At 38.3% G+C, this 72089-nt stretch overlaps 1 protein-coding gene across 1 annotated transcript; it reads left to right on the top strand.

Moving 5' to 3' along the window:
• The first annotated feature begins 42291 nt into the window (after positions 1 to 42291).
• On the top strand, positions 42292 to 45321 carry LOC133065523 (lithostathine-like). The gene is made up of 6 exons (XM_061156256.1): positions 42292 to 42390; positions 42653 to 42760; positions 43311 to 43429; positions 43624 to 43761; positions 44650 to 44776; positions 45033 to 45321. Exons 2-6 carry the CDS (start codon positions 42676 to 42678, stop codon positions 45098 to 45100), a joined length of 537 nt encoding a protein of 178 aa, XP_061012239.1. The 5' UTR covers positions 42292 to 42390; positions 42653 to 42675; the 3' UTR covers positions 45101 to 45321.
• The last annotated feature ends 26768 nt before the right edge of the window (positions 45322 to 72089 follow it).

Below are 72089 nucleotides of genomic sequence, written 5' to 3'. Positions count from 1 at the left end.
TGCTGTCCAAAAGGGAAGAGAAAGCATCTTTGATTAGATTTGGGGTCCTTCTCGAGGATTCTGAGAAGGGTCTCATTTCTGCATATCTGAGGTACGGTTAAGAGAAGTAGTAATTAACAAAAGATTCAGTGCAATTGGGATACAGAGGAGGCTGAGCAATTGAATCTCCCCAGTAACAGGAATAGCAAATAGCTCCAGAACTGCTGGTAAGAAAGCAGTAGTCACACAAAGAGGGAGTCATTTGTACTATTAAAAACTTCTCAGAAGCACATTTGTGAGGTGCTTTGAAGACAGAAGCTTGAATTCTCATGCATACCAACTCATAGTTCCTTCTTCTTGGTGGCAATTCCAAATGGCTATGTCATCTTTAGGAGAAGGGCATGGCAATCCACTCTAGTATTCATATTTGGAGAATCCCACAGATAGAGGAGCCTGGTGGGCTACAGTCCATAGAGTCACAAAGAGTCAGTCGCAAAGAGTGCATGACGGAACCAACAGCGTGCACACACACATGTCATCCTAGGCAGTGCTATTCAAACAATCCAAAAAAAAAAAAAAAAAAAAACCAAACAAAGGGAAAGGGAGATTTCACAAAATGTTTCAGGGTTTGTTGGGTTACAGAAGTGGAACGATATTCTCTGAGAAATTATGAAACAAAAACTAACATCTCTGATTCTACTGCAAAGCACAGTCCTTGAGTTTTCCTGAAACAGCTGTGGTTGGATATTTTTTTTCCAGACACTTTGGATTTCTCTAAAATGTGAAGCAGAGGCAGCCTCAGTGACAAGTGCAGGGACAAAGCTTGCATACCTAGGGTAGGCAGCACTGCCCATGCTGAGGCTTGAGTCTTAGTCACCTAAAAGTTTGGGCACTTGAGTTGGAGATCAGCAGTGGACTGCAGAGAAGCCACTGACATTGTATCACTGTGGCAATATGTTCACTATAGGAATTAAAGATTCCTATAAAGTATCTTGATATCCACCAGCTGACCCCTACCCCATTTGGAGGACTGGGTTTGTCAGTCAGAGAGAAGACCAATAACCTGGGATAAGCCTATTGGATCTGGGTCCTCAAGGGAATCCAAATGGTAAAAGCCAGATTCACCATAGCCTGAACAAATTAGCAAACACAGACACTCACAGACACAGATGGTCTATGATTCTGCACCACCACCCCCATCATATCAGTCCCCTTCACCCCTCCCCACTTCCCTCCAGTAACACTTCCCCCAATCCTGCTATAGCCCTTAAGCCCTTAAAATCCCTCCCACCCTTTGTTTCATAGGAACTGAGTATCTGGACCTGGTTTGTTCTCTCTCTTCTCATGCTGGAAATTTGTGTTTGCTCATTTTATTCTTGTAGGATTCCCCCCCGCCCCCACCCTGCCTTTTGTTTCCATTTTAAAAGGAAAGAGAAAAGGTAGCCAATTAGATCCTAAGGGATAGAAGAATGAAAATAATATGTTAAGATCTGTCAACCACAAACTGGTACTTGCCATAGGTGCTTGCCGTCTACCTCTATGAGGATTAAGTCATGTGCCACTGCAGCTGCTGACCTCCAACACCCCCTGAGGGAGTTCGGGGTAAAGAGCAGAAGTGAGGCACTCTGTGCTCTGGGAAACTGGCAGGACAGGTCTTCAGATAGTCAGGAATTCTCAGGAGCTGATTTTATGAACCCAATTCTTGTATCTCTCACATCTAGGAAAACACTAGAATCCTTCGTGGTGATGATTGTTTGAGGTGACTAGCAGAAGCTTCATGAGACCAGTAGAAAATTTCTACAAAAAATGTGTGCTTGATTGTATGTATTCTCCCTTCACAGAATCACATATATACTGACCACCCCCCCTGCCTCTTTGAAGCAGTTTCTCTGAGCTAACTGAGCTGCTGTCTCCCGGGCTGCAGTCCTCATATTGCCCCAAATAAAACCTAATTCACAACTCTCACGTGCATTTTTTGGTCGGCAGATCAGGCAGTAATGAAACAGAAAATAAAAATAATACCAGAGAAAATCATGAAACCTAAGGTCTGTCTTTGAAAAGATTAGTAATATAGATGAACTTCTACTAATACTGATTTGAAAACAAAAGGGAAAATGCAAATTAATATCAGATGTGAAAGAGGAGATATTTTCTTATACTTTTGCCATTAAATATTAAAGGTGATTCTTTTATTTTACCTTTATTTGTTATTCACTATTAAGTGTCATTCACAGAGCCATGAATGGAGATGAACTGCTTTTCAACTTCACTCTTTTTGAGTGTGAGTCTGTGTTCAGAACATGGACCTAACCAGCATGGTATTGATGTTGAGTTGCTCAGAACACATAGACACTGAAACTGATTCAACAGATTTTGAACATTCACAATGTGTCAGACACTGTGTTAATTGGATGTGGGTGTACTACACTTAATAATACAAATAATGCCTTCTTCCACAGAGTTAAAAGTTTAGCTATGAACTAATGACTTTTAATTACTTCTATTTATCAAATAAATCACAGTGCACACTTCCCTCAAGACAGTAGAGGAAAGTCTGACTGATAAGAGCTTACATTAAGAGAGTTTTCTTTCTGATCTTATATGAACATCTTTCCCATCTCTAAACTTTCAGTTTGACACTCTTAAGGAGCTTTTTACAACCTCCCCCCTATCTGCCCCCCCCCCCCATAGTGGTGATTTTTCTTGCATTACTTACTCCTTGCCTTTAAGATACTATACATCTGCTATTCCACCTATGTGAATTCAACCTGTCCTTTATGATCCAACTCAAGTTTTATCACCCCACTGCAGTGAATTTTCTCACTTATAAGCATATATATATATATATCCCATCTATAAGCATATATATATGCTTATATATAAGCATATATATATATATATATATCCCATAGACAGAGGAGCCTCATGGGCTACAGTTCATAGGGTCACAATTTTGGACACAACTATGCACACACTATCTTGCCTCTTGCATCCAAACCACTCTCCTTCTGCTCCAAAGAGGATGCAACTTTTCTGAATTCTTAAGGCTCTGGAAGAGCCCCTCTGCTAGTGGGGCAACTGTTCTAAAGGTAAAGTGCTACAGTAGTATTTCTGCCTCTTCTTATCATGACGTTTGGGGGTGATAAGAACCAAAGTAAGTTTTGGTGATTGGAAGTTGAAGCAGAGCAAGAATATTAGCCAACAGGTTTAGGGAAAGAGATTTATCATATGGTCCAGCCAGGACATTAGAACTCCTTCAGATGGGTGAGGCGAAAAGCTATGTTTAATATACTCTGTGTGTATGTGCTAAGTCACTTTAGTCGTGTCTGACTCTGCATGACCCTGTAGACTATAGCCTGCCAGGCTCCTCTGTCCATGAGATTCTCCAGGCAAGAATACTGGAGTGGATTGCCATTCTCTACTCTATAGGATCTTCCCAACCCAGGGACTGAACCCACATCTCTTATGTCTCCTGCACTGGCAGGTGAGATCTTTACCACTAGTGCCACCTTGGAAGCCCTTTAATATACTCTATTGTAACTTATTTTAGAATGTCATATCATGTATTATAAGATACCACTGCTGATACACTTTGGGAAAAGTAAACATTACTTAATGTATACATTAAAAACCTTATTAGATAATAACACATATATATTAACAAAATTATACATCTTTTTTCTCCTTCAATACTGCTTTGTATTTAAGTATTATTTGAATCTCTTTTGACCTCAGCAATTATGATATCATCACATTGACAATATGGCTTTTTATAAACTGTTTACATATTAAGTTCTTTAAGTCTGAAGGTTATTAAAGAACACTAGGTTTTCTTTTGCATTTAATGTTTGGTTAAACTTTTTTTTTCTTTATTCTGATTAAGCCATGTATCACCTGATATTTAGCCAAAGGTCTGATAAAGAATCAGTGCCTGAGTGACAGGCTTTTATAAAGCATTGAATAGTCACAACATCTCCTAGGTGACATTCTTGAAAATTCTGTGATGTAATTCAAGATAGCAGTTCATACTGCCTTATTAATTAACAGATTGTCTTCTATGGAGACTGGAGAAGGAAATGTCAACCCACTCTAGTATTCTTGCCTGGAGACCTCCATGGACAGAGGAGCCTGACGAGCTATAGTCCATGGGGTCGCAGAGTCAGACACGAATGAGTGACTAACAAACTTCTGTGAGGCTTCTCAGGTGGCTCAGCGGTAAAGAATCTCCCTGCCAATGTAGGAGATGTGAGTTTAATCCCTGGGTTAGAAAGATTCCCTGGAAAAGGAAATGGCAACCCACTTCAGTATTCTTGCCTGGGAAATCCCGTGGATAGAGGAGCCTGGCAGGCTACAGTCCATAGTGTTGCAAAGACTCAGACCTGACTTAGTGACTAAACACCAATATCAACAAAAAATATATAACACTTAAAAATGTGATTCATATAACTCCATGGGATTGAATAGAAAACTTAAATATGCTTAAATTTTTACATGTACAATTAATGATTAATAGGTTACAACCTTTCTGTCAATTTTTAATTATATAAAACATCTCAAATTCAGAATAAAGAGCACATGAAAACATGGGGAGCTCTTATGGTAAATATTCTTACTATAAAAATATAAAATCAAAATTAAAACAAAAAAATAAAAATTTGATGTCAAGGAGTATTGCTCTTCATCCTCTTTGTGAAGCCAACTGTCTCACTGTTTCTCACTGTTCACACTGTTGGCTGAACCCAGGGTAGGCAAGGCACAAGCTAAGAGGCTGGAAGGAGACTTGAGGAGCCAGAGGAACTGCAGACACATTCTCTCCTGGATGGCATGGTGGCCATAACACAGCCTCTCTCCTGGTTGATGCAGCAGCCATAGCAACAGCCATGACATAACCATAACAGAGCCAAAACAGAACCTCATGTAGCATAACTATGATGATGCTCCAATGTGGTCCCTACCCAGCAGTAGCCAGGGCTTTCATGGTGAAGCTCATTCAGGAGTACCACACAAAGTAGCCCGTGAGAAATGAGTCCCTCATGACCCACATGCACAGTCTATACGTGAACTCAGCTGTTACATAGTCATTATTTACAAAACCTGGGGCAAGATCGAGAGTCCCTGGGGTGAGAGAGCCTGACCACACCATCTTGGCTAATTTTCTCTTTACCTGCACAAGATTTCCTGTGTTCTTGAACCTCCCACTGGGGAAACAGTGGACAAGATGCAGTTCTGATATGGATTCAGGCATCTCTGGGTCTTCTGGCCAGAGCACCAATATAAATACCAACTCCACCCTCCCACCCCCTGCAATCCTGCCATTATTTTCAATACCCAACTATGAATTTTTTTCAGAAAAAAGACTGCACTTAGCATCTATTATAAGATCTTGTGTGTTTTTTTTTTTCAAGAAATGGGAGATTGTGTTTCAGAGAGGTGATTGGAAACACAAGAAATGTGTGGCAGATACTTAATTGGATTTTTTAGTTCCTACAAAGTGCCTTCCTTTTCTCACCACATAATGAAAATGAGAGCTGTTGTTATGCGCACCTGATCCAAGCTGAGGCATTAAAATTCTTTCTTAGGAACTTAGAATTTGGAGTGGACCCTGGCAGTGGTGAAAGTCTCTTTCTGGTGAAAGTCACTCAGTAGTGTCCGACTCTTTGTGACCCCATGGACTACACAGTCCATGGAATTCTCTAGGCCAGATACTGGAGTGGGTAGCCTTTCCCTTCTGCAGGGGATCTTCCCAACCCAGGGATCCAACCCAAGTCTCCCGGATTGCAAGTGGATTATTTACCAGATGAGCCACAAGGTGGCTGCTCCTTAAACTGGAGGCTGGGAATCACTGTATTTTAGTCTAGGGTGATGGCAGAATTAAGCAAGCTGCTCTGCTGCTTTTATTCTAGAAAACAAATGCTCTGAAATGGGACTGAAGTAGGGGTGCAGAGACAGGAGACAGGGATCAGGAAGGCAGCAGAGGCCCTGCATCCAGACCCTTGCTTGTACCCAACAGTTTTCCTGTTTTGGGTTATGTGAGAAAAATAATCTTACCTGTATGGTAAAATCATCTCTTTTGTTTAAACTAGTTGAGCTGGATTTGTTACACTTGATAAAAGAAAATTCAGAAACAATCACATGTAAGTGAAATTGTTTTAGTTTAGGATGCAATGAAAATTCTGCTCTTCTAACAGAAATTAGAGTGATCATCTCTGAAGAAGCAGGCATCTTTTATTTCCTATTCTGGTTATTTCTCCCTTCCTTTGACAAGGCATCTATAATGCTTGCTTGTAGAAAGAGTGGATGGATGGATACATTTATACTGTCCTTTTTATCCTACTTGCTACATCTTTTCAATATGTTTTGTATTAAAATTTACAAATAATTTTTTTTTGCTTTGATTAGATGCTATTAAATTTAGAGTGTTAATTTTAAGCAGAGACTTCATACTAGACCAACCTACCACAACAAAATCTATAGGTGCCACCCTAGTCTAATCATATGTTGCCAGAGTGGTAAGACATCGTGGTACAAAGTATGGTAATCTTAAGTCAAAATCCACCTGTAGGAGCTTTGCTTAGAAGGTGATTGTATAGTTATTAGTAGGCACTTTTAGGTTTCCTGAGTTGTCAAATAGATGCAGCTGTTTCTGGGCTATCATACTAAAAAGGTGACAATGGTTTGTTGGGTATAAACACATGTGCGCAAACAGCACACATCTTCCCTTTTCCTTCACTAAAGTCATTACGTATCTCACTTTCCATTCTCCAGTTCACAAATGGGAGGAAAGAAACTCAGAAGAACACAGCCCATCATCCTTAAATAAAAAATTTTCTTGATAGGAATACCAATGACAATAACAGGCATTTACTAAATACTCTTCTGTGTCAGACCTTGTGCCATTATGAACATTAGCTAGGATTTGGAGTACGCATGAATCACTGAAATACTTAACAAGGTTTTGAATTTCATAGACTAGATATAAGAAGCTGTAGTAGCATTGCCAATTCTGTATTTCATTTTAAAAAGTAAAGCAAAATAAAGCAACTTACTATCTTCTTTTACCCTTACTTAAAAGTAGCAAGTGTTCTAATACCTCTAAATAAGTGAAAAACACAACCACAGGAGAAATTTTAAATTATAAGTAAATTTACCTTTATATTATTTCACCAAATTCCTTTTTTCCTTGGTGCAGCCCAGTAAAGATTTGAGATGGGCTAACGCAAAGAACTAAGTATAAGCATTTCAGAGCAGCAGTTAGATATCATTCTCCATTTGCAGAGGTGGAAAAAAGACCTTCATTGATTTAAGTAAGGACATCAGTATTTACGTCTTCCTCACACGGTTGGTTGTGGCTTTCTTTATCATTAGAGAATGGGGTGTTAAAAGCTGTGATATGGCAGCCATTAGAATGAATTTTTCTTACCCTGAAAAAAATTGTCCATGATGAAAACGTGGCGGTGGCACCTGCAAGGTGTGTTCATTTGGGGAGGAGATTCCACATGCTCCAGAAAAGACAGATGCTCATTAATTTCCCCAGGAACTCTTTCACAATTTTTTGGGTATCAGTTTACTTCCCTCTTGAAAACAGATCCACAATTTTGTTCCCTCTTGTAAATGGATTACATTGTGTTAACCTTTAGTCAGCCATTGAATTAAATGCTATTCTGCCTGCTAGTACAGGAGATGTAAGAGGTGCAGGTTTGATCCCTGGGTTGGGAGGATACCCTGGAGGAGGGCATGGCAGTCCACTCCAGTTTTCTTGCCTGGAGAATCCCATGGACAGAGGAGCCTGGCCAGCTACAGGCCATGGTATCGCAAAGAGTTGGACGTGACTGAGTGACTTTCACTCCCACTGAGGACCTCTGTGTTAAGGTTGGTGATACTTGGTTTTAACATAACTGACATCACTGACTCCATGAAGTTAATGTAAACCACAGTGGAGTCCTCTGCTAAATAAGGGACTAGGAAGCAATAGAAAATGATATAATATCTACAAGAGTGTAGTGTACAAGCCAGTTCTAAATGCTTTCATTCATTCTCCAAAGGTAACTCTTATTGAATCTGAGCAACAGAACTGGCCAGTTTTAGCCAGGGTATGTAGAAATCTTGGTATCCTGGTAAACCAGGGATATGGAGAACAAGGATCCCCTACAAAGCCACAACTCACAGAAAAAGGACCTTACTCAGACCTGCCCACCACCACTGCCAAGAAGGCTGCAGAAACTAAGCCACAATATGGTTTGACAGCTGGCATCTGGGGCTCTAAGACACTTCAGGTTGCTTGGGCCTATAAAAACAGAAATATTATAGATTTCTGCAATTCTAGCTGCTGCATTTTTCCATACTCACATTTCTAAAATCAAAAGAAGTTTTAGGTGATTATGTTCCCTTTTATGGAAAAGTCATTATTAATTCAATGATACACTATATCATCAATTGCTTTTTATAATAACACACTACAGTATTGAGAAAATAATATATAAAACTTTTTCCAGAGACTGGAAGAAGGCTTTAACAGCCCCTTGGGCTAAGATTCCTTTGTTTCTAGAATTAGGTGCAGCAGCCTCAGATGAAGAACCATAACTACAACAGAAAAGGAGTTAGGGCCATGCAAAGAGAAATGTTGGAAGACTAAGTACTAGATATGATCATAATATTTTGAGAACTATTTATATCCAGTACAGTTTTGTGTTTTGTGTTTTTTTAGAGCATTATTGACAACAGCTCTGCTTAAATAAATTAATAAATGTCCTCAATAGACTGTCATGCCACAGAAATGTTATTTATTTAATTCATCTTTCTAAAATCAACCTCTCTGAATGAATCAAAGTCTAAGAGAGTATATTAAAATTCATCTTTAATCAGCCTGCCTCAAGACTGTGTAAAAAACATACATTAAATCTATATTAAATAAAAGAAAGACAGGCACCAAAGTTACTTTCCATATCAAGTAGAGTCCAGAGGACTGAATATAAGATGACAGGAAGGAAAAGGCCCTGAAAACAGGCCCTGTTTTTGAAATGATGAGGCTAGCAAGAGATGCATAGAGAGTACTTAATTTGCATAATTTCAGTTTACTTTTTACATAGAAAATTTTGTGAATACAAAAGACAAGAAAATTATGTAATAAATGACATATGCCCATTATCCAACTTTAATAATATTGAACTATAAGTGAAGCAGGCAGAACAAATTTAGAGATACACTGGATCCTTGCTGGCAGATCAGTCTGTACAAGGAATTCACCTAGCTTCTATATTTTTGTTTACACAAACAATAAAATCTCTATTGGCAAAGTCATTTGGGTTTCTTCACTCATAACGAGTCCTGAATGATATGAGATGAAGCAGAGCATAGAATATTGGGTTACAATGAGCTGAAATTCAGGTTTGCTGTTTCAGTTAAATGTCAATTGAGGTAAGTTGATAACCATGCAACAAACATTTGGGAGCCAAAGGAATGTCACAGTCACTTGTTTCCCAAAAGGTAACTTGCTCTCTTCAAGGCAAGGGAAAGGATGAACTCTGAGGGAGCCTCAAATTCTCATCAAGGGAGTACATACAGTCCTCAGGCAGATGATATTTCAAACAGGCAAGTGCTAAGAAAGAATTTACCAAAATTAGAATTACCAGCTGCCAACTGCTCGTTTTGCCAATTCTCTCTGGATACTGTTACCACCTCCCACACTCAAGCAATACAAGTTCTAACAGAGATTACAAACCACTGACATACAGCCTTCCAATTCAGGCACTGTGTGAAAAATGAAAAATATCCAGGGAAACAAAGACAGGAGTTGAGTGGAGCCCTTCAGTATTTTTTTCTGGGACAAGTTATGTAAAAATACATATAAAACTTGCATTACAAAATGAATAAGGAAAGATCTAGTCTTAGATCTCCATAAATATGTTGTATCAAACAAATAAAAAAAAGGCATAGATATGAGAAGTGAGGTTCAAATGAAGAATACATGTTTAAATTAAAAAAACAGACAAAATTTTGCAAAAGTTTATTTGTGTTCTCAGAAGAATAAGAAGCTCTTGATGGAAAAAAAAAGCACTGAATAATAACAGAATAATGAAGAAAGAGTAATAATGGTTATATCCATTTCTCATTGTTGAAATTTTTTCATATAGTTTAAGTCATCTTAATAGTATGTACTTTCTCTTTTTGGAACCTGAAAGCTTCTAGAATCAGATAGTCCTCTATTTTCAAGTTTTGTTTATTATGTCCTTGACTAATTTTTCCATTCATTTTGTTTTGTTCTTCTTCAATTGTACAAATTATTTCTTATGGTCTATGTGGTCCATATCATCTTATTACTGAGATAGAGAAGATAAACAAAAAATCAGTCTGTCATAATCTGAAACTAAAGAGGCACTAAGGAACCTGGGATGAAAAAGAAGCACATTTATAATATTTAGAACAGGTTGGAGAAATGGTCAAAATGCAGTGGCTAAAAACCAAAAAAGTAAATAATTTTGTAAATTAATGACTATTTGAAGCTATGTGGATCATATGTTCTACAAAGGAGGGAAAGCATAGATTAATTTTACTCTTCTCCATAGAACACTGGATTTCAAAAGGCAATAGACCACTTGCAAAAAAACAAAAAAACTGAAGGGGAAAGTCAATTCCCATAGAGTATTATAACCAGTCAGGACATCAATTTTGGATTGAAATGAAAGGAATTAAAGACTCAGTGTTTGTAGCACACACAAATGCTTTCTTTAAAAAAATTTACTTTTTATTTAACTAAAATTTATATTTTATTCTGAGTTCCTCAATATTTTCCTAATGACTATTCTGCTCTAGGATTTTCCTGACTTAAAAAACTATGATATAATTATTATCTGTTATTTTAGGGGACTAGCTTTGGGTACAATTTGTTACACAGCAATGAATAACTATTAAAACTATAATTACTTTAATTGTTTATTCTCAAATTATGTATAATAGTCTTTTCATTATTCATGCACTTTTTTAAAGTGTTAATTTACCTTATCTCTTCTCCTTGAATTTTCACTTTATCTTTTGAATTTATTCAGTGAAATTCATGATTTGAATATCTTTTCATTTGCTGGTATTTCTGTTTCATGTCGTCTGGGTAGCAAACTTAGAAGCTACCATTGTCTCAAGGCAATTTCCCAAAGCAATAACTTTTGTTGACCTAAAACAAATGGAATGCCGGTTTTCTCTCCAACAAAGATGGGTTTATTTGAGATCACCAGATAATTTCAATTTGGGAGTCTGCAACCATGGAAACCTTAGTGCAAGTTCTCCACACAGCAAAGGAGAAAGAACTCTTTTATACAGGGGAAAGGGAAGTAGGGAGGACTATAGTAAACTGAGTCCTTGGCTTTTCCTTGACTGAATCCTTATCAGGAAAGAAGAGGAGTCTTTCTTCTTCCTGTTGGGCTCTACTATTTTCAAAGGACCTGAGAGTCCCCCTCTTCTGATCTCCTCCACTGTTTAACTGAGGTTTCTGTCTATTAATTTTTTATACTTTCCCTCTTGGTCAAGAAATTTCTATGAAAGAATCAGTTTGTCTAGTTTTAGTAGTTTTTTTCTCCCTCAATGCTAGGAAGGACATTTTTGGGTGTAGTGTCTCATGTCAGAAAGAAAGTGAACAGGTTAAAAACATACTAATGTCACATTAAGTCTGAATTTGGCAATAAGGAGTTCATGATCTGAGCCACAGTCAGCTCCCAGTCTTGTTTTTGCTGACTGTATAGAGCGTCTCCATCTTTGGCTGCAAAGAATATAATCAATCTGATTTCGGTGTTGACAATCTGGTGATGTCCATGTGTAGAGTCTTCTCTTGTGTTGTTGGAAGAGGGTGTTTGCTATGACCGGTGAGTTCTCTTGGCAAAACTCTGTTAGCCTTTGCCCTGCTTCATTCTGTATTCCAAGGCCAAATTTCCTGTTACTCCAGGTGTTTCTTGACTTCCTAGTTTTGCATTCCAGTCCCCTATAATGAAAAGGACATCTTTTTGGGTGTTAATTCTATAAGGTCTTGTAGGTCTTCATAGAACCGTTCAACTTTGGCTTCTTCAGCATTACTGGTTGGGGGGCATAGGCTTGGATTACCATGATATTGAATGGTTTGCCTTGGAAAAGAACAGAGATCATTCTGTCATTTTTGAGATTGCATCCAAGTACTGCATTTCGGACTCATTTGGTGACCATGATGGCTACTCCATTTCTTCTAAGGGGTTCCTGCCCAGAGTAGTGGATATAATGGTCATCTGAGTTAAATTCACCCATTCCAGTCAATTTTAGTTAGCTGATTCCTAGAATGTCGACATTCACTCTTGCTATCTCCTGTTTGACCACTTCCAATTTGCCTTGATTCATGGATCTAAAATTCCAGGTTTCTATGCAATATTGGTCTTTACAGCATTGAACCTTGCTTCTATCACCAGTCACATCCACAACTAGGTATTGTTTTTGCTTTGGCTCCATCCCTTCATTCTTTCTGGAGTTATTTCTCCACTGATCTCCAGTAGCATATTGGGCACCTACTGACCTGGGGAGTTCCTCTTTCAGTATCCTATCATTTTGCCTTTTCATACCACTAGACCATTCAGGTATGACCTAAATCAAATCCCTTATGACTATACAGTGGAAGTGAGAAATAGATTTAAGGGACTAGATCTGATAGACAGAGTGCCTGATGAACTATGGACAGAAGTTCATGACATTGTATAGGAGACAGGGATTAAGCCCATCCCCATGGAAAAGAAATGCAAAAAGGCAAAATGGTTGTCTGAGGAGGCCTTACAAACAGCTGTGAAAGGAAGAGAAGCAAAAAACAAAGGAGAAAAGGAAAGATATTCCCATTTGAATGCAGAGTTCCAAAGAATAGCCAGGAGAGATAAGAAAGCCTTCCTCAGCGATCAATGCAAAGAAATAGAGGAAAACAACAGAATGGGAAAGACTAGAGATCTCTCCAAGAAAATTAGAGATACCCATGAGTGACTTCACTTTCACTTTCAAAGGGAACATTTCATACAAAGATGGGTTCGATAAAGGACAGAAATGGTATGTACCTAACAGAAGCAGAAGATATTAAGAAGAGGTGGCAAGAATACACAGAAGAACTGTACAAAAAAGATCTTCACGACCCAGATAATCACGATGGTGTGATCACTCACCTAGACCCAGACATCCTGGAATACAAAGTCAAGTGGGCCTTAGGAAGCATCACTATGATCAAAGCTAGTGGATGTGATGGAATTCCAGTTGAGCTGTTTCAAATCCTGAAAGATGATGCTGTGAAAGTGCTGCACTCAATATGCCAACAAATTTGGAAAACTCAGCAGTGGCCACAGGACTGGAAATGTCAGTTTTCATTCCAATCCCAAAGAAAGACAATGCCAAAGGATGCTCAAACTACCACACAATTGCACTCATCTCACACGCTAGTAAAGTAATGCATAAAGTTCTCCAAACCAGGCTTCAGCAATACATGAACCGTGAACTTCCAGATGTTCAAGCTGGTTTGAGTAAAGTCAGAGGAACCAGAGATCATATTGCCAACATCTGATGGATCATTGAAAAAACAAGAGAGTTCCAGAAAAACATTTATTTCTGCTTTATTGACTATGCCAAAGCCTTGGACTGTGTGGATCGCAATAAACTGTGGAAAATTCTGAAGGAGATGGGAATGCCAGACCACCTGACCTGCCTCTTGAGAAACCTGTATGCAGGTCAGGAAGCAGCAGTTAGAATTGAACATGGAACAACAGACTGGTTCCAAATAGGAAAAGGAGTACGTCAAGGCTGTATATTGTCACCCTGATTATATAACTTATATGCAGAGTACACCATGAGAAAAGCTGGGCTGGAAGAAGCACAAGATGGAATTCAAGATTGCTGGGAGAAATATCAATAACCTTAGATATGCAGATGACACCACCCTTATGGCAGAAAGTGAAGAAGAACTAAAGAGCCTCTTGATGAAAGTGAAAGAGGAGAGTGAAAAAACTGGCTTAAAGCTCAACATTCAGAAAACTAAGATCATGGTATCCGGGCCCGTCACTTCATGGCAGATAGATGGGGAAACAGTGGAAACAATGACTGACTTTATTTTTCTGGGCTCCAAAATCACTGCAGATGGTGACTGCAGCCATGAAATTAAAAGACGCTTGCTTCTTGGAAGGAAAGTTCTCACCAACCTAGAGAGCGTATTGTAAAGCAGAGACATTACTTTGTCAACCAAGGTCTGTCTAGTCAAGGCTATTGTTTTTCCATTGGTCATGTATAGATGTTAGAGTTGGACTGTGAAGAGAGCTGAATGCTGAAGAATTGATGCTTTTGAACTGTGGTGTTGGAGAAGACTCTTGAGAGTCTCTTGGACTGCAAGGAGATCCAACCAGTCCAAGCTAAAGGAGATCAGTCCTGGGTGTTCATTGATAAGACTAATGTTGAAGCTGAAACTCCAATATTTTGGCCACCTGATGCGAAGAACTGACTCATTAGAAAAGACCCTGATGCTGGGAAAAATTGAGGGCAGGAAGAGAAGGGGACAACAGAGGATGAGATGGCTTGATGGCATCACCGACTCGATGGACATGAGTTTGGGTAAACTCTGCGAGTTGTAGATCGACAGGGAGGCCTGGTGTGCTCTGATTCACGGGGTCACAAAGAGTTGGACACGACTGAGCAACTGAACTGAACTGAACTGTACCCTTTCTATAGTTTCCGCATATAAACAATATCAAAGATATTTGTCTTTATTTCTGTCTTCACTCAGTATGACAATCTCTAAGTCCATCCATGTTGCTGCAAATGGCATTATTTTGTTTTTTTCATGACTGAGTACTATTCTGTTGACATCTTCTTTATCAATTCCTTTGTTGATGGACATTTAGGTTGCTTCCATACCCTGGATATTGTAAATTGTGCTGCATTGAACAGAGTGGTGCATATATCTTTTTGAATTATGGCTTTCTCTGAGTATATGCTCAGGAATGTGATTGTTGGGTCATATGGTAGTTCTATTTTTATTTTTTAAGGAACTTTCATATAGTTCTCCATAGTGGCTGTACAAATTAGCATTCCAGCCAGCAGTGTAGAAGGAATCCCTTTTTTCCTTGCCCTCTTCAGCATTTATTGTTTGTCATTTTTTTTTGGTGATGGACCAGTGTGAGGTGAAACCTCACTGTAGCTTTGATTCCCACTTTTCTAGTAATTAGTAATGTTAACATGACAAAAGAGCTATGACTGTATAATGGAGAACAGACATTTTATTCAAAAAATGGTGCTCAAAAATTGGACAAGTATATGTAAAAGAGTGAAGTTAGAACAGTCCCGAATACTACACACAAAAATAGAATCAAAATGGATTACAGACCTAAGTGTAAGGCCAGAAACTCTTTGAGGAATATATAAGCAGATCATTCTATGACATAAATTGCAGTAAAATCTTTTTTGATTAGAGCAAGAAAATAAAAACAAGGATAAACAAATGGGATTTAATTAAACTTAAAAGGTTTTGCACAGCAGAGGAAATCATAAACAAAACAAAAAGACAACACTCAGAAGGGGAAAATATTTGCAAACAAAATAACTAATAAGGGATTGATCTCCAAAATAGACAAACAGCTCATGCAACTCAAAAAGGAAAGAAAAAAAAAAAAAAAGGAAAAGAAAGAAAACAAGTAACACTATCAAGAAATGAGTGGAAGATCTAAATAGATACTTCTCCAAAGAAGACCAATAGATGGCCCAAAAGCACATAAAAAGATGCTCAAAATCCATTTTTCCGATCTTGAATGGTTCATTAGCCAGTTTAAAGTGTCTAAGACCAGTGAGAACGGGCTTCCCTGGTTTGTATTTCTCACAAGAGGGACAAGTGTGGCAGGTATTTTATGGTCTGGTGAAGTTTCCGATGAATAATGATTGATGAATGCTATGATTTTGTTAGTAGAACAATGGTTTAATTCATGTACCTTGGTGAGTGGTAGCAATTTTAGAGTCTCTGGTAGGATTGGGTTGTTACTTGGTCCAAACCAGAGTTCTCCATTTTTTTTTTTTTTTAAACCAGCAACTGTTGAATTTTCAATCTTGTTTTTCCTTTCCTGAAGTAATTTTTGGCCTATCTAGCTAGTGTTTCTGAGTTGTCATTTGGAAAATTATCCTTTTGGACCATTACAGAGGTTTGGTTACTGTTAGCCCCTTTAAGGGAATCATTTCTTGTGGAAATATGAGTAAGGTGATTTTCCTTAGCTTCCAGAGAATAAAATATAGAATTCCTCAGAATCTTAATAATAGACAAAGCAGCAGGTAAAATTATTACACTTAATAGTTCATGCACATGTGTGCATGCATGCTAAGTTGCTTCTGTAGTGTCCAACTCTTTGCGACCTTATAGACTCCTCTTTCCATGAGATTCTCCAGGCAAGAATACTTGAGTGGGTTGCTGTGCCCTACTCCAGGGAAGATTCCCAACCCAGGGATTGAATCTTCATCTCTTATGTCTCCTGCATTGGTAGGCAGGTTCTTTACCACTAGTGCCATCTGGGAATCCAAATTAATGAACATAGGGGGCATTTTAAATTTTATTTCTGCTGGAAGTAAGGAAGTCACATTGCTTGCACAACATTCCAAAATCATGAACCACTCCAAAAGCATGCCTACTATCGGTATAGGTACTAGCAGTTTTGTTAATGGCTAAAGTACAAGCCAATGGAAGAGGGTATAATTCAGCTTATTGTTTTGAAACGTGCTGTGCTGTGCTTAAGTCGCTGAGTCATGTCCAACTCTTTGAGACCCCATGGACTGTATAGCCTGCCAGACACCTCTGTCCATGGGATTCTCTAGGCAAGAATACTGGAGTGGGTTGCCATGCCTCCTCCAGGGGATCTTCCCAGCCCAGGGGTTGAATCCAGGTCTCCCACACTTCAGGCAGATTCTTTACTGTCTGAGCCACTAGGGAAGCCCAGTACTACCCTCTAGACCAGAGTTACAAAGGAGTGTCTTTCTCTTTTAAAGGTTTGCATTGGAAAGGTAGCATTTCACAATCTTGAATACTCCCCAGATTTGGAACTCTGATTTTGTTCAGACCAAATATATAATTATGTAATAATTTAAAGCAATAATTATGGATATTCATATTAAAATGGGATTTGCAACTTATTTTCCAGAGGAAGAGGAAGATGTCATAATTAAAATACAATGATTTGAAAAAACAAAATATGCTCAAACTGGCTATTGATGGTAGTTTTGATTTACTATAGTACTAGTAGTTGGAATTTCTTTTATAGATTTCATGAAAAATAAAAATGCAGCTAAAACTTGCAGTGGAAGCAAATTTAATATTTTAAACAAACATTCCAATAAAGATTTTAGGTAGCATATATTAATTGCTTGCAAGGTTCGAGTTCCTAATACCAATTTCTAGAATTACTATATGTTTTGGAAACTTGGCTATATCTTTTTCAGGTATGTTTTACCTGCTTTAAACTTTCAGCTTCTGATTCCACCCTCCTTCCTCCTCACTTGCTAGATTTAAAGAGGTGACATATATTTGCTAACACTGTTATTCTACTGTCTCCATCAAAATATTGCAATTAGTTTCTTCAACTCTGTCAAATTACCTAAATGGCACAAGTATTTTAAAGTGCATTATTGGACCTTATATTTATTAACACAAAGCAATAACAATAAAACTGACCACATTGTGCTTAAGCAGCCATAGGTAAAGGTGCTGCCTCAAAAACAGAAGGAGCTGCAATAGCATACTCAGCAGATTTGCCACAGTCCCTTTTCAAATAAGAACCACAAGTTAACCATAAGAAGTCAGTGTTACATAGATCATAGAAAAAGCAAGAGAATTCCAGAAAAGCTTCTATTTATACTTCATTGAACACAGTCTTTACTGTGCGAATTACAAGAAATTGAAAAATTCTTAAAGAAATGGGAATACCAGACTACCTTATCCATCTCCTGAGAAACTTATATGAAGGACAAGAAGAAGCTGTTAGAACCTTACATGGAACAATGGACTGGTTGAAAACTGCAAAAAGAGTGTATCAAGGCTGTATGTTATCACCCATCTTATTTAACTGATACACAGAGTATATCATGCAAAATATGGTTGGATGAATCACTAACTAGACTCAAGATTTCCAGGAGAAATACCAACAACCTCAGATATGCAGATGATATCACTCTAACAGCAGAAAGCAAAGAGGAACTAAAGAGCCTTTTGATGAAGGTAAAGAGAGTGAAAAAGCTGGCTTAAAACTCAACATTCAAAATAAAACATTATCCAATTAAAAATAATAATAATAATAAAAAAACAAAATAGATTAAAAAAAAAAAAAACCTTCACACTGCTCCTCTTCTCCCCTTTGTCACTGACAAAGTGTCTCATGGCCACTTCACACTGATGCACCATCTCCTGACTCCTCACAGTAACCTGCAGGAATTTCCCTTGCATAACACTGACTTCTTATGGTACATCTGGAAGTTCTTGGTTAACCTACTGTTGAAGCTTAGCTTGAAGGATTTTGAGCATTACCTTGCTAGCATGTGAAATGAGTGCAATTGTATGGTAGTTTGAACATTATTTGACATTGCTCTTCTTTGGAACTAGATTGAAAACTGACCTTTTCCAGTCCTACAGCCACTGCTATTTTCTAAATTTACTGACATATTGAGTGCAGAACTTTAACAGTACCTTCTTTTAGGATTTAAAATAGCTCAGCTAGAATTCCATCACCTCTACTAGCTTTGTTTGTAGTAAAGCTTCCTAAGGCCCACTTGACTTCACACTCCAGGTTGTCTGGCTCTAGGTGGGTGACCACATCATCATGGTTATCTGGGTCATTAAAACCTTTTTTGTATAGTTCTTCTGTGTATTCTTGCCACCTCTTCTTAATCTCTTCTGCTTCTTTTAGTTCCTTGCTGTTTCTGTCGTTTATTGTGCCCACCTTTGCAAGAAATGTTCCCTTGGTATCTCCAATTTTCTTGAAGAGATCTCTAGTATTTCCCATTCTATTGCTTTCCTCTATTTCTTTGTATTGTTTACTTAAAGCTATTTTATTTCTTCTTGTAATTCTCTGGAACTCTTTGCTCAGTTGGGTATATCTTTCCATTTCTCCTTTGCCTTTCTCTTCTCTTCCTTTCTCAGCTATTTGTAAAGGCCTCCTCAGTCAACCCTGGTGGCTCAGATGGTAAAGAATCTGCCTGCAATGCAGGAGAACTGGGTTCGAATCCTAAGTTGAGAAGATCACCTGGGGGAGGGCATGGCAACCTACTCTAGTATTCATGCCTGGAAAATCCCTATGGACAGAGGAGCCTGGTGGATAACAGTCTATGGGATCCCAAAGAGTCAGACACGCCTGAGCGCCTGAGCACAGCACACAGCTAAGTCAACCACTTTGTCTTCTTGCATTCAGTCAGGTCAGTCGCTCAGTCATGTCCAACTCTTTGTGACCACATAGACTCCAGCACCCCAGGCTTCTCTGCCCATCACCAACTCCTGGAGGTTACTCAAACTCACGTTCATTGAGTTGTGATGCCATCTAACCATCTCATCCTCTGTCATCCCCTTCTCCTCCCACCTTCAATCTTTCCCCAAATCAGGGTCTTTTCAAATGAGTCAGTACTTCACATCAGGTGGCCAAAGTATTGGAGTTTCAGCTTCAGCATTAGTCCTTCCAATGAACATTCAGGGTTGATTTCCTTTAGGATTTACTGGTTTGATCTCCTTGCAGTCCAAGGGACTCTCAAGAGTCTTCGCCTACACCACAGTTCAAAACTATCAATACTTCAGTGCTCAGCTTTCTTTAAGTCCAACTCTCACATGCATACATGACTATCGGAAAAACCATAGCTTTGACTAGATGGACCTTTGTTGGCAAAGTAATGTCTCTCCTTTTTAATATGCTATCTAGGTTGGTCATAACTTTGCTTCCAAGGAGCCAGGATCTTTTAATTTCATGGCTGCAGCCACCATCTGCAGTGATTTTGGAGCCCAGAAATATAGTTTCTCATTTTTTACCATGAAGTGATGGGACCGGATGCCTTGATCTTAGTTTTCTGAATGTTGAGTTTTAAGCCAACTTTTAACTCTTCTCGATCACTTTCACCAAGAGGCTCTTTAGTCCTTCTTCATTTTTTGCCATAAAAGTGGTGTCATCTGCATATCTGAGGTTATTGATATTTCTCCCGGCAATCTTGAGTCCAGCTTGTGCTTCATCCAGCCTGGCATTTTGCATAATGTACTCTGCATATAAGTTATATAAGCAGGGTGACAATAGACAGCCTTGACATACTCCTTTTCCTATTTGGAACCAGTCTGTTGTTCCATGTCCAGTTCTAACTGTTGCTTTTTGAGCTGCATACAGATTTCTCAGAAAACAGGTAAGGTATTCCCATCTCTTGAAGAATTTTCCACAGTTTGTTGTGATCCACACAGTCAAAGGCTTGGGCATAGTCAATAAGGCAGAAGTAGATGTTTTTCTGGAACTCTCTTGCTTTTTTGATCATCCAACAGATGGCAATTTTATCTCTGGTTCCTTTCCTTTTCTAAATTCAGCTTGAACATCTGGGAGTTCATGGTTCATGCACTGTTTAAGCCTGGCTTGAAAAATTATGAGCCTTACTTTGCTAGCATGTGAGATGAGTGCAATTGTGTGGTAGTTTGAGCATCCTTTGGCATTGTCTTTCTTTGGGATCAGAATGAAAACTGACATTTTCCAGTCCTGTGACCACTACTGAGTTTTCCAAATTTGCTGGCATATTGAGTGCAGCACTTTCACAGCATCATCGTTCAGGATTTGAAACAGCTGAACTGGAATTCCATCACCTCCACTAGCTTTGTTCATAGTGATGCTTCCTAAGGTCCACTTGACTTCATATTCCAGGATGTCTGGATCAAGGTGAGTGGTACACCATCATGATTATCTGGGTCTTGAAAATCTTTTTTGTACAGTTCTTCTGTGTATTCTTGCCACCTCTTCTTAATATCTTCTGCTTCTGTTAGGTCCATACCAGTTCTGTCCTTTATTGTGCCAATCTTTGCATGAAATATTCCCTTGGTATCTGTACTTTTATTGAAGAGATCTCTAGTCTTTCCCATTCTATTGTTTTCCTCTATTTCTTTGCATTGATCACTGAGGAAGGGTTTCTTATCTCTCCTTGCTATTCTTTGGAGCTCTGTGCTCAGATGGTTGTATCTTTTCTTTTCTCCTTTGCCTTTAGCTTCTCTTGTTTTCTCAGCTATTTGTAAGGCCTCCTCAGTCATCCATTTTGCCTTTTTGCATTTCTTTTTCTTGGGGATGGTCTTGATCATTGCCTCCTGTACAATGTCACAAACCTCCATTTCTAGTCCTTCAGGTACTCTGTCTTTCAGGTCTAATCCCTTGAATCTATTTGTCACTTCTACTGTATAATCGTAAAGAATTTGATTTAGATTATACCTGAATGGTCTAGTAGTTCTCCCCACTTTCTTCAATTTAAGTCTGAATTTTGCAATAAGGAGTTCATGATCTGAGCCACAGTCAGCTCCCAGTCTTGTTTTCACTGACTGCATAGAGTTTCTTCATCTTCTGCTGCAAAGAATATAATCAATCTAATTTTGGTATTGACAATCTGGTGATATCCATCTGTAGAGTTGTCTCTTGTGTTGGTGGAAGAGGGTGTTTGCTATGACCAGTGCGTTCTCTTGACAAAACTCTGTTAGCCTTTGCCTTGCTTTATTTTGTGCTCCAAGGCCAAACTTGTCTTACTTTAGGTGTCTCTTTACTTCCTACTTTTGCATTCTAGTCCCCATAATGAAAAGTACATCTTTTTTTGTGTGTGTTGGTCCTCTAAGATCTTGTAAGTCTTCATAGAACAGTTCAACTTCAGCTTCTTCAGCATTCCTGGTTTTGGAATAGACTTGGATTACTGTGATATTGAATGGTTTGCCTTGGAAATGAACAGAGATTATTCTGTTGTTTTTGAGATTGAATCCAAATACTGCATTTCAGACTCTTGCTGACTATGAGGGCTACTCCATTTCTTCTAAGGGATTCTTGCCCACAGTAGTAGATATAATGGTCATCTGAGTTAAATTCACCCATTCCAGTCCATTTTGGTTCACTGATTCCTAAAATGTCTTCTTGCATTCAATTCAGTTCGGTTGGTCAGTCGTGTCCGACTCTTTGTGACCCCATGACTCGTAGCACTCCAGGCCTCCCTGTCCATCACCAACTCCCGGAGTTAACTCAGACTCATGTCCATCGAGTCGGTGATGTCATCCCGCCATCTCATCCTCTGTCGTCCCCTTCTCCTCCTGCCCCCAATCCCTCCCAGCATCAGGGTCTTTTCCAATGAGTCAACTCTTTGCATGAGGTGGCCAAAGTATTGGAGTTTCAGCTTCAGCATCAGTCCCTCCTGCATTAGGACACCATAAATTCCTATCTGGATCTAAGCATAACCCTTGCTTTGATACCAGATGCCCTAAATAAAAACCTGGGTTTGGGCAAACTGCAACTTTTCTTTGGTTACTCTAGGCCCTTTAAGGCTGAAATCTTTAGCAAATAAATTCTGTCTTCTTGTAGCGAGGCTGGAGAAGGAGATTTAAAAAGCAAATCATTCACCTACTGCAACAATGTAGATCCTCTAGGAAATATTTTATCATCCAGATCAGCCTCTAGAATTGGCTAGAAATAAGGACTCAGTTAAACTGAAGGCATTACTGTCCTGGTGAATTATTGCCTCCCCCCCAAATACAGGTAAAAGTTGGTTGGCTAGGGCTTATCTGCGGGTTCTGTGGTTAAAAAACAAAAACAAAAACAACCTCCTTACCAATACAGGAGACACAAGTACAATCCCTGATCTGGGAAGATCCCACATTCAGCAAAGCAACTAAGTCCATGAGCCTCAGCTGTTGAACCTGTGCTCGAGAGCCTGTGAGCCAAAACTACTGAACCCAGGTGCTATCCACTCCTGAAGCCCATGCACTGTAGAGTCAGCACAGTGCTGAGTCCATGTACCACAATTAGAGAGTAGCCCATGCAGCAGTGAAGACCCAGCATGGCCAAAAATAAATAATAAAATCAATGAATAAAATTGTTTTAAAAAGGCGTTGGCTAGCTTTATCAATAGAAATAATTAAAATTTTTACTTCCTAAAACCACTGTAGTTGAGATTTTATTTCTGGTGGGAATGGATGTTGGTAAAGTATGAGGGTTAGGAACAATAGTTTATCAAGGGAAAACCATGTCATTCATTGTTTCCAGATTCTGAACAAACATCCATCCTCAGACACTAAGTTTTCTCACTGGTAAATGGGAGTGCTATAAGGGCAAGTAAAAGGGATAATGAGATCTTGAGCTTTGTAATTTTTTAGTGTGAGATTTTTGCCTTGCAGGGCTTCTTTACTTGTATGTGTGTGTGTTTTCAGTCACTTAGTCATGTCTGACTCTTTGCGACTCTGTGGACTGTAGCCTGCTAGGCTCCTCTGTCCATAAGATTTTCCTAGCAAGAATGCTGGAGTGGGTGGCCATGTCCTCCTCCAGAGGCCTTCCTGACCAAGGGATCCAACTCCCATCTCCTGTGTCTCCTTTCATTGGCAAGCAGATTCTTTACCACTGAGCCACCTGGAACGCCCTCTTTGCTTATAAGATATTGTTTAATTTTGGAAATAAGTTTTGAGGCATCTACATAAATTTTGATGGGAGATGCCTTCTGAATTTGCCAACATCAGTTGGAGATTTTTCCCATAAAATCTGTGGTGGTGGTACTGGGCATATACCTGGAGAAAATCACAATTGAAAAAGACACATGTACACTAGTGTTCATTACAGAACTATTTACAATAGCTAGGACAGCAAAACAACTTAAATGTTTAACAACAGATGAATGGAAAAGAAGTTGCTGTACATATATACAATGAAATATTAGCCATAAAAAGGAATGCATTTGAGTTATTTCTAGTGAGATGGATGAACCTAGAGTCTGTTATACAGGGTATAGTAACTCAGAAAGAAAAAAAAAAAAACAAATATTGTATATTAACATGTATATATGGAATCTGGAAAAATGTTACTGATGAATGTATTTTCAGGGCAGAAATATAGATGAAGACATACAGTATAGAGTTTTGGACATAACAGGAGAGGAAGAGGGTGGACAAATTGATAGAGTAGTACTGAAACATACACATTACCATATGTGAAATAGATAGCTACTGGTTAGTTGCTGTACAAGATAGAAAGTGCAGCCTGTTATTCTGTGACAACCTAGAGGGATGGGATGGGGTGGGGAGTGGAAGGGAGATTCAAGAAGGAAGGAACAAATGTATACTTACGGCTCATTCACAGTGCTGTATAGCAGAAACCAACACAACAGTATAAAGTAATTATTCTCCAAATAAAACTAAAAAATTTCATACCTGAAAGGCAAAAGAAAAGGGTGATAGTTGATTCAATAGGGACAGATAATCAGTCTTTCCAGAATCAGCTCTAGTACTGTCAGAAATAGAGCAAATAAGAGATGCCAAAGGGTCTATTTATTTAGATTGGTTGCTTTGATGACTATTGTCAAATTCTAGAATTATTTGTACTTTCTGGGAAGGATTCGGCATGTTAATTATCTAAGAACACTTGGTATAATAAATAGGTAATGGCAGGAAAACTAAGGAGATGCAGATGTGTATATCTTAAAGGGTAGAAAACAAAATGGTATAGATTCAGAGACAAAAATCTTTTTTTTTTTTCATTTATTTTTATTAGTTGGAGGCTAATTACTTTACAATACTGTAGTGATTTTTGCCATACATTGACATGAATCAGCCATGGATTTACATGTGTTCCCCATCCTGAACCCCCCTCCCATCTCCCTCCCCATCCCATCCCTCTGGGTCATCCCAGTGTACCAGCCCTGAGCACTTGAGAGACAAAAATCTTTTGAGGGTCAATATTGATCTTCATTAACTGAATGTTTTAGTACCCTGAGACTGGGTATGCTTTATAGTAGTGTCTTGAGAATCAAGGATATAGATCCTGTATTAGTTATAATTGAAAGAAATCCAACTCCAATCTGAAGAAAAGTTTCTCCAAGCCAATTAGAAGAGAATTGGGAAGATCTCTAGTGTTCTGGATCCCTATCATTTTGAATTGAGAAGATAGCATTTGAAAGACCAAAGACCATTTAGAGGTCTGAAGGTACCTAAAGTGCTTTGTTGTTGTTGTTCAGTTGCTCAGTTGCATCTGACTCTTTGTGAATCCATGGATTGCAACATGCCAGACTTCCCTGTCCTTCACCATCCCCTGGATCTTGCTCAAACTCATGTCCATTGAGTTGGTGATGCAATCCAACCATCTCATCCTCTGTTGTGCCCTTCTCTTCCTGCCTTCAATCTTTCCCACAATCAGGTTTTTTTTTTTTTTTTTTCTAATGAGTCAGCTTTTCACATCAGGTGGCCAAATTATTGGAGTTTCAGCTTCAGCATCAGTCCTTCCAATGAACACCCAGGACTGATCTCTTTTAGGATGGACTGGTTGGATCTCCTTGCAGTCCAAGGGACTCTCAAGAGTCTTCTCCAACACCATAGTTCAAAAGCATCAATTCTTCAGTGCACAGCTTTCTTTATAGTCCAACTCTCACATCCATACCTGACTACTGGAAAAACCATAGCCTTGACTAGACAGATCTTTGTTGACAAAGCAATGTCTCTGCTTTTTAATATGCCACCGAGGTTGGTGATAACTTTCCTTCCAAGGAGTAAGTATCTTGTAATTTCATGACTGCAATCACCATCTGCAGTGATTTTGGAGCCCCCCAAAATGAAGTCAGCCACTATTTCCACTCTTTCCCCATCTATTTGCCATTAAGTGATGGGACTGGATGTCATGATCTTAGTTTTCTGAATGTTGAGCTTTAAGTCAACTTTTTCACTCTCCTCTTTCACTTTCATCAAGAGGCTCTTTAGTTCTTCTTCACTTTCTGCCATAAGGGTGGGGTCATCTGCATATCTGAGGTTATTGATGTTTCTCCTGTCAATCTTGACTGCAGCTTGTGCTTCATTTTACAGTGCTTAAATTTTAGTAATCTTCTTTTCTGATATCTTAGCTCTTTGCAATAATAGGAAGCTACATGGGTTTTGATTTCCTTTAGGAGGCTTTATTTACTGAAGTTGAAGATTAAGATTTTGATGGTCTTCCTTTTAAGTGAGACCACCTAGAGTTTGAGAGAATTGATTTGCCAGATTAACTATATCTGGAGTAGACATTTTTCCCATTCCATGTTGGTCTTTTTTGCCTAGAAGGGGAAAAATCCTGGTTCAGCCCATTAATAAACATAGAGTTAAAAACTACTTGGGTGGAAGAAAAATCTAAAGAAAGACCCAAATTTTCTTTAAAAACAACTTTAATCAGTCAGTTGTAGTACCTGAGATCATGAACAAACTCATAAGATTTTTGTGTGCATGTCAGAATTTTATTCCAATCAACAGACTTTTAGGAAAACCCAGAGAACTGCACATGAAGTCCCCTAGCAATTGTCTGAGCCTGAACATTTATAAGGTAGTGGACTTGTCTCCTGGTTGTAACTAGAGGCTTCTCAGGATTTTCTCAATCAGCAATTTTCATCAAATTGCTAGGTTTGGCCTTCCCTAAGAAGCATGCAGACTAGCTGATGTTAAGTCAGAGAAACCAGGTTGATAAGTTTGAATGACTATATTAAATCCCTCGGGAAATATGTGAGATTCTTCTGTTACTTTTTGGGGAAATATTTGAGTATGGCTTACAGTTTACCTTTGTTCACAGAATATAAGAAATTAAGGAATTTAGCCTCCAAATCCTCAGAAGGCTTGATTTTAAAGGAACATGTTCCAGCAAGTTCAGAATAAATTGTGTGGAGAGAATTTCAGAGAAAAGGGGCAATTTGGCTACAGAATTAATATGAAGAAATTGAGGGTATAGAGCAGGTGTAGACAGTATGCTAGAAAGGAGGAAAGGGGTGCTGGATTTGGTATTTGGCAACGAGGCACCAAGGAAGAGAAGCAAGATGGCACAGGAGGCAGAGTTTGAGATAAGAATCCACAAAAGTAGAGCCCAAGGGTTATTTTTATCTTTCTTTAATTTTTTATTTTGCCTCAGTTAATCTTAAAATCTTATTACTAAGAAGAGTAATTTTAGAATCTTGATAACACTTTGAAGCTTTAAAATATCAACTGAAATAGAAAATTTCTGGAAATTTTTGAACTATTATAATCCAATTCATTTTAATTTTGGGGATTTAAAAAATTTCATAATGGTCATTGATAGTCTTAATTTACTTTGATCAGATTGATCCATTTAGTTTCCTTTCAAAATAAATGAGCAAGGATTGTGATTTTTAGACATAAAATCAGCCAGATCCTCTGTTAGTAGAGCACCATCAAAATACTTAAATAATGAGATCTCATTTCTCAGAATTCCTTTTACTCTGAGTTAAAGAACAATTCTCAAACAGCTCATTTCAGCTTCCTGGTATCAAATCTAGTAACAGACAGTTTAAGGGAACACCTTGATCCAGAGTGCCAGGACAAAGACTTTTTAATCCAGTTTCCAGAGAATAGCTTCTTCTAATGGAACAGACTGAAGGCTGAAAAGCCAGCATAGTTTCAGCGAAGCAGCCCTTGTTCCTGAAGGAATGGGCTGAAGGCTTTTTCAGCCAGGTTGTATTGAAGCAATCTGATCTCAAAATCAGACTGAAGTACAAATTAGCAATTGCAAATGGAACAAATGAAATCTTAAAATAGATGCTGAACAAAACCTGGAGAACTTCAAATGCAAAAAAGGCATGAGCTCAAGTCCAGGAGAAAGGCATAACTTTAAATAACAGAGTCAATGACAAAAAAAACTGTGAGCAAAAAGTGACTCAAATGTGGATTCTGCACCTGTTTGCTCACCAGCCTTGGAGTCTTTTGACATCTTTTTCCAGTCCTGTATGGGTCACCTAAATATCAACCTAAAACAAATTGAGTGCTAGATATTTCTTCAACAAAGATGGGTTTATTTGGGATTAGCAGAGGAATGCATTTCTGGAATCTGCAACTGTGGTGAGCCATGTGCAAGTTCGTCCTAATGGCTAGGGAAGGAGACCACTTTTATAGAGGTGAAAAAGAAGCTGAGAGGGTTTTAGTAAACAGAGAGTCCATTACTTTTCACTGGCTGAGTCTTTGCTAGGACAGAAGAACCTTTCTTCTTCTTGTTGGGCTCTGCTATTGTCATAGCACTTTCCCTTCTGATCTCCCAACTCTATTTAATTGAAGTTTCTGTTTATTAATTTTTCACACCTTGTTATCAATGATGGGCTGCTTTATGTCTCACAAAGTCTTCTTCCCTATTCTCAGGGTTAAGTACATGTAAACAGTTTTCCTGGAGTTGCATGGCTCATTAATTAAGGGGATTTTGTCAGTTTTTACACAGCATAAATGCTGGAGAAGGCTCAGAATTAATCTGAAGACTTTGGTGAATTTCCGAAGTTGGATCACAACTCTGCCTAAGCCAAAAGCAGGAAATGATATCAGTGCTAACCACAAGTTAATCTTCAAGAATGTTTCTAGATCAATAGACCAATACTTGATCCCTCTTTTCAGACTGACTCCTACATATGACAGATTGATCCCTAACTTTGTGTTCCTCCTTACTTCTATCCACAGTTATAGACTGAAACTTGCCACCATAACCTGTTTCCTAAATATATACCAGTGGAAATAGGAGGTCCAGTAAGGATTTGTTTGCATTAGTGTTATTGAGTCCCATGTCAGGGGAGCTAAAACTCAATGATTACTTCTGACATTTTTTTTCATTAATTGGTTTAAAGTTGGGAGAGAATAGCTCAGAATATTAAAGTATTTAGATGACATTCATGGGAAAAAATAAATCACCTACTCCAACAAGTTGTTATGAAGAATTTCGGTGTGAGAAGCTCTATGCTAGGTGCCATAAAAATGTAAAAGGTGAATAACATTTTTAAAAAAAAATCTGAAACACATTTATTCATGAATAGAGTCATTCATGATAGAGTCACAATAGTTTGTCTTGAGAAGAACATGGTAGTAAAGACAATAGAATGAAGCTGATGAAAGTAAGGATGCTAATGACTATGCTTTTGGGGTAGAAACTAAGGTTTGTGTGAAGCTGACACCATGTTACATTTTATAGGAAAATTTTACTTGTTACATAAAAATTAATAAATATTTGCATTCATTTTCTATAACTTCCATAGGAAATCTCCACAAATTTAACAACTAAAAACAATACATTTTTGTTATCTCACAGTTCTGTAGTTGATAAATCTGGACATGGCATGCCTCATCTATTTCTGAACTCCATGCTTCAAAAGGCTTGGACTCAATGAACCAATGTAACAATAAGACTGCAGTCCTTTCTAGAGGCTCTGGAAAAGAACTTGCTTCCCAGCTGATTCAGATTGTTGGTACTATTCAGTTCCTTGTGCTTTATAAGACTGGAGTCTCTGTTGACTTTCTGACTGTCAGCTGGTGTCTGTTCTCAGTTTCCAGAGGATAACTACATTCCTTAGCTCATGCTTCCTTTCCTCCATTTTTAAAGCAAATAATGATGGGTCAAGTCCTTTTCACACTAAGGTATCTCTGTCTTTCCCTGTTGTCTAATCTCTCCTGCCTTCCTCTACCACATCCCTCTGAACGACTTTTCTGTCTTCCTCTTCTTCTCTGAAGGGCTCCTCTGATGTGTCCACTTGGGTAATCCAAGTACACTTCCCTATTTAAGAGCAGAAACATTGTAGCCTTAATCACAAACGCCTTAGCAGCAGTACCTAGATTAGTGTCTGATTGCATAACCAGGGAGCAAAAATCTTGGGGCAATATCTTCAGAGTTTGTCAACCTCAGTGTTCAACAGAGCTCCTCAATGAAGAAATGCTGATTTGTTTCTTCAAGTGAAGGCCATAAATCACAGATTCTCTCAGAGCTAGAAGCTTGTAGAAAGCGGGGTAAAATGATGGGAATTGCCGATCATTTACAAACACAAAGACTGTAGTGATTTTGCTGTTTAAATATCAGTTTCATTTGAAGCCACCAATCACAGATGTCAACTATATGTTTAAAAAAATCAATATATTCTTAGAGTGATATTCAGTTAGAAGGGTCATAAATTGTGCATATGGCTTACGAGAAATGGATGGGGAGCTTTGCCCAGCATATTGACTATTCTGTCTTTGAAATGTTGCCATTTCATCAATTACGATGACTTCTTAGGCAGAAGAAGTCAGATTTATGACTGTGATTGGAGGAGTTGATACAAGCCTTTACTGAGCATTGGCTTCGGGTCAGACATCGGTGAGTTACTTTCACACTCATAACGTCTTTTGGCTTTCTGTTTGGACAGAGTAAGTGGTTTTGTGCCTCCCTGTGCTTACCTGCTGGACAGGCCAAAGGAGGTGGAAAGGTACCGAGACCTGGAAAGCCCATCCCGCCAAGCCTGACCATGAGGCTGCTACTTTTAGAACACTAGACTTCCATGGGAATATATATTGTAAATGGAAGAAACAGAGATGGCCATTGTTTTGGCCAGTGTAGAGAACACTTCTTGATTTCTCAGATTTATATTGCTTCCTATTTGGATAGTACACCACAAGTCTTCTTTAGGATGGAAGGAATGCATGCTAACTTCTCTGATAAAATTTTACCAGGGAAACATGCTCCATGGTTTTAAAATAGGGAAAACTAGATGCAGGATTTTCCCCTTTAGAGTATTAAAAAAGATTAGAGCATTTTAGTTTTAAATATAATTATGGTTTTAAAAAGTGTTTTGTTTCTCTGGTGTGTGTTTATTATGAAACAGGGCAATGTCTCTAGTCACCTTAATCATGGAGAAAGGACAAGAACACTCCTCAGGGAAGTTAGCAATTGCCTCAGAAGAGGGACAGCATTGCTGAATGCTATATATACACACGCAGCTACAGTCATCAAGACAGTATGAAGTTGGCACAAAAAAACAAATATGGACCAATGGAACAAGATAGAAATCTCAGAGAGAAACCTACACACCTATGGGCACCTTATCTTGAACAACAAAGGCAAGACTATACAATGGAGAGAAGATAATCTCTTCAATAAGTGATGCTGGGAAAATTGGACAGCTATATGTGAAAGAACAAAATTAGAACACTTCCTAACACCGTACACAAAAATAAATTCAAAATAAATTAAGTCCAAACACTATAAAACTCTTAAAGGAAAACATGTGAAGTATACTCTGACAAAAATCACAGCAAGATCCTCTCTGCCCCACTTCCTAGAGTAATGGAAATGAAACCAAAAATAAATAACTGGGACCTAATTAAATTTAAACTCCTTTGCATAGCAAAGCAAACAATAAACAAGATGAAAAGACAACAGACAACACTCAGAATGGAAGAAAATATTTGCAAACTAAGCAACTGATAAAGGATTAATCTTGAAACTATATAAGCAGCTCATATAGCTCAGTATCAGAAAAACAAACAGTCCAATTAAAAATGGGCAGAAGACCTAAGCAATAATTTCTCCAAATAAGACATGCAGAAGGCAAATAAACACATGAAAAGATGCTCAATATCAGTTACTATTAGAGTAATGCGATCAAAACCACACACCAATCTGAAAGGACATCATGAAAAAACTATAAACAATAAGTGCTGGAGTGGATGTGGAAAAAGCAGAACTCTCCTGCACTGGAAGGGAATGTAAATTGATATAGCCCCTATGGAGAATACTATGGAGATTCCTTAACAAAGTAGGAATAAAATTATTGCACGACCCAGCAATCCCACTATTGGGCATATACCCTAACAACACCATAATTCAAAAAGACACATGGTGTTTGTATGTCTTCTTTGGATAAATATCTGTTTAGGTCTCTTGTCCATTTTTTTATTGAATTGTTCATCTTCCTGGTATTGAGCTGCATGTGTTGCTTGTATATTTAGATTACTTCTTTGTCAGTTGTTTTATTTGTTATCATTTTTTCCCATTCTGAGGGCTGTCTTTTCAAGTTGCTTATAGTTTCCTTTGTTGTGTAAAAGCTTTTAAGTTTAATTAAGTCCCATTTATTTATTTTTGTTTTTAGTTCTATTACTCTGGGAAGTGGGTCATAGAGGATCTTGCTGTGATTTATGTTGGAGAGTGTTCTGCTTATGCTGTATAGTTTCTGATCTTACATTTAGGTCTTTAATTCATTTTGAGTTTATTGTTTTGTATGGTATTAGAGAATATTCTAGTTTCATTCTTTTACACGTATTTGACCAGTTTTTCCAGCACCACTTTTTGAAGAGACTGTCTTTTCTCCATTGTATATTTTTGCTTCCTTTGTCAAAGCTAAGATGTCCATAGGTGCATGGACTTATCTCTGGGCTTTCTATTTTGTTCCATTGATCTATACTTCTGTCTTTGTGCCAGAACCATACTGTCTTGATGACCATAACAGTGTAGTACAATCTGAAGTCAGGAAGGTTGATTCCTGCAGTTCCATTTTTCTTTCTCAAGATTACTTTGGCTATTTGAGGTCTTTTGTGTTTCCACACAGACTGTGAAATTATTTCTAGTTCTAGTTCTGTGAAAAGTATCATTGGTAGTTTGATAGGAATTGGGTTGAATTTGTAGATTGCTTTGGATCGTATGCTCATTTTCACTACATTGAGTCTTCCAATCCAAGCACATGGTATATTTCTCTATCTATTTGTGTCATTTTTTACTTCTTTCATCATTTTTTTTTTATAGTTTTGTATATAAAAGTCTTTTGTTTCTTTAGGTAAATTTATTCCTAAGTATTTTATTCTTTTTGTTACAATGGTAAATGTGATTGTTTCCTTAAATTCTCTTTCTGATTTTTTATTGTTAGTGTATAGGAATGCAAGAGATTTCTGTGTATTACTTTTATATCCTGCAACTTCACTATATTCATTGATTAGCTATAGTAATTTTCTGGTTGTTTCTTTAGTGTTTTCTGTGTAGAGGATCATGTCATCTACAAACAGTGAAAGTTTTACTTCTTTTCCGTTGTGGATTCCTTTTATTTCTTTTTCTCCTCCTCTGATTGCTGTGGCTAGAACTTCCAAAACCGTGTTGAATAGACATTTCTCCAAAGAATATCTACAGGTGGCTAATAAACACATGAAAATATGCTCAATATCACTCATTATTAAAGAAATGTTCATTGGAGCATTATTTACAACAGCCAGAACATGGAAGCAACCTAGATATTCATTTACAGATGAATAGATAAAGAAGTTGTAGTACACATATACAATGAATGTTACTCATCCATAAAAAGGAACAATTTTGAGTCAGTTGTAGTGAGGTGAATGAACCTAGAGACTCTTATACAGAGGGAAGTAAGTCAGAGAAAAGCAAATGTCATATATTAATGTATATAGGTGTCATTTAGAAAAATAGTACTGATGAACTTATTCATAAGGAAGAAATGAAGATGCAGATATAAAGATGAACTTGTGGACACAGTGGGAAAAAGAGATGATGGAATGAACTGAGAGAATAGCATTGACATATATATATTACAATGTGTAAAATAAATAACTAGTGGGAAGCTGCTACATAACATAGGGAGCCCTGCCTATCACTCTATGATGATGTAAATTAGTGGAATAGGAGGGTGGAGGGAAACTCTGTAGGAGGGGATATATATCTATATAATGATGACTAATTCACATTGTTGTAAGACAGAAACCAATACACTTAAAGCAATTAAAAAAAAAAAAAACTATGATGAGAACAATGAGGTATCAATCTGTCAGAATGTATACTATCAAAAATTCATGAATATTTAATGTTGGCAAGACCATAGAGAAAAGGGAACCCTAGTAAACTGTGAGTACCAATGTAAACTGGTGCAGCCACTATGGAAAACAGTATGGATTTTTCTCAAAAAACTAAAAATATAGTGCTATGTGATCTAGCAATTGCACTCCTAGTTATATATTCATAGAAATTAAAAGTCATAAATTCAAAAAGATACACGTATCATAATTCTCAATGCAACATTATTTACAATAGCCAAGATATATATGTAACCTAAGCATTTATATATATATATATATATATATATAATATACACACATATATGTATACATATATATACATATATAGGTCAATATATGTATTGACATATATATGTCAATGCAATTCTATCTATATATGTTTATATATATATACATATATATATGTATATATATATATATATATATACCATACACATGTATTTAATAGAAAATTAGTCATACAATAGGAAAGAAATTTTGTTATTTGCAGCAGCTTGGATAGACTTGGAGAGTATTATGTGTTATACAGAGTGAAATATATCAGACAGAGAAAGAAAGATGCTGTATGTTGTCACTTACATGTTGACTCTAAAAAATGAAACATTAATGAATACAACAAAGCAGAAATAGATTTACAGATTTAAAGAAAATCTAGTGGTTTTCTATGAGCAGAGGGAAGAGGGGAGGGGCAAGATAGAGGTATGAGATTAAGAGGTAGAAACCTAGCATTCATAAAATAAATAAGATTCAAGAATGTATTGTATAGCACAGTGAAAATAGTCAATATTTTGTAATAAATTTAGATGGAGTATAATGTATAACATATTGAATCATAATACACAACTGAAACTAATGTTTTAAATCAATTATACTTCAATAAAAAGGAACAAATGCAATATGATTAAGGATATATTTCTTTTTATTTTTTTTCACCAAAGGAAATATTACCACTGGAAATGCAGTTCATAGCTGCAGAACTACCACCAACAAACTAAATATAATTGATGGTAATCTGTTGGAAACATAATCTTAATTATTTCTCAAATGAAAAATTATACTTGTATTATGACCAGTTAATCCTAAAAGAAAAATAAATAACAGCTGATAACTTTTATAAACTACTCAGTGGATATATTACAAGAACAAACATGATATGTAAGAGGGAACTGTTTCAAATGTGAGACTCTGAAACCAAATAAAGTTGATGCAGTTTCCTGATAAAAACTTTATTGCCCCCAATAACTGTGTAGGCCATAAGGTAGATACCATTAAGAGTTACTGTTCATTATGAGAACATGACTAATAAAATTCAAACAGCTATAGTATCAGCTTTCCAATACACTAATAACTTTCCTCATTGCCTCAGGGGCTTTGAGGTTTTGCTCCGTTTGCCTTGTTTCACAAAGTACATGTTATCTGTATATTTTATACTGACAGGTTTAGGATAAGATGAAAAAACCAAGCTAGCATCCTAATATTTGACTAATATATCCTAAAGCATGTCCTTTGGTTTTAAATCTTCCATAAAATCTTCCATATGCTTCAAGGATAGTTTTGACCTGGGTTCTTCTAAGTCATCTTCCTGGAACTTTTCACATTTTGACATTCTTGGAAGAAAGATACTGAATTCCTGCAAAGGGATCATTTACTTCTTATATTATTCTGGCAGTGCTGACTAAGGCTGAGCTGCAAATATTACTATTATTGGACTTGGAAGGTAATAAGAATAAAAAGTACAGGTTAGATACTTTATCTTTTGGTAAATAAAACTTAAGACTGAGCCTTGGCTACTATAAGAGGAATAATTCCTCTCTTACTATTAGGAATTAAATTGTAAATGATTAAAATCTAGATGTGTAAATATAGTAATTGAACAAATTACTCAATTAGTTAATAAAGACAATATAAAGTAGAAATTATGAAGTAGAGAATAGCAAAGAGAGATAAGAAAGCCTTTGTGAGTGAACAATGCAAAGAAATAGAGGAAAACAATAGAAAGGGGAAGACTAGAGACCTCTTCAAGAAAATTGGAGATATCAAAACAACATTTCATGCAAGGATGGGCACAATAAAGGACAGAAATGGTAAAGATCTAATGGAAGCAAAAGAGATTAAAAAGAAATAGCAAGAATTCACCTATACAAAAAAGGTCTTAATGACCCAGGTAACCATGATGATGTGGTCACTCACCTAGAACCAGACATCCTGGAGTATGAAGTCAAGTGGGTCTTAGGAAGCATTACTACAAACAAAGCTATTGGAGGTGATGGAATTCCAGCTGAGCTATTTAAAATACTAAAACGTGATGCTGTTAAAGTGCCACCTTCAATACGTTGGCAAATTTGGAAAACTCAGCAGTGGCCACAGAACTGGAAAAGGTCAGTTTTCATTCCAATCCCAAAGAAGAACAGTGCCGAAGAATGTTCAAACTACTCCACAATTATTCTTATTTTACATGTTAGTAAAGTAATGGTCAAATCCTTCAAGCTAGGCTGGGCTGCAATAGGACAGGAACTAAGAGCTTCCAGATGTACAAGTGGGGTTTAGAGTAGGCAGAGGAGCCAGAGATCAAATTGCCAACATCCACTGAATCATAGAAAAGGCAAAGAAATAATAATAATAAAAAAATCCACTTCTTGAGAGTCCCTTGGACTGTAAGGAGATCATATCTGTCAATCAAAGGGAATTAACTTTGAATATCCATTGGAAGAACTAATGTTGAAGTTGAAGCTCCAATACTTTGGCCACCTGATGCAAAGAGCTGACCCATTGGAAAAGACCCTGGGGCTGGGTAAGATTGAGGGCAGGAGGGGAAAGGGGTGACACAGGATGAGATGATTGGATAGCGTCACTGACTCAATGGATATGAGTTTGAGTAACCTCTGGGAGATAGTGAAGGACAAGGAAGTCTGGCAAGCTGCAGTCCATGGAGTTATGTAGAATTGGACATGTCTTAGCTACTGAACAACAACAACATAACAATAAAATGGAGAAAATCTGTTAAAAATAAAAATTCAAACACAAGTTACATTCAGTGATATTGACAAATAGGGTCCCTAAGTTCCCTTGATTTTTTCCCAACTATTATTTGTATTTATTCTTTACTATTTGTATTTATTACTACTATCATGGGTTTCCCTGGTGACTCAATGTTAAACAATCTGCCTGCCAATGCTGGAGTTGCATGTTTGATCTCTGGGTCAGGAAGATCCTCTGGAGAAGGAAATGACAACGTACTAAAGGTTTATTGCCATGGAAATCCCATGGACGTAGTAGCTTGGTGAACTGCAGTCTAAGGGGTTGCAGAGTCGGACATGACTGAGTGACTAAACAGCAACAAATTGCTATCATATTCATTCAGATAATCTACTGAAATCTATGTAAAGTCAAGGACAGAGGCACCAACAGAAGCTGAGGATCCTATTGGGATATGCTGATCCTACTGGAGATGAGGTTTGAACCAGTTCATTCATTCCCAGTGACTGGCAGAAATTCAAATTACAATAGGTTAAATACATATTTCTTGAAGCAGATGAGGATTAGACAAATACCATGAGAACAGTGAACACAACAGCTAGCAGGATAACTCCTGGATAAGTATAGGATAGTCTCAGTTCAGAAGCAAATTTGGTACCTGAGGAAATATCCAAGGGAATTTAGATTAGGAAACAAGCCAAGCTCAGAACCAAAGGCTGAAACAGTCCATTTGCTGCAGTAACTTCTTTTGGGGTGACTTCTTGGCCCCATTCTCTAAGAACTAAGTCTTATCCACAGTTCCTATTTAAGAGGTGAATGCAGCTCCTACAATGATCCCAAAGGACTTAAATTCTTTGCCCCAGTTAATTGGATGTGAGTGTTGTTTTTGAGTCCATGAAGTAAAAAGTATAGTAGAACTCTAGTTAGTTAACTATGTTGGATCACTCTTCCTGTACCCCAAAGGCAAGGAAATTGATGGGCTGAAAAAATATGAATAAAATCCAGTGAAATAAAGAGAAAAGGAAGAAAAGTGTACCCTCACAGTCTGAATGTGTTCTTCCTATTCCTAGTACTTCATGAGATGGTATATGTCCTAATCTTGGGTGTACTAAGATAAATCTTTGTCCTTCCTAAAATATTCCCTTTGGTTTGAGTGAATTGCAATACATGTCAGTACCTTATATGCAGATAACTTAAACTAAGTCGGCATGAAAGAAGTCTGTGTCCTGTCTCAGTAAAGGCACCTTTGAATTCTCAACAACCCAGTAGGAGGAGGGACAAGAAGACACTTTAGGGAACTCAAGCATTGGATATCATACAAAGTTTCTGATACAAATTTTGTGCATTGGGGGCTCAGAAAGAAATTGGAGGATTTTATATTCCCCTTAAATTGAGTGGGACTAGTTTCTAGAGAGAGAAAATAAGAGATTACAAATATTAAGGGAAAGGGCTATTTTTATTAACTGTGTCAGAAGAAGTCAAGCTCTGGACAGCCTGAAAGACACACATTTTAGAGGGCTCAATGGGACAGAATAGATATAGGGGAAGGAAAGATGGATGTTTCCCTAACTTTGTTTTAGACTTCCAGATAAAAGCTTCATGACAGTTTACTAAGGGAAGAAAACTTAATACATGAATCAAGACACAAACTTGTCAGTAATAAAGATTATTAATTTAGCAAAATAGCCTCTGTGATCAGTATCTCAAGATAAACATGGCTGTAGGTACAGTAGAAAATCTTGATTGATAACAGATATTCATTTGAAGCTCTGCTTATAAATTCCAATTTGGCTTTGAAGAAGGTATGCCCAGTCCCAGGAGATGAATCATGAGGGTCAAAGTAAATTAAGGCAATTTTAATAACTTTTTTTAATGGTATAGAACTGCAACCTAACATTGGCCAGTAAGATACAACATTGTATTGACTAAGGGCTTGTGAGAAAAATGTTCCTCCACAGTAAGAAAAAATGTATAAGAAAGGAGTCTTTTTGTTCCTCCTGCTCTTTCTTTACTGCATTAGAAATTGTCAGACAACCTCTGGGCTGCTGTGGTTATTTTGAGGGAAGGGCCAAGGTCATCATGGAGACCTCTACCTAGATTCCTGACAACTGTGTGCCTCTGAAGGTGAAACTTGAAACAGTCTATCTCCAGAATACTTTAATGAATCAATAATCTCTGTATTATTTAAGCTGTTTATAGTATCATAATGCATACAGTAGGTGGAAGGAAGCCAGGACATTTCCACTGGAGGGAAGGAAAGTCCTAGCAAAAACAAAATCATATACTAAGTCAAAATAGAAGAAGATACTGGGATTGAATGGACATGAGTTTGAGCAAACTCAGAGATACTGAAAGACAGGGAAACTTGGTGTGCTACAGCCCATGGGGTCACAAAGAGTTGGAAATGACTTGGTGACTGAACAACAGCAACAATATAAAACTGAGTTCAGTAGGAAATAAAAGATCAGAGCCAACAATGGCTTGGCTAAGCAAATCAAGAAGATTAGGAAATGCTGGCATTTGAATTTCTGTGGTCAACATTATGTTGGGTGTGGTTGGTGGTTCTTGAAGGTACAGTTGGGTTTCTGCTCATTTCAAAGACATGCTTCTTTGAATCTAGTATATAACCTTCTGGTGGAGTCCTAAATCTGTTTTGGTCAAAAAATAAATAGGCCCTGACCCTCATGTGATGTTTATAGCTAGTTTATGCGCCAGTGGAGCTTTTTGTGGTATAGTCTGGTGGGACTAGGCAAATCATACAGTTGAAAAATCTTCTGGGCTTGAATATTACCTTAATATTTAGCATATTGCCCAAACAATTTATGTCATACATTATAGAGATTTAGTGCTAAGCGTGGACTTCACTGGTAGCTCAGCTGATAAAGAATATGTCTGCCATGCAGGAGACCCTGGTTCAATTCCTGGGTCAGGAAGATTCCCTGGAGAAAGGATAGGCTACCCACTCCAGTATTCTTGGGCTTTCCTGGTGGCTCAGATGGTAAAGAATCCACCTGCAATGTGGGAGACCTGGGTTCCATCCCTGGGTTGGAAAGACCCCCTGAAGGAGGACATGACAACCCACTCCAGTATTCTTGCCTTGAGAAGCCCCATAGCCAGAGGAGCCTGGCAGGCTACCGTCCATGGGATTGCAAAGTGTTGGACACAACTGAGAGACTAGGCACAGCACAATGCTAAGGTTCCTCATAAATCATTTAAGCCAACTGGGAAAGCACACTAAACACTAAATCTGAAAGACAGTGCAAGGCTGTGGTTCAGAGCAAAGATTTTGGGTATATTGGAAAATAAGAATGAAATATTAACAAAGCTGGAATGAGAAAAACTTGGATGGGAGGAGGTGGTTTCAGTAACTGCTGTTTACAAAACTTCCTGAGGTGGAACAGATATTGGGAGGCAGTCTCTCTGAAAGGATGATGGGAAGCATAGACACATAGCTAAGAAGAGGTATAGCAGAAATCAAAATCTGGTATACCAATTTCACGTTCACTTCCTTTTCCACTTTATATCCACTGCTGAGTTACAGCTCTAGCAAAGGATAATAACAGTGATACAAAGGTGAATTGAAAAATCAGAACAGTCTCTGGAAAGACCCCAAGGCTTCCCACATCAACATACTGATGTGCTCAAAATCCCATTTCCTTGACAAATTTAATTACCTTGAAGCTAAAAGTTATGGGTTTCTAGAAATATTTAAGACTTTCAGCATTCATGTCAAGACAGTGCTGAGAATGATCATTCTAAATAGTCAAATAGACCCTATTTTCTTGGAGGAGTACTACTTCTCTTTAAGTCACTAAATCCATATTCTAGAGGGTTTCTTCCATTCTTGGTTTTCTGGTAATGAAATCACAGCAAGGACAGCTAAATACAGGGAAAATTTTACCTGTGATATCTAAATCTTCCTTTTTGTCTTCTGGTTCTTCCATGGGTATGCTGGCAATTTCACAACTAACCCTCAAATGGTGTGCTTTATTAATCAAGACAACAATAAATTTTACTTACTAGAATAGATGACTCTATAGCTTTAGGGTACTTTAATCTAAATGGTGTCTTTACTTAAATCTAAAATCTACTATTTACTTCTTCTCAAGCAAAAATTATCCTTTTTTTTGGGCCACACCACACAGCTTGTAGAATTTTAGTTACTCTTCTTGGGATTGAACCTGGGCCCTCGGCAATGAGAGCGCGGACTCTCAACCACTGGACTGCCAGGGAATTCCCTCAAATAATTATTTTAATGTAGCAATATTATGTTTCAAATAATCCTACCAATCATCATTTCCATGATAAATTGATCATTTGAGTTTTAATTTCCCCTAGCTCTCATGATAGTTATGGCTTTGTATTTATACAGTCTTGCATATATTTGTGAAGTAATTCCCATTCTTTTTTTTATTTAACAAAAGAATCCCTTGGCTCTCCTATCCTTCCTATTAGATTATTTGTGGGTCCTATTCAATTTTGGAGTCTCAGGACATGAATCAATTACACCCCTGATTGCACTGACCCCTTTGCAAAGCTCCACTGGAGCATAAACTAGCTATAAACATCACATGAGGGTCAGGGCCTATAGAGAATTCCTATAACATTTCCCTAGATTGGTCAATCTGAACCCCAATCACAGGCCATGTGTCTCAGAGTTACCAAAGCTGGCAGCTCAAACATAAACCCGACTAATGAAGTTTTCTTAGTGTTCTCATATAGCACTGACAACCTGACTAGAGTGTAATAGAAATGACTTTTCATCAATAGCCCAGTGACAGTCTTGGAAGGCAGTTGTCAGCAGCCCAGCAGACTGAGCATCTTGATGGAGCAGAGATCTAACTTATATGCAGTGTGGGATCAGATCTACGATTTCACCCAGACCCTCCTCTGATCATTCCTTCACCCTCTCTCATTCTTCCTTCAGCTCTGAAGCCTGTGACTGTAGAACTCCTAGGTTTGAAATTCCTTCATTGCCTCTTATTATATCAAATTATCACTATCCACTGAGGAACTCCATCTCAGAATACCAGGAAGGCAAGTTTCTGCCTCTCATTTCACTTAAGATTTTGGCTCATCTATTGACTTATGAGATGATTCTGAAGTTTCTTTAAAGTGAACTACCATGTAGAAGAGGCAATGCTGAACCTCTGTTCTATTACTTTCAGGATCTTCTTGCCCTCACTTATCTGTGATACTTACAGTTCCCATACACATCTCCACTTAATATCCAATATTTATTTCCACTACACAATTAGAAAAAAATACATGTGTATGCCTAGAAGAGTGAGCACTTGAGACATCAACCAGAAGAACTATTCCAGTAGACGTGCCCCTTAAACAATTGATAACTTGTTTTGTGCCACAGAGGCTAATTATGGAAAAGTCAGTGGGAAGAACAAACTTCACCTCTTCCAGGAAAAAGTGCTAATATGATAATGAGGAAGAGGCAGTATTTGCGGCAACTCCAAGGCTTTTCTGGGAAGAGACTCCTCCCTGTGGCAGGCATGTCCTTGAATCCCTGTCCTGGCTCCTTTTTCCTGTTATTCATTTCAGTGCCCCTCCCTCAAATTCTCTTATAAAAGCCCAGTCTCTTCTGCCCTGAGAAGCCAGTGCAGCCCCCTGTAAGGCAGTTAAGTGGGAGCTGAGATAAGGTGAGACCTGTGATGGGGGGGGAGGGGGGAGTGTACAAGGACCCTTGTCTTCAGAGAACAAGGGAGCTCTGAGACCACGGGAAGCCAGACTTGGGAGATCTCAGGTGCACTAGGATGTGTAGATTTTCTAATTCTTTCCAGCACCATGGAAAAGGAGGGATGCTACCAAGCTGGATTTATTCCTAGGGGACTAGATGAAGGAAAAGACAAGAGGTACAACACGGGATCTCTCACACCCTCTCTCTGACCACCCTCCCTTTAGTTCTCTAGCTGCCTCCACACCTCATGGACACAATGCTGCCTTCCCTGGGCCTCCCCAGGCTGTTCTGGATGCTGCTATCCTGCCTGATGCTCCTGTCTCAGGTCCAAGGTGAGATTTCTCTGCCTCTAGCACTGGGTTCCCAGTGTCTGCTCAGGGCCAAGGTAAGGAGGAAAGCTCCTGTGCCTCCCCTGGTAATGGGATATCCCCACACAACATAGCTGCCTGGATTCCTGAGTCATCACTCCTTCCTTCAGGGTACCTAGTGGTAGAAGGCACCCCAGAGGTTCAATAACAGTGGGATGAGATGATTTTCATTTTCTCAGTAGAGTCTAGTTTATGTGAGTTGATTAAGGAGGGAAAGCAGAGATATGCATAGAAGAATGATGAGGATCCAGTGTAGGAACAGTCAGAGGTGGAAAAGAGTGTTTGAATTAGGCAGATGCATAAAAAGAAAACACACCATCTCCCAACTAGTACATCTAGTTCATGATTTAAGAAAGAGAAATCCTTGGAGTGTTGGCAACGGTGAGAGGCACTTAGGAGTTTGGTGTCACTGCCCCAAGCACTGGCCTCATAGATATTCTCCAAGGTCGCCTCCATACTTTAATCCCTTATCTCCATTTTACCTCATCCCTCTCCTTTATTTCTTCTTCTTCAGGAGTAGATTCCCAGAAGGAACTGCGCTCTGAAAGGATCAGCTGTCCCAGAGGTTCCACAGCCTATGGGTCCTCCTGCTATGTCTTGTATACATTATCCAGAAGCTGGATGGATGCAAATGTGAGTTCTTGGGCTTGCAGTTAATAGAGATAAGGAGAAGCAAGTCAGAGACAGGGTTGTGGGGTATGGGGATCCTCAAGAGTTTCCTTAGGGTGAGAATAAGAAGTTCATGCTTGCAAACACATTCCTTCTTGACCCCGCCCTTCCCCTAGTGATGTCTAAGCTCCTCCTGTGTCTCTTCATTCCCCACACAGTTTGCCTGCCAGAGGAGACATTCAGGACACCTTGCGTCTGTGCTCAGCGGGACTGAGGGATCCTTCCTGGCCTCCTTGGTTAGGAACAACTTGAGAACCCAATCAAATGTCTGGATTGGGCTCCATGACCCCACAGAGGTACATTTACTTCCTTTATAATTTGTTACTTCCAAAGATGCTATGGCCACTCAGCTTCACCCCCATCCACCCCCTGCCCCATCCCATTTGCCAGCCCAGCAAATACCCAAGAGATCCCTGGAACTCAGGAGATAACTAGGGAAAGTGAGGGCCTTGAGGGCAGCTGAAGAGCTGAGTTCTGTGCCATTTCCTAGACTCCTGCTAAAGTTATTCTGCCTCTTATCAAGCTTTTACACAATTCACACAAGCATGAATTTGTAATTCTCTGTAATTCTCAATGCTTCCTTGAGTCTGAATATTCTGTGTTTAGCAAGTCCTAAATCAAGATTTAGGATTGATGCATTTTTCTTTTTCTTTTTTTTTAATGGGCTTCCGTGGCTCAGCTGGTAAAGAATCTGCCTGCAAGGCAGGAGACCTGGATTTGATCTCTGGGATGGGAAGATCCCCTAAAGAAGGGAACGGATACCCACTTCAGTATTCTGGCCTGGAGAACTCCATGGACTGTGTAGTCCATGGGGTAGCAAAGAGTTGGACAGGACTGAGCAACTTTCATTCTCACTTTCCTTTTTTATAAAAGAGGCATTGTCTTGTTTTATAGCCTTGGAGGTTCAGAGGGTAATTGCAAATACATCCCCAAGTGTAGTTCAGATAGTGACATATTACTCCGAGGTGTTTTATTGGCCTTTGTGATTATTGGCTGTGGAATTTGCCAAGTGAAGCAGGGAGTTAGGGAGAGTTTCCTAGAGGAGAGCTGTGGGGCATCATCTGGAAGAGCAGAGCAAATTCCATGATGCTGTGGAGGGGACCAGGCATTCCAGCAGAGGGCATCAGGCCAGGAGAATTCTAAAAGTTTTCCTACATCACCTGACTCCATCCTCTGCTCTATAGGGCTTTGAGCCCAATGCTGGCGGATGGGAATGGAGTAGCACTGATGTGCTCAATTATTTTGCCTGGGAGAGAAATCCTGCCACTGTCTCAAGCTCTGATCACTGTGGGATCCTGTCTAGAACATCAGGTAAGAAACAGAGAAGGTCACTTCTACTTAGTCTTTTCCTTTGATCCCCCATTTCTGGGCTTGATCATCAGAGAATCCTCCTCTGCTATGAAGTACAGTATTGGTTTGTCTGTTTTCATCCCCTCTCATCTCTCCTTTCTTTCTATCTTCTTCCCTTTGAGTAGGACCTTGGTGAAAGGCCAGAATCTGGGATTCCTCTCCACTGGGTCTTCAAGCTATACCAGCCCCATTGACTCAAGCTCTTTTGTCTCTTTAGGATATCTGAAATGGAAAGACTATAACTGTAATGTGAAATTACCCTATATCTGCAAGTTCAAGGGCTAGATCATGTGGGAAGTCAGCAGCCTGTGTCTTGTTGCAGCTCATCATGGACTTGGAACCAAGTGTGAAGACCCAATTGGAAGGGGATATTTTCCTTACACTCTCACCCTGACCACCTCATTCTGTCTTTCCCTCCTCCCCAGCCTCATTTCAGGTTCTGTTGTATGCTTTATAATCTGAGTTTTCATGATACTATAATAAAAAAAAAATTAGTTTTAGTTTTCCTTTGCTTGTCTTCTCTGCTTCATCTTCATAGATAAACTCTGGAGAGGAAATGATTGAGTGAAGAGAATCTGGGGTCAATCTCTGCTCAGTTTCACTCAGGAATATATATATTTTCCTCTCGGTGTTTTTGTGGTTAGAGTATGTCTGCACTGCTTCTGTAGGATGTGGATTGTGGCCATTTAAAGACTTTGCCCTCCCACACACTCTACTGCTTACACATTCTCCTAGGCCAAGTCTCTGATTGTATGAGGCAACCAGTTTAGGAGATGATGTTTAGAACATTATTTTCTAAACCACAAGTATAAAGGATAATGAACAGATTTTATTAATATTCATAAAATACAAACAAAATGAACAAATTAAAAAATTAAATGGATAAAACATTCAAAATGCAAACCTAATTGTTTTGTTATTAGTTTTGACAGACAAAAGGTAAGCTTTCAAATTGTTGTACAATTTTTTATTGTCTTTCAAACTTCACTCTTCCCTTCCCATGGTCAGATGACATAAGTCCATCTAACCACATTCCTAGATAACCCTGTTCCTAGATGGCCCTTGGGAAAACTGATCCCAGAAGGTCCTTCATCTTGGCCCTTGAAATACTTTGACACAGTTAGGACAGGATTTGGGTCAATTTATTGTCTGGTAGGATTCCTCTTGCATATTTTAAATTAAAAAAGTGACAATTTTCTGGAGAAATTCCCATCACCTATCTGAAGGCAAGACCCAGACGTCTCATGTTATCTGCATATTTCAAGACCACTAATCTGTCTTTCACCTTATCACCACCCCAACTTCATCACAAGATTTTATCATGGAAAAAATATTTTGGGCCCATTCCCTAATTAGGAAAAACACATTTTTCATATGAGACCGAAACGATGTTGCTGAGCCATGAAAGATGTTGGGATTCTTGGCCTCTGGAGGAGAGGTCAACAATCTGGGGCCAGTGATGAGGCTTGATTGCTCAGAGCTTTTGTGTAATAAAATTTTATTAAAATATAAAATAGATAGAGAAGACTTCTGACATAGATGTCAGAAGGGGGCAGAAAGTGTGCCCCCTTGATAATTTTTCAGTAAGAAGTTATATACCCATTAGTAGGCTGAGGCTGCTAATTAGAGAAAGGAAATGTCTCAAAACTCAGAGAGTGGCACCAGGGCCCTGACTTACAACATGCATTTTGAGATAGCACTGGCACAAGGTGAGTCATCTCAGGCCATAAAACGATTGACTCAGGTCGATTGTTTGACTCAATCATGTTATCTTGAAGAAAGGCAGATTTCCAAGCAAATACATAGTCTCATTAACATAGCTTAAGAGAACATTTTCCTGAGTAAAACATACTTTTTTGTTGAGCCATTATGGGTTCTGGGTCTTAGGCAAACCTACTTGAAGGTAGACAGAGCCTATGGTAAACACATAGTTCATTAACATAGCTTAAGAAAAGCATTTCCATAAGAAAAACACATTGGTTAGCTGAAGGTTTGAGAAAAGTTAAGTTACATGGAACCAGGTGTCATCATGGCAACACAGCAATCCCACTCCTGGGCATACACAACAAGGAAACTAGATCTGAAAGAGACACGTGCACCCCAATGTTAATCATAGCGCTGTTTATAATTGCCAGGACATGGAAGCAACCTAGATGCCCATCAGCAGACGAATGGATAAGGAAGCTATGGTACATATACACAATGGAATATTACTCAGCCATTAAAAGAAACTTTTTAATTTTGTATAGAGAATGAAATAAATCTGACACTTGTAGTTTGTTTCCTCTTGCCCCTTAAGGGAGAGATAAAAAACATCTGACACTTGCAGCTTATTTCCTCTGTTTGGGGGCCCCTAACCTTCCTGTCCAGAGAAGGCAATGGCACCCCACTCCAGTACTCTTGCCTGGAAAATCCCATGGACGGAGGAGCCTGGTAGGCTGCAGTCCATGAGGTTGCTAAGAGTTGGAGACGACTGAGCTACTTCACTTTCACTTTTCACTTTCATGCGCTGGAGAAGGAAATGGCAACCCACTCCAGTGTTCTTGCCTGGAGAAAGAATCTCAGGGACCGGGGAGCCTGGTGGGCTGCCATCTAAAGGGTCGCACAGAGTTGGACACGACTGAAGTGACTTAGCAGCAGCAGCAACCTTCCTGCCTGTTACCCTCTCAAGACCACTGATAAAATTTTCCATATGGACCACGAGAACTACAATGTCATATAAGAGTTTTGCTTCCCAAATGAAGAGATGAAATGAATGGTCAGTGTCTTTTTAAAATTGTTTGTTAAATTTCATATCCTATTTCTAAGGTAGACTGCTTTGACTAAATACTCATTTAGAGCTTCTGGTGGAAACACTTCATCAGTTTAGATGAATTCATAATTGTTCTATTCCAGAGGTCTTGATTTTCTGCCCTGGTTAAAGTAACAACATGGGTTTGAAAAGTTTACAGTGATTGTGCTTGTGTCAGTTTCTATTTTAGTTGAGTTCCATTTTCAATGGGAGGTGAGCTAACACAGCTATGGTGACCAGATCCTATTCTTCCTATTGGAGAACTCATTGTGTTAGGATATTTTCAGTTGAAAGAAAGAAAAATCCCAATATGATTTGGTTCAAAAAAGTAAAGGTATTTATGAAATCACATAATTGAAAATATTTAACAGTAAGAAGACTCTTGAGAGTCCCTTGACTGCAAGGAGATCCAACCAGTCCATCCTAAAGGAGATCAGTCCTGGGTGTTCTTTGGAAGGACTGATGTTGAAGCTGAAACTCCAATACTTTGGCCACCTGATGTGAAGAGCTGACTCATTTGAAAAGACACTGATGCTGGGAAAGATTGAGGGCAGGAGGAGAAGGGGATAACAGAGGATGAGATGGTTGGATGGCATCACCAACTCAATGGACATGGGCTTGGTTAGACTCTGGGATTTGGTGATGGACAGGGAGGCCTGGTGTGCTGCGATTCCTGGAGTCGCAAAGAATCAGACACGACTGAGTGACTGAACTGAACTGAACTGAACTGAACAGTAAGGAAGGCTTTGTGCTAGTTTGACCAGGGTTCAGGTGTCATTTCTCTGGGGTTCTCCTGTCTGCATTCCCTTTTATATGCATCTTTTATCCCTCTTCTGGCTTCATTTTTGTAAAAGTTCAAGAGAGTTGCAGAAGCATCTGGGAATACTGATTCCTCAGCAATATCAGTAGAACATATATTATTTCCTCAACTGATAAAAGAACAATCCTGACTTCCTTCTGTTTTTGTAAACAAATCTGAGCATATTGCTAGACAGAAAAATGTCATGGACTGTTGTTTTAAGTTTAAATTACTTGTGCATCCTTGAGCGATAATTAGAGCAAAGAAGATCAGTTCAGTTCAGTTCAGTCGCTCGGTCGGGTCCGACTCTTTGCGACACCATGAATTGCAGCACGCCAGGCCTCCCTGTCCATCACAAACTCCCGGAGTTTACTCACACTCATGCCCATCGAGTCAGTGATGCCATCCAGCCATCTCATCTTCTGTCGTACCCTTCTCCTCCCGCCCCCAATCCCTCCCAGCATCAGGGGAGGGATTTGCCAATGAGTCAACTCTTCGCATGAGGTGGCCAAAGTATTGGAGTTTCAGCTTCAGCATCAGTCCTTCCAATGAACATCCAGGACTGATCTACTTCAGGATGGACTGGTTGGATCTCCTTGCAGTTCAATGGACTCTCAAGAGTCTTCTCCAACACCACAGTTCAAAAGCATCAATTTTTCAGCGCTCAGCTTTCTTCACCATCCAACTCTCACAACCATACATGACCACTGGAAAAACCACAGCCTTGACCAGACAGACCTTTGTTGGAAAAGTAATGTCTCTGCTTTTTAATATGCTATCTAGGTTGGTCATAACTTTCCTTCCAAGGAGTAAGTGTCTTTTAATTTCATGGCTGCAGTCACCACCTGCAGTGATTTTGGAGCCCCCCCAAAATAAAGTCTGACACTGTTTCCACTGTCTCCCCATCTATTTGCCATGAAGTGATGGGACCAGATGCCATGATCTTAGTTTTCTGAATGTTGAGCTTTAAGCCAACTTTTTCACTCTCCTCTTTCACTTTCAAGAGGCTTTTTAGTTCCTCTTCACTTTCTGCCATAAGGGTGGTGTCATCTGCATATCTGAGTTTATTGCTATTTCTCCCGGCAATCTTAATTCCAGCTTGTGCTTCTTCCAGCCCAGCTTTTCTCATGATGTACTCTGCAATTAAGTTAAATAAGCAGGGTGACAATATACAGCCTTGACGTACTCCTTTTTCCTATTTGGAACCAGTCTCTTGTTCCATGTCCAATTCTAACTGCTCCTTCCTGACCTGCATACAGGTTTCTCAAGAGGCAGTTCAGGTGGTCTGGTATTCCCATCTCTTTCAGAATTTTCCACAGTTTATTGTGATCCACACAGTCAAAGGCTTTGGCATAGTCAATAAGGCAGAAGTAGATGTTTTTCTGAAACTCTCTTGCTTTTTCTATGATCCAGCGGATATTGGCAATTTGATCTCTGGTTCCTCTGCCTTTTTGAAAACCAGCTTGAACATCTGGAAGTTCTCGGTTCACGTATTGCCAAAGCCTGGCTTGGAGAATTTTGAGCATTACTTTACTAGCGTGTGAGATGAGTGCAATTGTGCGGTAGTTTGAGCATTCTTTGGGATTGCCTTTCTTAGGGACTGGAATGAAAACGGACCTTTTCCAGTCCTGTGGCCACTGCTGAGTTTTCCAAATTTGCTGGCATATTGAGTGCAGCTCTTTCACAGCTTCATCTTTCAGGATTTGAAATAGCTCAATTGGAATTACATCACATCCACTAGTTTTGTTCATAGCGATGCTTTCTAAGGGCCACTTGATTTCACATTCCAGGATGTCTGGGTCTAGGTGAGTGATCACACCATTGTGATTATCTGGGTCCTGAAGATCTTTTTTGTCCAATTCTTCCGTGTTATTCTTGCCACCTCTTCTTAATATCTTCTGCTTTTGTTAGGTCCATACTATTTCTGTCCTTTATCGAACCCATTTTTGCATGAAATGTTCCCTTGGTATCTCTAATTTTCTTGAAGAGATCTTTAGTCTTTCCCATTCTTTTGTTTTCCTCTATTTCTTTGCATTGATCGATGAGGAAGGCTTTCTTATCTCTCCTGGCTATTCTTTGGAACTCTGCATTCAAATGGGAATATCTTTCCTTTTTTTCCTTTGCTTTTCGCTTCTCTTCATTTCACAGCTATTTGTAAGGCCTCCTCAGACAACCATTTTGCCTTTTTGCATTTCTTTTCCATGGGGATGGTCTTGATCCCTGTCTCCTGTACAATGTCATGAACTTCTGTCCATAATTCATCAGGCTCTCTATCAGATCTAGTCCCTTAAATCTATTTCTTACTTCCACTGTATAGTCATAAGGGATTTGATTTAGGTCATGACTGAATGGTCTAGTAGTTATCCCTACTCTCTTCAGTTTAAGTCTGAATTTGGCAATAAGGAGTTCATGATCTGAGCCACAGTCAGCTCCCGGTCTTGTTTTTGCTGACTGTATAGAGCTTCTCCATCTTTGGCTGCAAAGAATATAATCAATCTGATTTCAGTTGTCCATCTGGTGATGCTGATGTGTAGAGTCTTCTCTTGTGTTGTTGGAAGAGGGTGTTTGCTGTGACCAGTGTGTTCTTTTGGCAAAACTCTATTAGCCTTTGCCCTGCTTCATTCTGTACTCCAAGGCCAAATTTGCCTGTTACTCCAGGTGTTTCTTGACTTCCTAGTTTTGCATTCCAGTCCCCTATAATGAAAAGGACATCTTTTTTGGGTGTTAGTTTTATAAGGTCTTGTAGGTCTTCATAGAACTGTTCAACTTTGGCTTCTTCAGCATTACTGGTTGGGGCATAGGCTTGGATTACCATGATATTGAATGGTTTGCCTTGGAAATGAACAGAGATCATTCTGTCATTTTTGAGATTGCATCCAAGTACTGCATTTTGGACTCTTGTTGACTATGATGGCTACTCCATTTCTTCTAAGGGATTCCTGCCCACAGTAGTAGATATAATGGTCATCTGAAGATAGTATCACATAAATTATAAACTATCAGGTATGATCACTATCAACAAATCTAGGGAAGGTGTCCCACAAGGATGGAGGACATGTGCTTTCTTAGTGGATCATCTGGGAGCTCTTAGAGAAAAAGGGAAAGAGAATAATGAAATTGGTCAAGTTCCCAAGGATTTTCATAATGCACACATTGAGACAATGGAAATAGGTAAGACTTGACATCATAATCAACTGGGATTAAAGAATATAAAAAATGGATATAAGCCTTCTTTTTTGTTTAATTATCAACAGTTACCATGTTCCCTGCATCAAGAGTCTCAAAATATACAGCTTTTTGAGTGAGGAGAAGTACCTCAAATCTGCAGAAACCAAGTCAGGGATCCATATTTTCTTGTTGTCTGTTTGCTGTTGACATCTGACATCATAAAATACAATGCTTCTCATTTTTCTCACAACTTTGGTTGAACATTTTCAGTTCTCTTTGTAAACTTACATTGTGAATGCTCCTTTTGTTTCTTGTTCTGCAAATCATCATGTAAGTATGCCATGGTTTTTCTCAGACTCCCTTTGAAAGTAATCAATTTAACTGATACTGAAAGTTTAGATGTCATTATTTTTCAAAGCTTGTCTGGTGATGCTGTATATTTTCAAAAAGTGAGTAAGTCATTTGGTGAGGATAAAATAAAATACTTCCTTCTCCTAAGAACATTGAAAGGACAAAAGATTAGAAAGACACTTGGAAAATTTTGTGATATTGTCATTTTTTAAGTCTTTTGAAATTTTTTTCTCTCTAAATCAGGTGTAGACTGGACACTACTGTTTTGCTGCTTTCCTAAGGATGTGCTAAACTTTGCCTAGAACTTGAAGAAGGCAACTTGGTGTTCATAATCTGGGTCACTAAACCAAGTGGCTACTTTGGGAATGTAGGGAATTCATAACCAGTTACTTGCTGCTGGCCTTTTCACAGAAAGATTAAAATGAAAACAACAACACCATTGCAAGCAATCCTGAGCATTTAAAATTATTAATTTAAAAGCTTTTATTCCTATATTTCCTAAGTTGAAAATTAAAAATAATATCGATATTTAACAAATCAGATAAGTTTAATAAATTGTGGTACAATTGAAGTGAATATTTATCATTATTAATCACACTGAAATGCCTCAGTTTTTAAAATGATAAAATATGTATGTGGGAGGAGGTGGAGGAAATGAAATCTCTCCTTTTCCACTTCCCTATTCACTATCCAGGTTGAGTGGTTTTACCAGAGTAAATGAGGAAGATTTATTACAACAGAACATGAGCAAAAGTTAGAGGTGAAATCAAAGCCTCACAATTGAGCAGAACGAAACCAGAACCTGAGAAGGGACACAGGTGATATAGGTTCAGAGAGATTCCCAGAATGGGGAGAGGCCCTTCCTGGCATAGGCTGGAACTGTCCAATATAAGGAATCCTTCCCACAGTCAGTCCCACTTTCCTTCAGGCAAAAGTGGAATTTTATCATTCTTTGAGTGTTTCCAGGTGCCCAGTTCCCAGGTACCTGAGCAGCAGCAGAAGAGAGAAAAGATCTTCCAGGGGAAGTTGCAAAAGGGAAGCAAAGAAGTAGCCCAGAAGGGATGCAGCAGGTAAGCCCTCCTGGTGTTACTGAGCATAGACTTGTGTGCCTGACATACAGGAAGGTCAAACAAACCAAAACATTAAAGTCTGGAGCAGAGAAAAGTTTATTTTGGGACTATGAAAGGAGAATGGGTGGCTCATATTCCCAAAACCCTGAACTCCCTCAAGTATTTCAGCAAAACATGTTTAAAGGCAAAGTGCGGGAGAGGACTATTGGCTGTTGCAAGCTTCTTTGTGTGGGAATCCTTTATTCTTGCTGCTGTCCATGTAGGTCAGGTCATTGCGTTCCTGTAAACCCCCCACAAGACAAATATTATTCTCTGTTCTGCAAGTTTTTATCTCTATATGAACGGGAAAGTGTCATGCACATAGAAGCTAAATTCTTTAGATGGGTTATCCTGTATATTTCAGACTATAGGCAATATTCTTAGCTCAAAGCAAAATCAGTAAAATGCAAAGTTTAAAGTAAAAGAAACCGATATTATTTGAGGTAAGATTCATTCTTCCTTATTACATTGAAAACATTTTGGAGGATATTTGGAGAGAGATTTATGGAAAAGAGAAGCAGGGAAGAGTGGACAGATCACTTCCTCTATTGACAGCCCAACTTATCTCCAGATTTTGCCCTTTCCCCCAAACTCAAGAAAATAATCAATACTTGCCTAAGTAGAATCTGATGGTAGCAGACGAGGATGATTAAGAAATAAAGTGGTAATTCTTTCAATTGAATCCAACTACAAATATCCCTGAAAATCTGAGTTTAGTGTAAAAAGATTACTTGCAAGCTTATCTCTCATTATTTTAGATTAAAAAAGTGATAATATTAGATAACTATTCCAACCCTCTAATTCTCTAAAGAATATTAATACAGGTGTTTAAGTAGCAAATTGTCCTGTTAAAATGGAAAATTCTTTAAAATTCAGTTTCCTGATTGGCACACAATAAATTGTGTTTAAAACATTTCTTTTTTTCTTTTATTGGAACATAATTGCTTTACAATGTTGTGTTCATTTCTGCAGTACAACATAGTGGATCAGTCAGAGGTATACATATATATCCTCCCTCTTCAGTCTCCTATCTCCCGATTCTACCTGCCTGGGTCATCACTGATCACCAAACTAAACTCCCTGTGCTATACAGTAGCTTCCCACTAGCTATCTATTTTACAAATGGAGGAAACTGTCTAGATGTCCATTGACAGATAAATGGATAAAGAAGATGGGGTACATGTATATAATGGAATATTACTCAGCCATAGAATGGAAAGAAATTGAGTCAGTTGAAGTGATGTGGATGGACCTAGAGCCTTTCACACAGAGTGAAGTAAATCAGGAGAAGCTTTTTCTCTTAAAGTATGAGGTGCATGACCCAATGATGCCTCTCTTGCACCACCAGCAACATCTGTGATCTGTGCTCTCTTTGTTGAACTTTAGTGTTCTTTTCAAGGAACACTTAATTCTGATCTTTTTACCAACTGTATTTAAAATGCAACTTGAGACTTAGTCCACTTGATGTTTTATTTAAGGGTTGAGATTAAGATTTTGAATGTATATAAAAATATTTTTGTGTAAAATCTTACTGAACAATGTTGCACAGGGAGGTTTACACATGTGTGAAGTTGGGTGATTAAAATCCAAGGGTTGTATTATCCAGAAAAAGTTAACCAAAGATACTGTCTTCAGGATATGCCTACAGTATCTTAGGAGCTACTCAGAAAGTACCATAGGGATGATAAAAGGTTTCAAATCATAATCTGCTTTTTTCACAACTACATACGTTTTTGTTCAACTGCATTCTTTTTTTGTTCAACTACATACTTTTCAAGATTGTCAAATTCTCTGAGCATCTCTTTGCTGCCGGTTACCCAGGGACCCTTTCCCCAGACTGTTAAACACAGACAAATCACCATTTTTCTAAAAGTTGTTGACTATTACAAGTGGAAAAAAAATATTGGTTCATGAGGAATAAAAGGATGTCCAGAGCAGACTTGGGAAACAATTTTGGTGGGGCTCTGACATTTCTGCATTTCATGCAAGTAAAGACACTCACTGCACTTTCTTCTGGATGACCTGTGCTAGGATGTCTGTGTAGTTAAAAAGCTTTTAAAAACAGAGGGCATCTCTCTCCAAAGCAATGGCAGGTTTGCTTACAGTTTTGGAAAATGGAGACAGTTTCCATCCAGAATGAAGTCAGTCAGTCCTGGTCACTCTCCATTACAGAAAGATGTCTCTTTCTGAAGTAAAGAGTAAGCTAGCTTACTGCCCATCAGAAAGATTCAGGTTATCCAAGCTCCTGTAGCATCATTACAGGGGATATTCTTCTCCTGTAATGTAACCCCACTACATGTGAAGGCACCTATAGGGCCATTTATGTCCCCACCACTGGACTAGGGTTAAAGAGAACTGAGCTGAATAGTGTGAAGCTCATGATACTATAAGCACTAAAGTCCTTTGCTACTGTCAGTATATGTGACATCATGGGGACCAACTAGGCTTGCTACTAGGGCAACACTTCAGAGAACTCATGGTGTCTCTTGACATGAACATAAGCAAATTTTGCTTCACACTGCACAAAAAGAAATTCAACTGTGGTGTTTTATGCCTCACCTCCTAATTTCTACTGCTATTTCCATTGCATTTTTCTTTTAGGAGAAAAACAGGTTTCTTGCTCTTATTAAAATTACACCTGTCGGAACTACTATCCTGACCTTTTCCTATCACAGTCCTCCTCTCCTGCCCTTTCCACTCATGTCCTATAGTGTTTCTCTTTCCCTTCTCCTTACAGATCTATAGTTGTATAGACCCTGTCCTGACATGATGCCTAGTCTTCATGGGACCAGGACGAGTTCTCACTCCAGGGATCTTCCCCACTCAGTGATCAAACCTGTGTCTCTTGCATATTCTGCATTGGCAGGTGGATTCTTTACCACTGCACCACACTATCCAATATTTCTTGGTTCCAAAATCACTGTTCATGGTGACTGCAGCCATGAAAATAAAAGACCCTTGTTCCTTGGAAGAAATTCTATGACAGACCTAGATAGCATATTAAAAAACAGAGACATCACTTTGCTGAAAAATGTCTGTATAGCTAAAGCTATGGTTTTTCCAGTAGTCATATACAAATATGAGAGCTGGACCACAAAGAAGGCTGCTGCCAAAGAATTGATGCTTTCATACTGTGATGCTGGAGGAGACTCTTGAGAATCATTTGGACTACAAGGAGATCAAACCAGTCAATCCTAAAATAAATCAACCCTGAATATTAATTGGAAGGACTGATGCTGAAGCTGAAGCTCCAGTACTTTGGCCACTGATAGGAAGATCCAAATCATTGGTAAAGATCCTGATGCTAAGAAAAATTGAAGACTAAAGGAGAAAGGGGCAACAGATGATGAGATGGTTAGCATCACCGAATAAATGGACACGAATTTGAACAAACTCTGGCAGATAGTGAAGGGCAGAGGACCCTGATGTACTTCATTCCATGGGGTTGCAGAGTCAGACATGACTTAGTGACTGAAAAACAACACTGACACCAACAATATTGTGGACTTTGAGAGGTCATGGATTAGGAAATTGTGTAAGAAAGCAAGCAACTCTTTACCACTCTTAGCCTATGTGATCTTCACCTGTTATATATGCTCAATAATAGCTCCTGTATTTTCAGATTGATACTTGATAAGGATTAACTAGGCTACTATTTGTAAAATATATATATATATACACTTTTAAAAACAGTCCAATAGGTGACTGTGGAATAAGTCATAGTCATCAATTTAACAAAAGTAACAATTAAAGACATCATAGGCAAATAAGCTTAAATAATTTGAAACAAAACTTACCTCTTTTAATATTGAGAGAACGAAGGTTCCCTGGTGGCTCAGATGGTAAAGAATCCGCCTGCAACTCAGGACACCTGTGTTCAATCCCTGGGTTTGGAAGATTCCCTGGAGAAGGGAAGGGGAACCCACTCCAGTATTCTTGCCTGGAGAATTCCATTGACAGATGTACAGTCCATGGAGTCGTAAAGAGTCAAACACGACTGAGCGATTAACTCTTTCTAATGTAAGCTTACTTAAGTAACCAGAGACCTGATAAAGACAACATATAACATAAATGCTTATTTTGGCAAGACATAACATTTTCTTTTCTAGATAAACTCTTAAAGAAAATCCTTTCAGAATCTCTTATTATCAGGAACAGACCAACAGGAAAACATAATTGTCATTTAACAAAGAGAGAACACCAAATTCCAATTTTGTACTTCATTAACTTAATTAAATTCATTCCAGTCTTATCCAGTCCTGGCCACACATAAAATTTCTTTCCAAAGATTCCTTTATTTACAAACATTTTACAATAGCCTATGTCTAATTTAGTTTGTCCTTGGTTTTCTTTTCCATTTATAAATAACCAGCTTTGGGACAAAATCATTTTCTTTTTTCTAAACAAAAATATCTCCATACCTTAAACATTTTCTTACCCTCAAACACATCCTTTTTCAATTATACTTAGTGGCTTTAACTACATACATTAATCAGAATTCTTAATTTCTTGAAATCATGTTTTGTTCAGTAAATATTAAAAAGCAAACAATTGTAAACTGCATTAATATTTGTGGCTTGACTTATAAATATATTTTATAATATTTAGAAACAAGCTATTTCAAAGTTTATCCTTATAAAGCAAAAAAAATGTATTCACTAACAGATCCAAACATAATTAATTTCTCTGTACTAAGAGGTCAAATGTAGTTATAAACTTAGACTTGTTTAGCAATTAATGTTTTAGTATTTTATTTCATTAGGAAATGAGACATTCAATGAATCCTGATCATTTAATTTAACTTGGTAAGGCTCTAAGGATGTAAACCACCAAAGAAATTTAAGAAACTATTTAAGTAGACATTTCTTTTCTCTTTAAGGTGATGTATAGTTGATTCACAATATGGAGTTAATTTCAGGTGTATAGTAAAATGATTCATTTATACGTGTATATGTTCTTTTTCAGGTTCTGTTCCATTATAGGTTATTATAAGATATTGAATATATTACTCTGTGCTATATTGTTGTTTCTCTACTTTATAGATGGTAGTAGTTTGTATATGATAAAACCAAACTCTTAATTTATCCTGCACTACCTTCCCTTTGGTAACTATAATATTGTTTACTGTGTCTGTGAGTCTGTTTCTATTTTCTAAAGAAACTCATGCATATCACTGCTTGGGCTTCCTAGGTGGCGCTAGTGGTAAAGAACCTGCCTACTAATGCAGGAGACATAAAGGATGTGGGTTCAATCCCTGGAGGAGGGCATGGGAAACCATCTCAGTATTCTTGCCTGGAGAATCCCCGTGGACAGAGAGAGGATCTTGGTGGGCTACAGTCCATAGGATCAAAAGAGTCAGACACGACTGAAGTGACTCAGCTGCAGCAGCAGCGTATCATTATTTAGTTTCTACAAATAAGTGATATTTGATTTTCTTTGTTTGAATTACTTAGTATGATAATCTCTAGGTCCATCAATGTTTCTTCAAATGGAATTATTTAATTCTTTTTAAACACTAGTGTTAATTTTATATATGTATTGCATAGGAACCTGGAACATTAGGTCAATTAATTAAGGTAAATTTGACATGGTCAAGCCTGAGATGGCAAGACTGAACATTGACATCTTAGAAATCACTGAACTAAAATGAATGGGAATGGGAAAATTTAATTCAGAATGACCATTATATCTGACACTGTGGGCAAGAATCCCTTAGAAGAAATGGAGTCGCCCACATAGTCAAGAAAAGAGTCTGAAATGCAGTACTTGGGGGCAATCTCAGAAACAACACAATGATCTTGGTTCATTTTCAAAGTAATCCACACAGTGTCACAGTAATACAAGTCTATGTCCCAACCACACAGATGTCCTTTTCATCATAGGGGATTGAAATGCAAAAGTAGGGAGCCAAGAGATACCTGGAGTAACAGGCAAGATTGGCCATGGAGTACAAAATGAAGCAGGGTAAAGGCTAACAGAGATTTGCCAAGAGAATGCACTGGTCATAGCAAATATCCTTTTCTGACAACACAAGAGATGACTCTACACGTGGACATCACCAGATGATCAATGCTGAAATCAGACTGATTATGTTGTTTGAAACCAAAGATGAAGCTTTATACAGTCAGCAATAACAAGACCTACAGCTGACTCTGGCTCAGATCATGAGCTCCTCATTGTAAAAGTCAGGCTTAAATTGAAGAAAGTAGGGAAAACCACTAGACCATTCAGGTATGACCTAAATCAAATACCTTATGATTATACAGTGGAGTGACAAATAGATTCAAGGGATTAGATCTGATAGACAGAGTACCTGAAGAACTATTGGCAGAGGTTCATAGCATTGTACAGGAGGCATTGACTAAAACCACACCAAAGGGAAAGAAATGCAAGAAGGCAAAGTCTTTGTCTGAGGTAGTTTTACAAGTAACTGAGGAAAGAAGAGAAGCAAAAGGCAAAGGAGAAAGGATATGATATATTCAACTGATTGTAGAGTTCCAGGAAATAACAAGGAGAGATAAGAAAGACTTCCCAAGTGATCAATGCAAAGAAATAGAGGAAAACAATAGAATGGGAAAGACTAGAGATCTCTTCAACAAAATTAGAGATATCAAGGGAATATTTCTTGGAAGGATGGGCACAATAAAGGATAGAAACGGTAATGACCTAACAGAAGTAGAAGAGATTAAGAAGTGGGAAGAATACAGAGAAATATACAAGAAAGTTATTAATGACTTGGATAACCATGATGGTGTGATAACTCACTTAGAGCCAGATATCCTGGACTGTGAAGTTAAATGGGCATTAGGAAACATAACTATGAACAAAGCTAGTGGAGGTGTTGGAATCCTAGTCAAGCTATATAAAATCCTAAAAATTATGCTGTTAAAGTGTTGCATTCAATATGTTAGCAAATTTGGAAAACTCAGCAGTGGCCACAGGACTGAAAAAATCAGTTAGTCTTCATTCCAGTTCCAAAGAAGGGCAATGCCAAAGAATGTTCAAATTACCATAAAATTGCACTAACTTCACATACTAGCAAGATTATGCTCAAAATCCTTTAAGCTAGGCTTCAGCAGTAAGTGAACTGAGAGCTTCCAGATATATAAAGTGGGTTTCAAATAGGCAGAGGAACCAAAGATCAAATTATCAACATTAGTTGGATCATAGAGAAAGCAAGGGAATTCCAGAAAAACATCTACTTCTTCTTCTTTGACTACGCTAAAGCCTCTGACTGTGTGGATCACAGCAAACTCTGAAAAATTCTTAAAGAGATGGGAATATCAGACCACCTTACTTGTCTCCTGAGAAGCCTGTATAGGGTCAAGAAACAACAGTTAGAACTGGACATGGAACAATGGACTGGTTCAAAATCAGAAAAGGTGTATGACTAGGCTGTATAATACCACCCTGCTTATTTCACTTATACGCAGAGTACATCATGCAGATTCATCCTGGGCAGGATGAATTACAAGTTTGAATCAAGATTTCTGGGAGAAACAAAAACCTCAGCTATGCAAATGATACCACTCTAATGGCAGAAAATGAAGTGGAACTATTAGAGCTTCTTGATGAGGGTGAAAGGGGAGAGTGTAAAAATGGCATGAAACTCAACATTAAGAATATGATCATGGCATCCAGTCCCATCACTTCATGGCAAGCAGGAGAAGAAAAAGTGGAAGTAGTGACAGATTTTATTTTCCTGGGCTCCAAAATCACTGCAGATGGTGACTACAGCCATGAAATAAAAAGACGCTTCCTCCTTGGAAGAAAAGCTGTGACAAATCTAGACAGCACATTAAAAAGCAGTGACATCACTTTGCTGACAAAAGTTTATATAGACAAGTCTATGGTTTTCCCAGTAGTCATGTACAGATGTGAAAGTTGGACCATAGATGTCTGAGAATCAAAGAATTGATGCTTTCAAATTGTGGTGCTAAAGAAGACTCTTGAGAGTCTCATGGACTGTAAGGAGATCAGACCAGTCAATCCTAAAGAAAATCAATCCTGAATATTTATTGGAAGGATTGTTGCTGAAGCTAAAGCTCCAATACTTTGGCCATCTGATGTGAAGAGCCAACTCATTGGAAGAGACCCTGATGCTGGAAAAGATTGAGGGCAGGAGGAGAGGAAAGCGGAGGAGGATGAAATGGCTAGATAGCCGCACTGACTCAATGGACATGAATTTGAGTAAATTCTTGGAAATATTGGAGGACAGAGGAGCCTGGCTTGCTACAGTCCATTGGGTTGTAAAGAGTCTGACATGACTTAAGGACTGAACAATAACAACAACCACCACATCTTTATTCATTCATCTGTTGATGAACATTTGAGTTGCTTTGTAAGGAGAGCCAGAGTACTTCTTAAATGAAATAAATTTAATTCAAAATAATCAATATGTCATTGAGGCACATTTTGGGTCAACTTTGGGTTATGGTAGCACCATGTATTCTGAATACTTGTTATCTGCATTTTTGGTAACTGAAGAATAAGACTGAATCCCTTATTTATTGAAAAATAGAGGAATGTTTTCCTGGTTATTAACTCTTAAAAGAGTATAGCTATTTTTATTAAATGCAAAAAGAAATTTTACTAATTAAACAAAAACATAATAACCAACCATTCAGGGAAAAACATTATCATTTCCATTCCTGTTTAAAATCTTCAGCCTCTGTAAAAAGAAAAAGAAACCTCATTATAAATTCCCTGTCAAACTCTGCAATCAATTTCGAACTGTCCTTTCATTATTTTTTAAACTACATGGAACTCAATAATATATAATATATAGTATTAATCATGCCCTTAGAAGCACATATACATTTTATCAAGTAGCTTGCATTCTTCCTGCTACTGCTATTTTATTTTTCATCCAAAATTATTTAAGGTTTAGCTTATTTGACTTAACTGTTATTTAGTACTCCATCATATTTTATTTATGCACTTATCTTGATATACATATCCCACTCTCTGTAAACATTTAATTTAAATTTTTTCTCCCCCAATTTTTAATCTGTATTCACTTGTATTCTTCAGATTCCACATGAATATTCCTCAGTGATTCTTGTAAGTATTCAATTTCATTGCACCAATTTCAATGACCCTAGAAACCTAGCCTCCTTTCTAGCTCCTTTGTCCTTCTTTGGTTATCAGATCCTTACATTCCTGCCTGCTTGGATATTTTGAGTTATGGCAGCTAATTAGGCTCAAATGTATGAAACATGTTAAAATGAATGCAAGTCTAACCTTTGGCTCCTAAAATGTGTCTTAAGAGATTATTGACCCTGAAAATAAGTAGAGAAACCTCCCAAGTGCACCAGAAGTAATGCTTATTCATTTGGGTTTGGCCATCTCATCACTCCTAACCATGACTGGCACCAAGAACAAAATTCCATATTTATAGGCAGTAGAATGAAACCTACCAATTTACTATTGGAATAAAGCAAGGTAGAATAAGGAGGAAGACACCTTTGAATAAAATGTTAGGATCATCTGGATCTAGGGAGCTCTGTATTGTGCCATAAACAGCATACTGAATCATAAGCAACCAATTGCTGATAAATCACCTTGCAAAGATTTAGCTACTTTTTTTCTTGCATAAGCAACACCAGCTGTATGTGGTTTGTACTGAAGAGTGCTGTTGATGGTAAAGGCTTCTAAATTCTCTCTGCAAATTCACCCACCAACTTGAGAGTCATTTTTTCTCATACCTTTCAAAAATGTGTTAACATCTTTCAGAATGAAAGCTGTGTTTCCTCCATAGGAGTCTTCTCCTGTTTGTGAAATGGTTTTAGTAAAGGAATACTTATGTTCATTGGTGCAGAAACTCTGTGAGGCCATGCAAACACTTTGGATGCAAATATCTACAGTTCGGCAGAACGAAGCCTGAAATGCTGAACTAAGCAGATGGTGAATTTCCTATCTGGAGTCCTTAGATTTTCTTAATCTCCTAGACCCTATCCAACACCCTGGAAAGAACAGACAGACACTGAGAACCTTCTATGATCCTTTTATCTTGTTTATCTATCTATCTATCTATCTATCTATCTATATACATATGGTATTAGTGTCTTATGGCAACTGTAACAAATTTCCACAAGCCTGTCAAATTAAAACAAGAGAAATTTCTTTTCAAACAGTTTTGGAGGCCAGAAATCTGACAGTAGTACCCTTGGGACAAAATCAAGGTGTTGGGAGAGCCAAGCTCCCTACAGATGCTCTTGTGGAGCCTCCTCTTGGATACTATGTGCAACTGGGGTAGTAATAGCTCTTCCTTCATACCTTCATAAGGTTGGAATGATGATTAAATAAGTTAATACAAGTAGAAGCTATATACATTTTCTGGCAAGTGAGCAACACCTAACATGTAGGTAATATTATATGGACAGGAATAGTGTCCACTCTGAAGTAATTAATACCCCTGTCATAAATTCTTGTCAAGTCTGTCCAAAACTGAAAGCAGTCCATGGGCTATTCAGTTCCAGGGATATCATCATAGTAAAAGCACAGCTATTGAGGCAGAATTTAAAAATTATGCCAGTTGTGCTCTGTCTTGAGGAGAGGCATCAGGAAACATTTTGTGAGCAATTACCTGCATGTCTTTCACATTATTCCAAGAAATGTAGTCACACATTGAAAAAGGAGGGAAGAAAAAATAAAAAGGAAGGAAGAAGACAAAAATACCAATATTATTAAGTCCTTTCCAGTTCAGTGATTTAGCAACTCTGGTCCTAAAAACAAAACAAAACTGTTCCAGAATGATGGAATTTAGAGGAAGAATGGGGTCAATATTTGAGTAGAATTTTGGGACATTCTGGAGGAGAGAGTCTCAAGAGCTTGGAAATTAATTCCCTGAGATTGAATCAAAAGTAGGCTGTGAAAGACCATCTGAAGGGCAGGGTCTACTGGAGGGTTTCAGTAACCAGAGTAAAAGCTGATCCCTGGCGTCTGTTTTCCTAAAAGATGGGTTGCAGTGGTGTCTTTGGATCTCAGTGCTTTGAATCCTCTGGATTCAATGGAATTTTCTTGGAAAGCTTTCCTTAGTCCAGTTCAGTTCAGTTCAGTTGCTCAGTCGTGTCCGACTCTTTGCAACTCCATGGACTGCAGCACTCAGGCTTTCTGTCCATTACCAACTCCGGGAGTTTACTCAAATTCGTGTCCATTGAGTCGGTGATGCCATCCAACCTTAGTCCAACCCACCTCCAATTCCTTACAGGCCTGCTCCCTCATGCCTAGGTTCTTTTTTGCCAAAGGGAAGATGCTTTTACTTTAATTCCAAGAGAAGAAGGTTAAGCTGAAGGCTGTGATAGTCGGGGTGGGAGTAGGGGAGCAAACTGAGGGAAAAGGAGAGAATGCTGTCGTGAAAATTCTGGAACTTTTATGGAATCATCAGAGGACAAAGCAGCCAATGGCTTTTGTTCAGTAGGGAACCAGTTTTCTAATGCAGGAAATCTACAGGTTTTCACAGATCTAGAAACTTGGCAGTTGGATGTGAATGTATATAGATCAGGGAGAGAAAAATCAGCCTGTGTTGAATTTGAAACATTTTCAATGATTGCTTCTTCCCTGTCAGAGGAAAGTTTATTTGGAGACCAAGGGTGGGGGTAGAAGTCAGCCTGAAGCTGGCAAGACTTGGCTACCAGATGTTTGCACTTCATACCAAGATCCAGAGCGTAGCTAGGATCTACTGGAAAGATCTCCCACTTCTCTTTCCTGCATTTCTCCTCAGGGACAACTGGCACTGCTGGGGTCGAAAAACAGATGAACTGTGTGCCATGCAGAGCTCAGATAATGTCGGTGGGTGGGGTGTAAGGGTCCAGGGTGCCAGGAATCTGAGTGGTGACAGGCCATATTTTGTAAGCTGCCAGCATGTGCATATTGTGTTTAATTAGCAGTTTTGTAAGTCACAAGCATACGCTTTATCGCTTCTTGCTGTTTTAATGGTAAGCTACTAGGTTCTTTAGTGAAATCTTAAGTCTTCTCTGAGATTTGCTTATCATCAGCAGCTCAGCACCACATTTCATGCCCAGACTTTCTGGCATACACCCCCCACCTCCTTGTTCCAGCTCTTGGCCTCTTGTTATCCTGCAAATACAGACTCCTCCTTGAGGCACCCTATGGGAGTGGAATAGAGGAGTGGGCCAGAGAAAGCTCAAGGAACCAAGAGTGAACAACACTCACCCAGGATCAGGAAAACATCCTGTTCAGTTATGGTAAGAAAGGAAGTGGCAGTGGAAGCCAGAGGCTGTCGTGGGTAACAAAGATTCAGAGAAATCTGGAGAGCAAATCTAGACAAGGACAGAGAACAGACCACCAGCAAGTATAGTACCTGATGCTGAACTGAAGAGTTCTTGAGGTAGGGGCTGCTTGCCTGTGCTCCTAGACTGTCAGGCTCCCAGGCACCATTTCACCAAGGTGACCTGTTACCCCACTTAACTCTTTGGAACCCAAGTTTTTATAATGTTCCCTACTTGGCTTATTCTGGGGATCCCCCAGAACATACACACATGCGTGTTCCCTGGTAGGGCTCAACTGGATCTTCGAAAGTCTCAACAGATCCAAAGCTTTAAGAGATTTAGAGCTATAAGTAAGGATTTTTCTTGTTTTTTTTTTTTTTTTTCTCCTCTGAAAAATTTAGGATAAGATGACACTGCAGCTTTCTCAAAGGGAGGAACATAAATGAAGATGCTAAAGCTTGTCCTGTTTCTAACCATTACAGTCAAGACCTGTCTCACAAGACTCGCTTGATATCCCCGAAGAAACTCACATACTCTTCTCTGTCATTTTTAAATCATAGCTATCACTAATCTGCTTTCTGTCTCTAGACAGAAAATTACATTATTTCATGAATGATTTATAAATAGAAGCAACAAATATGTATCCTGTGATATCAGATTTTTTTTTTTACTTGCATTATTTCCTTGCGGTTTTCCAATTTATTATCTTTATCAATAACTTTCTCCCTTTTCTTTCTGAATAGTATTTATGGTATAGACAAATCAGAATTTGTTTATCCATTCACCTATTGAGGTCATTTGGGTAGTATCCAGCTTTGTGCTATTACAAATAAAGCTGCTATGAACTTTTCTTTACAAGTTTATATGTAAATTTAAAAAAATTTCTCTGGAATATTTGCTTAGCACAGCTTATAGGGAAATTTACAGCATTAAGTATCTACATTTGAGAAGAAAATAAATCTTAAATCAATGATTGAGGTTTGTTACCTAGAAACTAAACTTAACCCAATATCAGAAGAAGAAAGGAAATACTCCAGCTAAGAGTAAAAATGAGTAATCAACATTGTGATAGAAACGTGACTTAAAAGACTTCTATATACTCTGACATCCATCAAGAGAACAAATCACATTCTTTTCAAGTGCACATAGACATGTAACAATATCAATTATATTCTGAACCATAAAACAGATGTCAGTAAATTTAAGAATTTTCAAATCATATGAAATACATTTTCTCACTTGAGCTGCAAACTGAAAGATAATGAAGACATAAAACACAATAATAGCTCTTTAAGATGTTCCATAAAATGGACAAAACCTCTAACCTAACTGAGGAAAATAAAGAGTGAGATCCAAATGGTTAATACCAATAATGGGAACAGGGACATCACTACAAACCCAAGGGAACTTAAAAGGCAATGAGAAATACCATGGGTAAATTCACATCAATAAATACACCAACTTATATGAAATAGGCAAGTTTCACAAACTAAAACCTTAATCAGCCTTCCCATAAACAAAACTTCGTGACCAAATTACTTCACCAGTGAGTGCTACCAAATATTTAAGGAAGTTCAGTTCAGTTCAGTTCAGTTCAGTTCAGTTGCTCAGTCGTGTCCAACTCTTTGTGACCCCATGAATCTCAGCACTCCAGGCCTCCGTCCATCACCAACTCCCGGAGTTTGCTCAAACTCATGTCCATCGGATTGGTGATGCCATCCAGCCATCTCATCCTCTGTTTCCCCTTCTCCTCCTGCCCCCAATCCCTTCCTGCATCAGGGTCTTTTCCAATGAGTCAACTCTTCGCATCAGGTGGCCAAAGTATTGGAGTTTCAGCTTCAGCATCAGTCCTTCCAATGAACACCCAAGACTGATCTCCTTTAGGAAGAACTGGTTGGATCTCCTTGCAGTCCAAGGGACTCTCAACAGTCTTCTCCAACACCATAGTTCAAAAGCATCAATTCTTCAGCACCCAGCTTTCTTTATAGTCCAACTCTCACATCCACACATGACCACTGGAAAAACCATAGCCTTGACTAGATGAACCTTTAAGGAAGAATCAGTGTCAATTCTATGGAAATTATTCAGTAAATGAATGATAAAAAACATTTCTTAGCACATTTTAGAAGTATTATCTTGATTATGAAAGTCAGAAAAAATATATTTAAAAACCTAAGCAAGAATACTCATGATCAAAGATACAAAATTTCCTACAAAACAGTGGTACACTGAATAGTGAAATATATTAAAGAGTGAACCATGACTGAGGACTATTTACCTCAGAAATAAGGATTGTTTTATCACTCAGAAGTGTGAAAGTCGCTCAGTTGTGTCTGACTCTTTGTGACCCCATGGCCTATACAGTCCATGGAATTCTCCAGACCAGAATACTCGAGTGGGTAGCCTTTCCCTTCTCCAGGGGATCCTCTCAACCCAAGGGATTGAACCCAGGTCTCCTGCATTGCAGGTGGATTCTTTGCCAACTGAGCTATCAGGGAAGCCCCTTTTTTTAATCACTCAAAAGCATCAATATAATTCACCATAGTAATGGAATATAAAAGAAAAATATGATGTTTGTGTACTATTATTTGAAAGGAGCAAATATTCCAGCTATAATCCAGAATTATAAGGTTCTCTGTAGAATTCCTTTTTTTCTTATTTGAAATTACTTTCTCTCACAGACAGAAAGCTGACTCTATATCTACAATGTATTTACTTTCTATTTATCCAGTTCTAGAATTTATATGATGTAATTTCAAATTGCTATTCCTGATCCTTGTGAGAAACACACTTGTCTAGTAGAGTATGGTGTGTACAGTTCCTTTTTGTCTTTAGCATGTATAAATATCCAGCCAAAATATTGTTTTCAAAAGCTGCTTAAATCAGCTTATTTTCCCCACCCTCTTCAGTATGGTTATTTGATTCATTATGAAAGAGTTGGATTCGTTTGCTTTCATCTGTATTCTATCCTGAGTTCCTTCCAATTTTATCAAAACATTATATTGTATATCTTAAATATGCACGATTTTTGTCAAAATCAATAAATCCAAGGGGGAAAAAAAACAGCAGAAAAATAAAAGGCCATTTAATGTATAATGTGCAAGAAACAATTTGATATCCACATGCAAAATAAATTAACCTTGGTGAAGGTTAATTACTCTTGTATAAATTATTCCTTTTATATCTTATTCAAAAAATAACTCAAAATGGCTTGCAGATCTAAACACAAAATGCAAAATTCTAAACCTTGAAAAAGAAAAATATAGGAAATAATTTTGTGAGTTAAGCACAGATGGAAACAAAGTTACAAACTGCACAAGAAGAGAAATAGGTAAGTTGGACTTGATAAAATGAAGACTTTGCTTTTCATGAGACCTTGTTAAGAATATGAAAAGGTAAGAAATTAACTGAGAGAAAAGATTTCCAAAACATCTTTCCACAAAGAAATTTTATCTAGAATATATAAAGAACTCTTATAATTTGGTAATAATAAGAAAAACAACCCAATATAAAATGGTGACAGTTTCAGTTATTTTCCCAAAAAGACATGTAGATGGAAAATTGGCACACGAAAAATTTCTCAACATAAGCCATTGTTAGAGAGGCAGATTAAATCACACTGAGAGATAACTAAATGCCTATGAGCATGGATTCCACTCCTAGATATTTAACCAGGATAGATGAAAGCATATGTCTCTACTTAAACTTGTACACTAACATTCACAGCAGCTCTATTTGCAATACGTAAAACTTAAAACCACTCAAATGTGTATCAAAAGAAGAATAAACTGTGCCATATCCGCATAATAGAATTTACTCAGCAATGAAAATAAATGAGATATTGATGCATGCAAAAATATTGGTGAATTTGGAAATAATTATCCTCAGTATAAGAAACCAGGGACAAAAGTACATGATGTATTATTTAACTTATATGCAATTCTAGAAAATGCAAGTTTCTATAGTTTCTTGTCAAGATTATGAGAAAATAGGTCACTGAGGGAATTGAAGAAGTTGAAAGTGAGATATGAGGGTGAGGGAGGAAACTTTCATGGTGATGGCTATGTTTATTATACGAATTGTTTTGATGACTCCATGAGTACATCTGTTTATCAAGACATCATTTTTAAGTGTGCTTTAAATGCACACTTTAAATGCACACACACCTTGGTTGTACCTCAAATATCCCTTAAAAAGGCTGAAAAACAAAACCAACCAAAATATAAGGATTCTTCTTGGCTCATAGCTTCACTGGGAGACTGAAGCACCAGGTCTGGACAACAAGAAGGAACCAGAAAAGTTTGGCAGCTAAAGGCAAGATCATGTGATTAGAACAAGTTGCTGATGACGATCTGTCTGTGTGAGCCACAAGCATTGACTCCTCACTGCCAGCACTGCAGAGCCCTTGGCCCCACACCCACTGGAAATGATCTCTAATTGCCTCTTTCTCTTTGTGCCACTACCTGGCTGGGGCATCTGATTGTCATGCTCCATCACATCCGAGTGCTATATCTCCGGAGAACTGGGAGGTGGTGGCTATCTGCCAACTTTGCTTCCTTACTAGGAGCTGTGACCCTGCCTCTCACCATGACCCACATCAAGGGAATATCCCTCAACACAAAGGAAGCACTCTTATTTCGGGTAGCTAAGATAGGGAAAAAGACAAGGGCATTCACATAACACTGTTTCGGAAGGATCAGGAACCCTGAATCCCAGGTCTCTCTCTGACCCACTCCTGTGTAGAGCGTTTCACACCACACACCCCTGCCCTCTACTTACTTAGGGACACAGCTCGGCTAACCAGTTCTGACTTCTGTGTTATGATGCACTTCGCATCTCCACTTGTAAGATGTGTTTCTTCTGCTGCCTGTGATGTACAAGTGCAGCAGAGACTTAATCTTAGAGGATTCAGGAATAAACTAATTTTTTTTCCTCCTAGCATCTTTTTCTAACATCTTCTGTATTTAAAAGCAGTCTGCTCCTTCTTTTAACTTTTCACAGCACTAAACTCTGTGTTGAGCCAACTCTCCCCCTAGTGGTAGTTTGTTTCAGTTCGGTTCAGTTCAGGCGCTCAGTCGTGTCCGAGGTGTCCATCACCAACTCCCGGTGTTTACTCAAACTCATGTCCATCGAGGCCGTAGATTGTTTAATCCTCCCAAAATCTTATTTAGAATTGTGCTGACATTCAAAATTTTGACTATTGTTTACAATAAGAAATAGTTTATCTTCAACACTTTTCAATCAGTATTACGTTGAAAACCAAAATAAAAATTTCACAAAACACTATTATTTACCATTTTTGAGTAATATACTGTGGAATTTTCTGTACTATTCACCTTGTGTCTAGAGTGTTAGTTATTAACAATTAAGTTGATTCACTAATTTCAGGCACCAGTAAGTGCAACTCATTTTGAACAACAGTGCTCTAGAGTATTATTAAAACGGAATTAACCTAGTGATCTATTAACAGATATTTCTCCCAAGTAGAAATACACAAACATGCCCACAAAAACCTATAACCAAATCCCTGATGAGCTGCAAACCCTATCACTTTCCTTCACTTTCATGCATTTGTACACAAAGACTTGTAAAAGCACTGTAATAAAGAAACTGTTTAGCTTTGCATAATTGAACCATGCAAGGAACATTTCCAAAATATTTACAGCTAACAAAATGAAATAAATCTAGGACTAGCTCATGAATGAGTATTCGCAAGAATGAGATTTGAGGAAATTCTACTTTTAAAAAGAAATAAGCAAGCAAAGTCGCTCAGTAGTGTCCGACTCTTTGTGACCCCATAGGCTGTGGCCTACCAGGCTCCTCCATCCATGGGATTTTCCAGGCAAGGGTACTGGAGTGGGTTGCCATTTCCTGTAAATAAATACAAGTGCCAAATATGCTCATAACTTGTAGCACAGACCTATGTAGGTAGGTGCTGTGCTCTCCGTGAAGGTGCACTCTAATAACTGCCTAGGAAAAATAGACAAACTTGGCTTAGTGGTAGGAGGTTTGGAGGTAGAGAGAGAACTCTGGTAAAAGGAAAGGTGTGAATCACCAAGTTACATTCAGATATATTATGATCCCTATTATGAAACATTCAGATGTTTTTTGCATCTGCTATTGCTATCAAATTATTTTGTCTCCCAAAGTTGAGATAGAAAGAAAAATCAATTAGAGAAGCAGCAACAGAGACCCAAGAGCCTGGGTGATGTGTTGATCCAACTGGTAGAAAGCTTGAGTACTGTTCCTTGACTCTCAGTGAGCAGCAGATATCCAAATCAGAATGGGTTAAATACACAGTTCTCAAAGTAGACAAGGACTGAGGATTGATTACATGAGAGTAGTGAGTACAACAGCCAGCTGGACAACTCCTGCATGTCTGGAGGACAGTCCAAGGTCAGAAATATATAGGGTACATTGGGAAATATACAAGAAAGGAATCTAGGTCTGAAAACAAGCCAAGGTCCAAAGAAGTAGCTGAGGTCAGTTCAGTCATGTCTGCAGCAGTAAACTTCTGTTGCATGACTTCCTACCCCTCTTCTCTGACTAGGTTTTTATCCACAGTTCCCATTTAAGAGATCAGTACAACTCCCAAATAACACCAGGTGACTCAAATTCCGTTCTCCAGCTGACTGAACTGGTGTGAATACCCAAACCTAGCTATACAAATCAGATAGTCTCCTGAAAATGAATTTGTTCACCAAGAATAAAGTTCAACTTTTGAATCCCTGGAGTGAAGTTTTGGACAAATTCTTATGAGTTAACCATATTTGATTGCTCTACCTATATCCCAAAGGCAAAGAAACTGACTGAATCTGAGTGT

The sequence above is a fragment of the Dama dama genome, chromosome 11 (assembly GCF_033118175.1).
Source record: "Dama dama isolate Ldn47 chromosome 11, ASM3311817v1, whole genome shotgun sequence".
Lineage (NCBI taxonomy): Eukaryota > Metazoa > Chordata > Mammalia > Artiodactyla > Cervidae > Dama > Dama dama.
Note: the sequence above shows the minus strand (reverse complement) of the source record. Positions and strands in the feature narration are given on the sequence as shown.

Coding starts and splice junctions, on each gene's coding strand:
- LOC133065523 (XM_061156256.1), top strand. CDS start 42,676: ATGGACACAATGCTGCCTTCCCTGGGCCTCCCCAGGCTGTTCTGGATG. Junction 42,761..43,310: donor GCTCCTGTCTCAGGTCCAAG/GTGAGATTTCTC, acceptor CTTCTTCTTCAG/GAGTAGATTCCCAGAAGGAA. Junction 44,777..45,032: donor GATCCTGTCTAGAACATCAG/GTAAGAAACAGA, acceptor TTGTCTCTTTAG/GATATCTGAAATGGAAAGAC.